Here is a 72,089-nt window from a genome sequence, read left to right as displayed (position 1 = left end):
AACCACACTGAAAGCCAGCTGGGAAAAAGCAACTTGCCTGTGCCCCCCTGTGAATGAATGGTGCCTCTTCCTTGACATCCTATGGGCGATGTTCATGACCGCTGTGCAAGGCTGTGTGCGCTCACCTCCAAGTTCCCCCCACAGTTCAGGTCGCCAGGTGCACGCTTTTTAAAGGCAGTCGTGAAGCATGAAGTTCTGAAGTCACGGCAACACAGGTGGTAAATTTGACATGGCGAGGATGATTCTAGCGAGCAGGGCTTATAATGAGATGTTAATGTATTGAAATCAGGTTCCCAATGTGCGGCAGAGGTAAACACGGCCTGCCATTGACGGGCGGGGCGGATGATTGCAAACTGATTTCACAATGGCATGAAACCGATTTTTGGCCTGCTCACCATATTGTCCACTCATGCCCACCATGATGCCCACCACCAACGGGACTGGATGATTCCACCCTCAGACTCAGACAAATGAAGAGACCTGGAGTGAAGACCGAAAACAGCAGCTGTTTTGCTAAGCAGAGGCAACAACTGTGTTGTTAACCACCAAGCAGAATGTTGGTGGGAACGGATTCCCTGTTTGAAAGGAAAGGACTTGTGGAGATTTAAAGACCAAGGAGTCGCCAGAAGCTTCATTATGGCTGCCAGTAAGTTCTATTAAACTCAGGAGATTGTGAAGGGACTTCCAATGGTGCATTAGATGCCTACTAAGTAATATTTAGTCAATGTTGATTTTACCTGTTAATTACAGTGAGAGTTATAAAATGTGAAACCTTGTCCTGTGATTCTTTCTGTTGGTCGCTAGGAAATTCATATTTCTTTTCAAAATTTATCAGCCTCTACAGGGATAGTAACATTATGGAATTACTGCTCTTTAACATTAGGGTCATGCGAGTCAATTAGTCTGTTGCAGTTGTGGATTTTGGCTACACTTAATAATTAGTAGTGAGGCAGTCAATTTACTGTTATGAATTATTGTTTCAGATTTCGGAATATTAAGACTTTCAAGCGCTGAATTTTCGACCCATGGGGGACAAATAAGGAGGCAAGCAGGCAGAAAATATCCTGTCTCCTGGCCATTTTTTCAGAGGTGGGATTAGCGGTCAAAGGGCAACATGCAAGTGGCAGGCAGCCAATGAAGAGGAGCAAAACAAAAGCAAAATACTGTGCATGTTGGAACTCTGAAATAAAAATAGAAAATGCTGGTAATACTCAGTCGGTTTGACAGCATTGGAGAGAAAAACAGAGTTAGCGTTTCAGGCTGATGACCTCTTACATTATGTAAGAGTAGTTAAAAGTCCATTAACACTTATTGTCAGAAGCAGATTGGAACTTTCTAGTTTGCTTGCAGGCCCCCCCAAGCTGTCAAAAACTAGACCAGCTTCCTGGAGGCTGCCTCCTGGTCACAAACTTGAGCGGGGGGATGTGGGGGGCAGACAGCGCTCCAGCCAGGCTTTGAGGCCCTCCACCCCAGCCTGCTTGGCAACAGCTAGGGCCACAGGCTACACTGTGGTAGGCTTCCCACTCTACAGTGATGGCTGGGCCACTGAGTCCATTTTTAAATTTAAAAGTTTAAAAAGTTGGAGAGAGAGTATACCAAGATGGAAGCACCTCTCTCTTACTCGTACCTGATTTACAGGCTGCTCCGCCTTCTGAGCTGGAGGTCCTCCTATTGGCCCTCAGGCTATGAGGGCCTGCCTGCTGTACTTAACAGGGCGTTCAGCCCTAACTCTTGCCACGAGTTAGCCAATTCAAGGAACAGCACTACTGGATGACTGTTTCCAATGTGACCCTATTTGCTCCTGATGTCAGTAGCCCAACTCAAAACCAAAAATCCTACCCTTGGTAAAAATAACTAACAAGTAAGTAGAGAACATGTTCTAGCTCCATTCCACATAATGGGAACAGAGCCTCAGATTGTTACCACTGGTTTAGCACATTCATTCATTTGGAGCAAAGAGTCTTGATCACGCCAGAAACAGCAATATTACAGAAATAGCTTGACAATTAGGTTCAATGTTACTATGCAGCGTTGAATGCATGACCACCATTCTGACCTTATTGTCCATCCCTAGTTGCCCTGAAAATATGGTGCTGAGCCACTTTTGAAAAATGGAATGGCTTGCTAAGCCATTTCACAAGGCAATTAAGAAACAGCCACATTGGTGTGTGAAGTTACATATAGGCCAGACAAGGTAAGGACAACAGCTTTCCTTCCATATGGAATTCTGACTATTTATGCAGTGGACCTTCAAAATATATGGACAAGGCATTTTGGTTCAGAAAACAGCCCAATATCCAACCACTTTGAAATATTGGGATCAGAGAGTTATTGCAGGAAACTTACTGGCAATTTCTTAAAAGGTTTTGATCATCAATGGGTCAGACAGATGGAAGGAATTAAAAAGTCAATAATTATGGACAGAATTTTCCCATTGGCGTGCGGTCACACATAAAATGACACACAGTGATGTTGGGCGAGTATCCCGACGTCACTGCACGCCATCACGATATTTCGTTGGGCTGGCACACAAAGATGTCCGATGTGTGCGCTGTTAATTAATGGGCCACTTAAGGCCCTTGACTCACCAATCGACAACGATTTTTCGGCACCCGTGCAATCTTCAGGTTGGCAAATGGGCGCAACAGGCAGGCGGGTAGGACACGTTTGTATGAAACTCATCCACGGGCGGGATAAGAGGGCTCAGTGGGGTCGCGAGTGTGCACTGTCAAATATTTATTTTTCAAAGTTATTGAAACTTGCCTGTATGATCTGCAGTGCTTCAAAATGCATTCCAGCTGCTTGGTCTGGACTCTTAACCTGCAGGTCAGCACACTGCAGTGAGTAATCTTTTCTGGGCCTGCAGGTTTCAGGAAGCCTTCCCTTAGTCTGAGAATGGGAGCTGAACTGTCCACTGGAGGCAGCTCCTCTGAGGAGAATTGGAGGGCTAGAAAGGGGAGGTGGCCAGGAGTGCACATTCAGCCTCCAGGGCAGCCACCTCTGGGAGGCTAGGCGCAGGCACAAGGGGCACAGGGCCAACAGGTGGACAAAGGCTGAAGGGGCCGCAGAAGACGCCATTATCCTGCTGCCCGGGTATACAGGTGGCGAAGCAGCTACCTCAATATCTCTGAGTTGCAGTGCCAAAGGAGGCTCCATCTCTCAAGGGAGACAGTCAACTATATCTGTCAGATGATTGGGCCTGAGATCTCCCCTAACTGGGTGGATGGACACCCCATGCCAGCGGCTCTAAAGGTCACAGCTGCCCTCAGCTTCTATGCTCTGGCTCCTTCCAGGGCTTGGTGGGTGATCTTTGCGGTATCCCCCAGTCAGCTGTCCACACTTGTGTCAAGCAGGTGACGGATGCTCTATTCAGGCGTGCATTGACCTTCATCCACTACTGTTGGGACCAGGCAAACCAGACAGAGCGAGCCAGATGCTTCGTGGCCATTGCTGGCTTCCCCCGTGTCCAGTGTGCAATAAGCTGTACACATGTGACCATCAAGGCGCCAGGAGGTGAGCCCGGTGCCTTCGTCAACAGGAAGGGCTTCCACTCCATGAACGTGCAGATAGTGTGTGATCACAGGATGCAGATTCTACAAGTCTGTGCAAGGTACCCAGGCAGCTCCCACAACACCTACATCCTCAGACACTCCCAGGTGCCGGGGCTCTTCAGTGCTCCAGCCCGGTTGGATAGTTGGCTGCTGGGTGACAAGAACTATCCCCTCAGAAGGTGGCTTATGATGCCTCTCCGCCATCCAAGAACAGAAGCTGAGCAGTGGTACAATAGGAGCCAGGGTACCACAAGTGCTGTGGTGGAGAGAACCATCAGTCTTCTCAAGATGCACTTCTGATGCCTGGACCGCTCAGGGTGGCACACTCCAGTACCCCGCCAGATCGTGTGTGGGTGATAGTGGTTGCATGTTGCGCTCTGCACAATCTTGTGCTGGAAAGGAGCGATGCTGTTGATAATGAAGATGTCGATGCAGTGGCTGCAGCTGCACACGATGAGTCCAGCAGTGAGTCTGAGGATGAGCACGCACAGGGAAATGCTGAGAGGGTAGATGCTAACCCGGGCATACTGCAGGGAAGCAGGGACACCCGGGAGGCATTAATCCAATGAACCTTCAGCTAGCACACCACAGATGGACCTCCAGCACAAGCCTGAGCTGCAGGCTCGATACTCGACACCTAAGTGCAAAATCTGCCAGGTTAGGAACAGTCACTAAGGGCCTTGTTAATAAAGCTGAATGTCCAACCAAGCACTCATTACAGTTTTGGAAACCATACACATGCAGAAGAAAAGAGGTACCCTCAGCCATGGTGACACATCTGAATTTAATGTGTTAAGCAAACAAACTTATGCCAAAAAAAGACAATAACGTTACAAATCAGAATAAATCATAAGGACCTCAGCTCGGAGCCAACACAAAAGCACCAGTGATAAACCCGTGGTGTGCCTAAGGTGCCTTATGTTTTTGTTTCCGGATGTTATGTCTTGGTGCTGCCCCCCTCTCTGGGAGTGGCATCTGAGCCAGCCTGCTGACTCTGCTGTCCTGTTGGCCTTGACCTTGGTGGTCTTCCTCTAGCCCCTGGAGCTTGTGCTGGCCCTGCCTGGGAGGGAGCTGCCAGTTTCATAGCTGGCGTCTCCCCAGTCACCACAGCCTCACCAGATGCAACGGTCACTGGCAGAGGGGCGGAGGAGCTGCTGCCCTTATCTGGAGCGCCCTGAGAGGTACCCGCAGAGACGAAAGGCAGCTGCTGCGCCGACATGAGGTCGCTTCGGACCTTCCTGATCACAATGGATAGATGAGCACCGAGCTGGGAAACTTGATGCCCAGACAACCTCCCACACTGGCAATGACCAGCTGAGGTCACTGCCGAAGTGAGGGCTTGCTGGTCCGAGTGCATCCCCAGGAAGCCCTGACAGGTCTCCTGGAGTAGCCTCTCCAAGAGAGTTGCCACTCTCTCCATGGAGGGCGCATGGTGCTCGGACATGTGGCTCATTACTTCGGCGATCATCCGCGTAGACTCCTCCACCACGGACACCAAGCCAAGCATAACGTCCTGTATCACCCCCAGATGCTCCCGCACACCCGGCCGCATTTCCTGTACCTGCTGCGTCGCAGACGACTCCAGAGGCACATCATCAGGCACCGACTGAGCATGAGCCTGGACCCCTGCAGCCCTCCAACTGCTGGTGCCATGGGCACTCTATGTCTCTGCCAGCTCCTCCAGTGACTGTGAAGTGCCCTCACCCTTGTGCTCTGGGACTGTGGCTGATGTTCAAATTCCCACCGAGGTGCCATTTTCTATGCTGGTACTTGCCTCGCAGAGATGGTGTGACGCTGGTGAGACTTCAGGGCCCTCAGGTGTGAGAGGGAGCCTCTGCTGCTCCTCCTCCTGGCCCTGCTCGCTGATGCTGAAAGGAAGAACAAGGACATTGGACCAGTTAATATGGAGACAATGTCAATTTATGCATCCCTGTCCCCCGGATCATTATGCGCTCATCCTTCCATAACCAATGGTCAAGCCATGTTGCAAAATTAAATCTGTTAACATTCAGCTGTTCAATTACTGTTGGGAGAACAATGCTGACCTCACTATTGGGCAAAATACCTGCCCGTGGCACCCCAGTCTCACCGACACCAGTGGACGTTGGTGCATGGCGCCTCTCCAAATCTAGGGCCTCCTGCTCGAACCGGCTAAGAACGGTGACCTGCGTCTGGCTACTGCCAATCCTCGCACGGTCTGCAGCATCATGAGCATTCTTCTCTTGAAAATGAGAGACGAACATTGATTAGTGAAAATTACATAAAGACTCACTTCGCACACGTCCCACTTCAACCAGAGTGGGACATTGCAGGGCTCTAGTGCCTCCTCACCCCGCTGCTGACGAACATTTACACAAAGATGCTGGGCCTGTTCCCCACCAGCCCCCTTGGACAAATGCTGCCTACATCACATGAGGCACCACACGGTGTATCCTTCCATGGCAAGGAGGTGCAAGTATGTGGAGCGCAGAGCGCAGCAGATGGTTCATTGCCACACCTCCTTGAAGCTCCCCTCCAAGCATGTTATCACCCTGACTTGGACATGTCCTGGAGTTCAAACACAGCGCCTAGGTGCAGGTCCTCCATGTTGACCCAAACCAGTCTTGTGGGACTCAGTGTAACACATGCTGCAGGGGCAATACACATATCTTCATCATCCTTTCAAGCTGACCTCAGCATGGGCAGTATCTGCTTGCCCACCCAGCAAAGGACAATGCAGTTACTACACTCAGACTTGGGGCGGGGGGCGCAGCAGGGGAGAAAAGCCGACCTGCTGAGTTAAATGACCAATGCCAGCATGGTACTCACCCCGCCAGAACGCAACAAGTCATTGAAGTGCTTGCAACACTGGATCCAGGTGCACCGCACCACATCACAGGAGCTCACCACCTCCATCACCTCCTCCCAGGCACATTTCGTCATGTTGGGGGGACTTCTCCTCCCATCCTGGGGAACCAGCACCTCCCGCCATGGTGCCACCTCCTCAAGGGGAGGGCATCAAGGCAGTCATCCAAAAAACAAGGGGCACACTGCCCCCCCACACACCCCCCCCCCCCCCCCCCCCCCCCCCACCACCCCACACCCCCAATCCACTTGCCTGGCCTGCCCTGATGGCCTACCCTCCGTGCATGAACTTCATTGCCCCTCTGCACTGCCATTCACCCAGCCATTGTGAGTAGCCTTTCCAAGGCTGCCAGGGCCTTCCTTTATACAGACCACCTTAATTGGCCCGCCAGCGTAAAATGGCAGTGCAGACCCGATCACAAGCAGTGACTGGGTCCACGCCCACTCCCACTCCACCCCCACCAACCAGACAATTCAGCCTTATGTGTTTTTCAATAAATTGATTATTCTAATCAGGCTGATATCTGTTTAATATAAAGGTCACCATTCAAATGAGCCAGAATGAATAACAGATATTATCTACTATGTATTTTTGTGGCAAACTGACATTCTCAAAAGAAATAGTTTCCCCCAAGGAATTTTTTCAAAAATACCATGTTTAATAACCAGCATTTTGTAACCTTGAGGTTATTCTTATATTTTTTCATCTTCAAATAGAAACCAGCACGCCTCTTAAAATATGTTATAAGACCTGTGCCATAAATTGTAAAACTCCAACTGAGAAGATGAGCTCTGAGGGTGGGGGAGTAGTAAAAGGGAGTGCATTTGGGCACAAGATATCGCTTGTAAACCAAAACCTCTTAAAATATTTTGTAACTGAGAAATATAGAATCTTACCCCACTGAAAGAGACCATTATGCCTGTGCTAGTTCTTTGAAACAACAATCCACTTGGTCTCATTTCCCTGCACGTTTTCTGTAACCTTTTACTTTTGAAATACTTATACATCTCTTTTAAAAGCCTTTATGAATTCTTCTGTCACACTGTTTCTGGCAGAGTATCCCATGTCCTAACAACCATCTACACAAAACCAATTCCTAGGCACTCACTCTAACACCCCCCTTACTGACATTCTGACCATAGATAGAGTCATAGAGCTGAATTTTCCCAGAATTGCACTAAATGCGGTAGTGGGCAGGTAAAATTGAGTCCTAACCGCTGACGAAAATGGTGGGTTTTCACGCCATATTGTCCCAAACCTGCCTTATTATTTATTCACTCCCGTGAAACACGCTGTTTTCATGGCAAGTGGGCTCTCATTTGCCCACCCGCCATACCCCTGCTGTTGTATTACGCTGGCTGCCATCTTTAAAAGGCAGCTACCAGCAAAGCGTTCATCGCTATCAGCTCTCCACCGCTGCCCAGGAGATATGGCCAGCAAAGGCAGAAAGACTGCAGCTCCCTGCTTCAACGCCGGGTCCCTTGAGCGACTGCTGGGTGCCGTGGAGGCCCGGTAGGATGTGCTCTGACCCCGCTCTGGCTGCAGGATAGGCAGCAAAGTCACCAACCCAGCAGAAGAGGACAACCACCCAGTGCCGCAAAAAGATGAATGATCTCCTCCGTTCCACGAGGGTAAGTCACTCTTCTCATCACTCCCAATTCACACACTCACAAACCCATCACAAATCCACAGAACCCTCACACACTGCCAGTGCAAGGCACATTCTTTCTTTCACACACATTGTCATTGTCCTCATCCCATCCATGGGACCACTCGACACCCACACAGGCCAAGCATATTTATCATCTGGCCCAGCAGGTGTCCTGATAGGCTCTCCCCATCTCTATCCATGCAAGACAAACTGGCTCACAACAGGAGGGAAAAGTCACAGACCAGTGGAGAGAATGCCGGAGATCTGACAGAATTCGAAAACAGAGCCATCCAGCTGGCTGGCGATGACCGGGACAGAGACCAGTTCTGTGCTGACAGTAAGGTCAGCGCTGCTCTACCAAGTGAGGATCCAGCAGTGCAACATCCATCAGACAACAATGCCATGTGTAATGTGTGCTCTTTCACAGGCTACTGCTATGCACTAATTATCTCCCCTTGACTTTGCAGGCACATCTGCCAAACTGCTGACAGGGTCCATGACCCAGGGCCTCCAATCAGGCCCCGAAGGAACCTCTGAAGAGGAATCTGAAGGCACCCCCCTTGAAGCCCTGTCACAGCGCTCACCCACACCCTCCACCAGCATGGAGATACACATCTTGGTGGGACTTAGCTTTAGAGTAGCCTTGGGATCAAAATCTGGTGAGCACATCGCACTTTCTGATCCACAGCAGGCAGAGGCAGGGACTTCCCAGGTCCCCGGCACTCAGTGGACTACTGGAGGCCAGAACATTGCTGAGTCCGAGTCAGATGACAAGCCTCTGGACTCGGTCGTGTCACAGTTGCTGGAACTGCAAAGGCAAGCTCAGGAACATCAGGAAGGGATGTCCGCTGCACTCCTCAGATTGCAAGGCACAATGGAGGAGTCCATCCATCTTCAGGCTGAGGCATTAGCGCTGGCATGCCAATGCACCAACAACAAAGCTGGCAGGGTGGTGGCTGCCATGGAGACCTTGGTCCAGGACATCACTCCTGCACAGCTGCGCGGGCTTAACTCCATTGCTAATGCCATAATTGACCTCCAACAATGTGTACGCGAGAGGGGCACTGGGCAACTCCAGCTACCCCTTCCGCCCACAGACTCAGCCAGAGGCCCTTGGGCACCCATAGGGAGCAGGATCAGCAAGTGTACGTTCTGGGGCCATTCACCCAAATGAGTCTGGGAGTGACCAGCCAATCCAAATTCCCACTTCCTGTGGCCTCCACAGCTCCAGTTTCACAGGCGAGGAGGGTTCCACTGCCACACAGCAGGACCCTGAAAGCAGACCGGAGCCTACCAAGTCTCTGCCCTCCAGAGGATGCCCGCCAAAGTCATCACAGTCAGGACATCACAGTCAGCAGGCTGCCTGCACCTCTGCTGTAGATGTCCAGGGAGTACTAAGACGTTCTAGCAGGATTAGAGAACCCTAGGGTTAAGTATTGTTCTCTGCAGCCATGAGCGTGAGTCCTGAAGGCTGTGTTGCATGTCCGTTGCCAGGGTTAAGGACAGCTCCTCAGGGTTGGAGAGGAACTTGGTGTGGGAGGGGAGGGATCCAGTTGTCGTCGTCCATGTTGGTACCAACGACATTGATAGGACTAGAAAGGAGGTTTTGCTGAAAGAATTTGAACAGTTAGGAGCTAAATTAAAAATCAGAACCTCCAAGGTAATAATCTTGGGATTGCTATCAGAGTCACAGGCAAACTGGCATAGGGTAAATAAAGTTAAGGAGTTAAAGGCATGGCTCAGAGATTGGTGTGGGAGGAAAGGGTTTCAGTTCATGGGGCACTGGCACCAGTACTAGGGTAGAAGGGAGCTGTTCCAGTGGGATGGGCTTCACTTGACCCATGCTGGGACCAGTGTCCATGCGAATGAAATAACTAGGGCTGTAGAGAGGGCTTCAAACTAAATAGATGGGGGGAAGGTTCTGGAAAGGGGATACTAAGGCTTGCAAAGCAAAAGGATATGGCAGTGTTGTAGGGCCGTTATTTAGGTAATGATACCCAAAGTGTGACAGGAAGGGACAGAGTGTATAAACACTAAAAATGCAGCAAGTAGGGTCAAAAGGGGAAAAAATGATACAAAGGCAAAATTAATGGTCCTTAAATGCATGTGAAGATGCAGAAAATTTGGATTTATTTTAAAGTGCTAGCCAAGATCAGCAGCTAGGGCACCAAAGCATACACAAACAATCACAGCCTTACATGAGAGCTAAAAACTTGTACAAAGGGCTCAGCTGTAAATTTGCAATTAGGAAATGGGAGACACATACACGGGCGGGAACACGGGATGACTCAATCAAGAAATGGGGAAAGCCATTTCGCACCGTCTGATAGCCATCTTCAAAAAGACATTGCCCAGTCCCTGCACTGCAATTACTGTACAAGAACACAGTTATCATATCATCGGGGGGTCATTGTGCTGTGGCCTTTGTCTAACTAATACCATTAAGTTGTAACTGATAGTAAAAGATATATTAACTCTGCTCATTTGAAACAAAAACAGAATTACCTGGAAAAACTCAGCAGGTCACCGATGCTGCCAGACCTGCTGAGTTTTTCCAGGTAATTCTGTTTTTGTTTTGGATTTCCAGCATCCGCAGTTTTTTGTTTTTATCTCTGCTCATTTGAACCTTGGTGGAGAAGCGCCTGGACTGCCCAACATTTGCTCCCTGCATGCGTAATAAAGGAACCGCTTAAACATTGCATCTGGACTCCAAATATTGAAATTTTGTACCAGAATATTTCTCAGACCTTTCAATTGGCGCTGCGAGCAGGGTACAAAGGACACAGGACACTGACAGGGAACCGGGACGACTTACGGTGTGAGTACATTTTTATTCATACTAAATCCGACCCCGTCCCGACCCAGGAAGTGTCAGGCTCCCTGCAAATCCGAAACCTAGGCTCCAGGCAATAGTTCAAGGGGTTGTAAGGGTGGGGTAAAAACGCTTGTATTATAGATGGTTATAATTACATCCGGTATTGTCACAAGTAACGAGCTTGGTCAGAAAGGACCCAGGTAAGAACCGTACCAATGACGACAACTATACCCCGACTGTCTTACCCAGAGATGGCCAGTAGTGACAAACTCAAGTGGGGACCAGAGGGATCCCTGACACAGCATTTAGCTGACAAAATAAGAAATTGATAAGCAAAATGATAAAGAACAATTGGAACAAAAACAAAAATACCTGGAAAAACTCAGCAGGTCTGACAGCATCTGCGGAGAGGAACACAGTTAACGTTTTGAGTCCAAATGACTCTTCATCAGAGCAAAGGAAAAATAGAAAAGAGGTGAAATATAAACTGGGTTAAGGGGGGTCGGGCAGGTAGAGCTGGATAGAGAGCCAGTGATAGGTGGAAATTGCCAAAAGATGTCATAGACAAAAGGACAAAGAGGTGTTGACGGTGGTAATATTAGCTAAGAAATCTGCTAATGGAGACATTAAGGGTAGAAAGCAGGACGAGCAAGGGACAGATGGCTCTAGTGGGGATGGGGTAGGGCGGGGTGGGGGGGAAATCAAATAGGCTAAAAGATAGAGATTAAAAAATGGATGGAAATATGAAGGGAAAAGGTAGGTGGAAACACTGGTCGCAATTGAAAAGGTATGATGTAAGTAAGAAAGACTAAATTACCGGGCAGTGCGGGGGGGAAAACAGGCAACGAGCAGTCCATACTGTGTTAGCCAAGTGGTTTAGGATTCATTCCCGATCTGGAGGATTGGCCATCCGAAAGACAAAGGGGGAATCCTCAACTACAGGAAGGGTCATCGTGGGCTGTGCACAAGAAGGGGTGAAAAGGAGAAAGCTGCCTCTTATATACGACCTACCCCTAGTGATCACCAGCAGTATGTTTCATTACAGAAATAACAATAACCGGGTAACCTCCACGACAAGATGGAAAAAAGCTGGGGGTCGATAATCATTACCAGGGCCCTGGCTATCGCAGCCACCGGCATACAGAACATAAACTGTGAAGCAGCAGCCAGTATGGGCTTGTACTACAAGAATGTCAGCGACGGATATTGCGTGAAAGGACGGGTGAATGTCACAACAGAAAAGTCAACGCTCTTCAAGTGTGGCACTGGGCTTATGCAACTATCCGTTGGAATGAGCAACGGAGAGAGCCTTGGGCAGACCTCGCATATGGGAATGGAAATCCAATGGAAAAATGAGGGCCCAATATGCTTCCAGATCAGCGATAGCTTGGACATACCCTGGACATGTGAAGGGGGCGCAGATCCAGATACAATGTGTGAGAGATTTTTCACAATTTACCTTCACACCCCAGGACAACAACAACTGGGGTTACTGTCCCAGGGAAGAGGACTTGGGAATGACAGATACCTGGCATTGTATCTTGACAACAACGGCGGACCCCCGGACCAACACCACCCCGCTATCACAGGACACAACGACACCACAGAGGCTATCTTGCCCAGACATGACCCCTGGGCCACAGAATGGACTGATACTGTATACAGACGGTTAACTATTGTATGATTAACGTTAAACATGAAATTGTATCAGTAATTGTGAACCTGGCAGGTATACAACTGCCTGAGTATTGCAGTAACCAAGTGCCCCTACAAAAACTATACAAATTACTGAGTAAGGCTGTGATTAATCAGGCCGCCAACGCTATGGACGCCACTAAATTCAGGGGAAATGCTGCTTTCCACCACCAGAAGAGAGGGTTAGTTAACAATGTACTGACAGAGGTGAACACAGGGACTTCCCTAGTAAACTCTCTCGACATTCAAAGAATCAACTCCAAGGTCACGAATCTTAAAGGGATCATGAGGCAGCTGCTCATAAGAGCAGCGAGGGACGGAGTAATGGCAGCGGCCCTAGGGGGCAAGAGTGTGGCATTTCTATTGGAAAGCATACATGTTATAGAGACCCATGCTAAAACCACCAGCCAATTAATAGAAAGGGAGGAAAGACAAGACGACAGCACCCAAAAAAGCCAGCTGTGCCACGCTTACGGCCAGTGGAAGATTGGGCAATTAAGATACAATCTGGCCCAGATCCAAAGCGGAGAGGGACCGTGCTGGATCAACAGTACCCAGTTGTGGGGGATGGCCAAGAACCCAGGCGGCATCGACGCCTGTACGTTGAAAGGAATGGCCAGGGTATATCCGGTGATTCAGAAGTGCACCACAAACCAAATGAAAATGATAGGCATGGTATGGGCAATCCCCTCAGTCACAGAAGACATGGACCCGCACCCTCAGTACCAACACTGGGTTAATCCGAGACAATGACTCCCTCCGGTACTGCCCCATAGACATGCATGCCATACACAAGGATGGGGGCATACACAGAGTATCACTGAGCCGGTGCAGGAGGAAAGGTAGCTTCACGATTTGCCCCCATCCAGTCAAAATGGGGGGACTGGACGAATGCGAGTACAACCAAACGGAGGGTTGTATGTTAGAAATTACCCACAGAGAAAACCATCATACCTGCTCAGGATACAAGGGAAAGGGGGAATACTGTGTGACAACTACTGAACAGTCATACACGTAAAGGAGCCTACATTGCAACATCACCACCCCCAACTTCTGCTTTAAACCGCAGCTCCCAGTTACCATTGGACACACGTGGATGGTGTACATCCAACAAAGGGGTCAGGTCTCAGTCAACACCTCCGACACACTCCACGATACCCTGGTACAGTATGAAGAAGCTAAGCAGGCCCCAGTTGCCCACCTTCCTGAAAGTCTGACAAAGATTAAATGCGACTTACGAAAGGTGATGAAACAGTATTACATGTTACAGGCGATGTTTAAAAAGCTAATCAATGATACGGAAGAGCAATTGAGAAATCAACATGGTGGGAGCAAAAATAAAAGCAAAAAACTGCAGATGCTGGAAATCCAAAACAAAAACAAAAATACCTGGAAAAACTCAGCAGGTCTGACAGCATCTGCGAAGAGGAACACAGTTAATGTGTAAAGTACGTATGACTCTTCATCAGAACTAAGGAAAAATAGAAAAGAGGTGAAATATAAGTTGATTTAAAGAGGGTGGGACAGGTAGAGCTGGATAGAGGGCCAGTGATAGGTGGAGATAACCAAAAGATCTCATAGACAAAAGGACAAAAAGGTGTTGAAGCTCGTGATATTATCTAAGGAATGTGATAATAAAGGTACAGATAGCCCTAGTGGGGGTGGGGTGGGGGGAAGGGATCGAAATAGCCTAAAAGGCAGAGGTAAAACAATGGATGGAAATACATTTAAAAATAATGGAAATAGGTGGGAAAAGAAAAATCTATATAAATTATTGGAAAAAAGCGGGATCGGAAAGTGGGTGGGGATGGAGGAGAGAGTTCATGATCTAAAATTGTTGAACTCAATATTCAGTCCGGAAGGCTGTAAAGTGCCTAGTCGGAAGATGAGGTGCTGTTCCTCCAGTTTGCGTTGTAGCTCGAGAGAGTTTCACTGGAACAATGCAGCAGGCCAAGGACGGACATGTGGGCATGAGAGCAGGGTGGAGTGTTGAAAAGGCAAGCGACAGGAAGGTCTGGGTCATGCTTGCGGACAGACCGAAGGTGTTCCGCAAAGCGGTCACCCAATCTGTGTCTGGTCTCTCCAATGTAGAGGAAACCGCATTGGGAGCAGCGAATGCAGTAGACTAAATTGAGGGAAGTGCAAGTGAAATGCTGCTTCACTTGAAAGGAGTGTTTGGGCCCTTAGATGGTGAGTAGAGGGGAAGTAAGGAGGAAGGTGTTATGCCTTCTGAGGTTGCATGGGAAGGTGCCGTGGGAGGGGGTTGAGGTGTAGGGGGTGATGAAGGAGTGGACCAGGGTGTCCCGGAGATAATGATCCCTGCGGAATGCCGCCCAGGGGAGTAAAGGGAAGATGTGTTTGGTGGTGGCATCATGCTGGAAATGGCAGAGGATGATCCTTTGAATGCGGAGACTGGTGAGGTGATAAGTGAGGACAAGAGAGACTCTATCATGGTTCTGGGAGGGAGAGGAAGGTGTGAAGGAGGATGTGCGGGAGATGGGCCGGACACGGTTGAGGGCCCTGTCAACCACCGTGGGTGGAAAACCTCGGTCAAGGAAGAAGGAAGACATGTCAGAGGAACTGGTTTTGAAAGTGGCATCATCAGAACAGATGCAACGGAGGCAAAGGAACTGAGAGAATGGGATGGACACCTTACAGGAAGCAGGGTGTGAGGAGCTGTAGTCGAGGTAGCTGTGGGAGTCGGCAGGCTTGTAATGAATATTGGTGGACAGTCTATCACCAGAAATTGAGACAGAGTTGTCAAGGAAGGGAAGGGAAGTGTCAGAGATGGACCACGTGAAAATGATGGAGGAGTGGAAATTGTAAGCAAAATTAATAAATTTTTCCAGGTCCAGACGAGAGCATGAAGTAGCACCGAATCAATTATCGGTGTACCGGAGAAAGAGTTGTGGGAAGGGACCAGAGTAGTACTGGAACAAGGAATGTTCCACAGCCCCATAAAGAGACAGGCATAGCTGGGGCCCATGCGAGTACCCATTGCCACACCTTTTATTTGAAGGAAGTGAGAGGAGTTTAAGGAGAAATTGATCAGTGTGAGAACAAGTTCAGCCAGACGGAGGAGTGGTGAATAGGGATTGTTCAGGCCTCTGTTCGAGGAAGAAGCAGAGAGAAATCAGACCATCCTGGTGGGGGATGGAGGTATAAAGGGATTAGACGTCTATGGTGAAGAGGAGGCGGTTGGATCCAGGGAGCTGGAAATTGTTGATATGATATAGGGTGTCAGAGGAATCACGGATGTAGGTGGAAAGGGACTGGACAAGGGGAAAGAGAATGAAGTCAAGATAGCAAGAAATGAGTTCTGTGGGGCAGGAACAGGCTGACACGATCATTCTGCCGGGACAGTCCTGTTTGGATTTTGGGTAGGAGGTAAAAGTGGGCCGTCCAAGGTTGGGCGACTATCAGGTTGGAAGCTGTGGAAGGAAGCTCTCCAGAGGAAATGAGGTCAGTAACAGTCCTGGAAACAATGGCATGATGTTCAGTGGTGGGGTCATGGTCCAGGGGGAGGTAGGAGGAAGTGTCTGCGAGTTGACGCTCAGCCTCTGCGAGGTAGAGGTCAGTGCGCCAGACAACAACAGCACCACCCTTGTCAGCAGGTTTGATGACAATGTCAGGGTTGGGCCTGAGAGAACGGAATGCAGCAAGTTCAGAGAGAGACAGGTTAGAGTAGGTGAGAGGAGCAGAGAAATTGAGACGACTAATGTCATGCCGAAAGTTCTCAATAAAAAGATCAAGAAAAGATAAAAATCCAGAGGGAGGGGTCCAGGTGGAGGGAGAATATTGGAGGTGGGTAAAAGGATCTGTTGAACGGGGAGAGGACTCCTGCCCAAAGAAGTGAGCACGGAGATGAAGGTGGTGGAGGAAGAGTTCAGCATCTTCCTGAGCCCAAAATTCATTGAGATGAGGGGGCAAGGGTATGAAACTAAGTCCTTTGCTGAGCACTGAATTTTCAGCATTGGAGAGGGGAAGGTCAGCAGGTATGGTGAAGACATGGCCGGGGCTGGGATTGGAAGATGGGATGGGGACAGAGGGACAGGCAAGGGTGGGGGGTCCTGGATGGGCATGGTGTCGATGAGTTGTTGGAGCTTGCGTTCCTTTGCACCTGAAAGAAAGAGACAAAGTTTCTTGTTGAGGCGTTGGATGAGACGAAGAATAAAATGAAAATGGGGTCATGGGCAGCTTAGAAATAAGATGCGGCAGTGCTGCTGGAGGGAGAGGTCAAGTGTGTTCATATGGCGGCGCATGGCACTGAATGTGGATCTTAGAATGCGATGAGAACAGCAGTCCAAGGAGCGTTGCATATCCTGGAGATACCTGTAATCCCGGGTGGGTTTGAAACATGAGGGCTGGAACTTCAGTTGAAATCCACGTGGGGTAAGTCAGAGATAGAGACAGTCACTGAGGAAGGAAATATGGCTGTAAAAGCAAGTTTTAGTAAACACCTTGTCAAACACCAGGAGAGAAATGGAAAGCAATGAAGGTGAACAAGGCAAAAGAGAGAGACGGAAATCCTGTCAGAGAGAAGAACAATACTTCTTCAAGGTAGGCATTCCTTGAAGAGAAATGGCAGTCAATTAAACACTAAGATAAAAGCAAAAAACTGCGGATGCTGGAAATCCAAAACAAAAACAAAAATGTGGGACTGGGGTCTGACTGTGGATACACACCCCTGGATAAGAATAATCTCTCATATACTCGTCACTGTGCAGCTAGTGTTAGCATTGGCATGGGGAACTGCAGCATGTCGCACCTGTAAGAAGAAAGCCCGTGGACATAGAACAAAAATAATGTTAAAGGAGCAACAACGGCTGCTGGGACAGGACACAATATTAATGTAGTAGGGTCCCAGCCTCCCATCTTGGTGGCCACACACCACTGGAAAGACAGGAATCTCGGACATTAGGCAGCTTAAAAACTTGGGGAGAGGTCCAGGTGATGCCATGGCCCGTAGGGCTTGCTCGGATCGGTACCACTGGAGCCATGACAGAACCATCGGATTCAGATTAATTGGCTAGCTTAACCTAAAGGTTATGCACCCAAAATGGGGGACTGAAGATACAGAAAATTTGGATTTATTTTAAAGTGCTAGCCAAGATCAGCAGCTAGGGCACCAAAGCATACACAGCCAATCGCAGCCTTATATGAGAACTAAAAGCTTGTACAAAGGGCTCAGCTGTAAATTTGCAATTAGGAAATGGGAGACACACACATGGGTGGGAACACGTGATAACTCAATCAAGAAATGGGGAAAGCCATTTTGCACCGTCTGATAGCCATCTTCAAAAGGACAATGCTTAGTTTCTGCACTGCAATTACTGTACAAGAAAACAATTATCATACCATCGGGGGGTCATTGTGCTGTGGCCTTTGTCTTACTAATACCATTAAGTTGCAACTGATAGTAAAAGATATATAAACTGTGCTCATTTGAACCTCGGTAGAGAAGCGCCTGGACTGCCCAGCATTTGCTCCCTGCATACGTAATAAAGGAACCACTTGAATATTGCATCTGGACTCCAAGTGTTGAAATTTTGTACCAGAGTATCCCTCGGACCTTTCACATGTAGTATTCGGAACAAAATAAATGAATTAACAGCACAAATAGAGGTTAATTGGTATGAGCTTATAGCCATTACAGATACATGGCTACAAGGAGATCAAAGCTGGGAATTAAGTATTCAGGAGTATGTGACTTTTCTAAAGGACAGGCAGGAAGGAAAGAGTTAGTATGAGGTGGAATAAGTATAATAGCAAGAAAGGATCTTAGTCCAGAAGATATTGAATCCATTTGGGCGGAGGTAAGAAATAACAGTGGGAAGAAGACACTGGTGGGAGTAGCCTATAGGCCCCCTGACAGTAGCTATACTGTAGGACAGAGAATAAATCAGGAGATAATGAGGGCATGTAAAAAAGGGAGTACATTAATCATGGGTGACATTAATCTTTATGTAGATTGGGGAAATCAAATTGGCAGATGTAGACACGAGCAAGGATTCCTAGAGTTTATTCGGGACAGTTTCTTAGAACAATATGTTGTGAATCCAACCAGGGATCAGGCTATTTTGGATCTGGTAATGTGTAATGAGGCAGGTTTAATAAATGATCTCAGAATAAAGGATCCCCTAGGAAACAGTGACCATAATATGGCAGAACTTAGCATTCAGTTTGAGAGCGAGAAATTGAGTCGGAAACAGCTGTGCTAAACTTAAATAAGGGTAATTACAATGGAATGAGGGCAGAGTTGGCTGGAGTGGACTGGGAAAGCAGTTCAGCAGAAAAGATGGTTGATGAACAATAGCAGCCATTTAAGAAAATAGTTCATGACTGTCAACAAAGATATATCCCAGTGAGGAAGAAGGATTCAAGGAAAGGGATAAACCAACCATGGTTAACCAAGGAAGTTAAGGACAGTGTCAAATTGAAAGAAAAACATACAATGTGGCAAAGATTAGTGGTAAGCCAAAGGATTGAGAAAGTTTTAAAAACCAAAAAACAATGATCAAAAAAATAATAAAGAAGGAGAAAATAAACTTTGAGGGTAAACTAGCAAGTAATATAAAAATGGACTATAAGAGTTTCTTTAAATAAATAAAAAGGAAGAGAGAGGCCAAAGTGAACACAGGCCCCTTAGAGAATAAGGCTGGGGAAGTAATAATGGGAAACCAGGAAATAGCAGAGGAGTTGAATAAATACTTGTTTCAGTCATCAAAGTAGAAGATACTATTAGCATTCAAAAAATATTAAATAATCAAGGGGAAAAAGGGGGAAGAAATAAATACTATCACTAGAGAAAAAGTGCTAGGGAAACTAATGGGGCTAAAGGCCAATAAGTCCCCTGGGCTTGATGGGTTCCATCCTAGGATATTAAAGGAAGTAGCTACAGAGTTGGTGGATAAACTGGTAGTAATCTTCCAAAAATCCTTAGATTCTGGAAAAGTCTCAGAGGATTGGAGGACAGCCAATGTAACACCCTTATTCAAAAAGGGAGGGAGACAAAAAATAGGTAACTATAGGCCAATTAGCTTAACATCTATCATTGGGAAAATGTTGGAGTCTGTTATAAAGGATGTAATAGGAGAGCACTTAGAAATACATAATCTATTCAAGTAGAGTCAGCATGGTTACAGGAAGGTGAAATCATGCCTAACAAATTTATTAGAATTCTTTGAGGATATAACAAGTAGGATAGATAAAGGGGGACCAGTAGATGTAATATATTTGGATTTCCAAAGGTGCTCGATAAGGTACTGCACATAAGGCTACTTTATAAGAAAAGAGCTCATGGTTTTGGGGGGTAGTATATTAGCATGGATAGAGGATTGGCTAACTAATAGAAGACAGAGAGTTGGAATAAGAGGGGCATTTTCAGGATGGCAAACTGTAACTAGTGGAGTGCCACAGCGATCAGTGCTGGGGCCTCAGCTAGTTACAATATATATTAATGACTTAGATGAGGGAAGTGAATGTACTATTGCCAAGTTTGTGGATGACACAAAAATAGGTGGGAAGGCAAGGTGTGAGGGTGACACAAGGTGTCGACAGAGGGATATAGACAGGTTAAGTGTGTGGGCAAAAAGTTGGCAGTTGGAATATAACGTGGGAAAATGTGAGGCTCTGCACTTTTGCAGAAAGAATAAAGGAGCTGAATATTATTTAAATGGAGAAAGACTGCAGAAGGCTGCAGCACAGAGAGATTTGGGACTCCTCGTGCATGAATCCCAAAAAGCTAACATATAACTTCAACGCGTAATAGGGAAGGCAAATGGAATGTTGGCCTTTATTTCAAAGGGAATGGAGTAGAAAAATAGGGAAGTCTTGCTAAGACTATACAAGGCACTAGTTAGACCACACCTAGAATACTGTGAACAGTTTTGGTCCCCTTATCTAAAAAAAGATATACTGGCATTGGAGGCGGTCCAGAGAAGGTTCAGTAGGTTGATCCTAGATATGGAGGGATTTTCTTATGAGGTGAGGTTGAGTAGCTTGGGCCTGTACTTAATGGAGTTCAGAAGAATGAGAGGCTAACATATAACTTATGTGAAACGTATAAGGTTCTTAGGGGGCTTAAAGGGTAGAAACTGAAAGGTTGGGAGAGTGTAGGACCAGAGGGCATAATCTCAGAGTAAGGGGGCGCCTATTTAAAACAGAGATGAGGAGGAATTTCTTCTCTCAGGGTGTTGTCAATCTATGGAATTCTTTACCGCAGATGGCTGTAGAAGCTGGGTCATTAAGTATATTCAAGGCTGAGATAGACAGATTTTTAATCAGTAAGGGGATCAAGGGTTATGGGGAAAAGGCAGGAAAGAGGAGTTGAGGATTATCAGATTAGCCATGTTTCATTGAATGGCGGAGCAGACTCAATGGGCCAAATGGCCTACTTCTGCTCCTACAGCTTATGGTCCTATAGAAAGTTAGGTAAAAGTAGTTGCATTGCCTGGCCACGGGTGTTGATCACTTGTACGTACTGTTTACCATTGTCATTAAACTCCTAAGAATGTCTCCCTGCCTATGGCTCATTGTTCTGGTGAGCAGTGGTCCTGTCACTCAGATGTGAAACCTTTCTGCACAAGGTAAAGGCAGGTGTCTCAGTCCAGGGTCTCATCCCTGTGCTCTGTGAGGCCTTCAGACCATAGTGATCATGCAGCCTCACACTCACAGGACACATTACTGATGCCTGCACCTCGGTGGTGCTGGTCGTTGCTGCCAGAATGTAGTGGGCAGGCGTCACAGAGTTCTCTCATTCTCTCTCTGTGCTCTCAGCACCTTTAAGGTGGGACTGGCCCCCATTGCACCAGTTTCTGTGACCAGTGGTGCTGTGCACCAGCTCCTGAAGAGCTCAGGTGGTGAAGGCAGACACAGAATCAGATGCGTCTAAAGTTTCATGGCTGCATCTCTGATATGCCCTGATCATGGAGCATAAGGGAGCTGCCCTCGGCCAGACAGGAATCAAACATTCTCAGAGGCTATGTGAAGCTCTTTGGAGTGTCTTCACTACATGCTGTCATCATCCTCCAGCAATCGAGCGACTATTAGGGCCTCCACTGCATCTCCATGACAGGAGCATTCTCACAGAGGGTATTAGCGCTGCCATATGCTTTCACAACTGCAATGTGAGGATCTATGGGGAAAACTCACTGCATGTCATCATCATTCTCCACAAATCTGACAGCTAAAAGGGCCTCCTGAGTGAGCCTTCCTTGCCTACCCAGTGCGAGAGCCTCATCCCCATTTCGTCACCACCGAGTACCCCCTCACCGTCATCTCCGCCTGTGTCCTCCTCATCGGACGAGACCTCCAGCTCCCCCATCTCCTCCTCAGTCAGCTGATTGAAGTGCCAGGTTGAAAAGGGCACAGTAGATGATGACGATGTGTACCCTCTGTGGATTGTATTGCAGGGCTCCACCAGACGGGTCCAGGCACTGGAACCACATCTTCAGCATCCCGATGGTCTGCTCCACCAAGTTGCGAGCTGCAGCATGAGCCTCATTATTGCATCGACACCGCCGTACAGGTGTCATCAGCCAAGGCCTCTGTGGGTAGCCCTTGTCCCCGAGGAGTCATCCCTGCAGCATCTGTGGGTCCTGGAAGATTGCAGGGATCTGCGAGCGACTCAGGATGTAGGCGTTGTGCACACTCTCTGGAAACTGTGCACATGCCTGCAGGATGCGTTTCTGGTGGTCGCATACCAGCTGCACATTCAGTGAGCGGAAGCCCTTGCGATGATGAAATCCCCCGAGTGTAGCAATGTAGCATCACATAAGTTCAGTCAATCGTACCCTGCACCTGTGGGAACCCTGAGATCAGGGCAAATCTAATGGCCCTTACATCCTGGCTGTCCCGGTCCCAGGCGAAATGCACAAAGTTGTGTGCCATGGAGAAGGTGGCATCCGCGGTCTCATGGATGCATTAGTAGGTGGCAGATTGACCACCTGTGGAGCCCTGAAAGGAGCCACTGGCATAGAAATTGAGCACTTTGACAGCAACTGAAAGTGGATGCCCTCCATGTCCCCTTGGCGCCAAGTCCTGTAGTAAATGGCAGATGTGAGCCAACAGGTCCCTAGACATGTGCAGCAATCGGCGAACTTGGGTTCTCAGTCATCTGCAGGAAAGGCAGGCAGCATCTATAGACCCTGGGTGTCGCTAGGTGTCAACCAGCCACGCCTCGCTGTTGCTCCTGGGCAGGGTGTGCAGGAGCCCCTGCTGCCCCTTTTTCATGAGGTGCTGCTCCTGCCTTTGTACAGCCAGGAGCCTCAGTTGCTCTCTCTCCATCTTCTACGGCCTCTGTTGGTCATAAGGCATAGAGCTAGGTCACCAGGATCCATGATCTTGATGTGGTTCTCCTGCGGCATGAAAGAGAGAGAGACATGGTTATCACGGCTGTACTTAGCATCTTTCCTGGCCCTGTGTGACTGCCCCTTAATGCTTCTGAAAGAGTGCTAGTCATCCCTCAGATGATCAGAGATGAGTGCGCTGCATGGTTGCCCTGTCAACCTGTGACATGGAGGACACTGGTCCAAACCAGGATGCTGAGATTGCAAGGGGCTGTGATCGCCTCCAGCAGTGACTGCTCCATGGCCAGCATTGGCAAGGAGATTGTACAACGTGTGCAGTCCAACTGCTCCACGGCCCAATAAAGCGGTGGCGGACTTGAAGTCTGTGCTGGGCGTTGAGGGTTGGGTAAGGTATGGAGTGCTTGGTGGCTCTTTGGTGCCTCCATGTTGCTTGCATGGGTGGGCAGGATAGATCCTGGCCCCAATCATCCCACCACCGAAGCTGGGCAGCATTTGCCCCCGGACACTCCATCCCCTCAGCAGTCGCCTGCGGTGCCAGGCGTCAGTTGTCCCCCCACACCCTCCCGGCGCCCCTGAGGCCTGTAAACAACAGGCAAACTGTGGAGAACACTTCTGCTCAATCATCTCATTTCCCGAAAGTGAAGGCCACCAAGTGCACATCGCCTGCGTGCTGTTGTGAAACACATCGGCGTGCTTTCCTACCGACGTGGACGGATGATCCAGCTGGGTTCCAAGAGCCTGGCAGGATGGCCCTTTAATTATATGCTGATGTATTACAATGAGCTCCCCGCCGGCCGATGGCGGGAAACGTGGCCCACCGTCAGCAGGCTGAGCGGACGATCGCAACCTGCCTTCATTCCATCATGAAGCAGGTCACGCCATATTTTCCATGCACACCACCTATCATGCCCACTACCAGCAGCTCGGAATATACAACCTATAGAGCCATAGAGTTATACAACACAGAAACAGGCCCTTTGGTCCATCAATTCTGTGCCGGCCATCAAACACCTATCTATTCTAATCCCATTTTTCAGCCCTTGGCCCACAGCCCTGTATGCTATGGCATTTCAAGTGCTCATTTAAATACTTCTTAAACATTGTGAGGACTCCTGCTCTAGCCACACCACCCTCCCCCCCCACCCCCCCCCCCTCCCCCGCCTCCCAACAGCCACAAGCAGTGTGTTCCAGATTCCATCCACCCTCTGGGGTGAAAAACGTTTTCCTCAAATCCCCTCTAAACCTAAACCTCCTGCCCCTTACCTTAAATCTATGCTCCCTGGTTATTGACATCTCTGCTAAGGGGCAAAGTTTCTTCCTATCTACCCTATTTATGCCCCTTATAATTTTGTATAACTCTATCAGACCACCCCCCCACCCCACCTCAGCCTTCCCTGCTCTAAGAAAAACTAGTGTTTTATACAGCTCCAACATAACCTCCCTGCTATTATATTCTATGCCTCGGCTAATAAAGGCAAGTATCCCATATGTCTTCTTAACCATCTTATCTACCTGCGCTGCTGCCTTCAGGGATCTATGGATGTGTACGCCAAGGTCCCTCTGATCCTCTATGCTTCCTAGGGTCCTACCATTCATTGTGTATTCCCTTGCCGTGTTAGTCCTCCCAAAATGCATCACTTCACACTTCTCAGGATTAAATTTTATTTGCCATTGCTCTGCCCATCTTACCAGTCCATCCATATCATCCTGTAATCTAAGGCTTTCATCCTCACTATTTACAACACCACCAATTTTCGTGTCACCTGTGAACTTACTGATCATACCTCCTATATTCACATCTAAATCATTAATGTACACTACAAACAGCAAGGGTCCCAGCACTGATCCCTGCGGTACACCACTCATCACAGGCATCCAATCGCAAAAACAACCTTCAACCTGTGGAATTGGATTTTCTCTGTCAAACATAATACTTTTAAAAGATCATCTTCTTCATTTACTCTAATGGCAGAGGTCCAAATTTCTGATTTCTTGCCATCTCAGTAGACCTTTTCTGTGCCCTCCATCTGTCCTAATGTAGGATGCCCAAAACAGAACATAACGTGAAGGCTTGGATTTTGCAGTGAGTGATAAAGGAACAACTTTTGCTGTTTACATCTTGCACAGTTGCTAAGAGTTTTTTTGCAGGCTTGTCAAAAGAGATTTTCTGTCATTGGGCATCTGATCAAATGCAGCCCCTTCTGCAAGGAACCTGTGGCATCAGTGAGCAGGTCAAGTAGCAGGGAGGTTCTTCAACCAATCCGATTGAAGAACTCTCATGGAGCCATGCAGGGCCAGACTCTCCCCCCTATGGTAGAAATCAGGAGGCAATTCAATCTCAGGTTGCTAACCCACCTCCTGCCCTGAGGCGGGAACAGAGATGGGCGGATGCAAGGGTGGACACGTTGAGAGGCACGCTTCTGTCCCATTGCAAATCCAGCCCTGTATGTTTGTTGCTCAACAATGCTAGGTACCAAAAGGCAAAATTGTATAGTCATTGACTTATAGTACAGCATAATAAAATAGAGATTGACATATCCTAGGAAGAAGAGAGAGAGCATATGTCAATCAGCCACAATTAAATATGCAAAAAGTGAAGCAAGAAAGTGACATGCGCTTTCTGATTCAAAGAATGGGATATCCATTTTTTATTTGAAGTGAAAATATATAGCTGAAGGCTACATAGACTAGAGTCACTGAAACTATTGAAACTATCTATTTCTTTGAGAAATAAAATACAGGGAGAATAAATTTAAAACAGCTCAGTTATCAAAGGCTAAGTGCAATATAGGCAGAATTAAAATTTGTATCTGTTAAATTCTGACAGACTGCTTTTTCAGAACTGGTACAGGGAAAGTCTTAACTCTGCTTAACACCTTGAGAATTTAAGAGATGCTTTTTATGAGTACCGTAAATAAAGAGAGTCAAAAGTTGAGGCTATTATGCAATGGCCAGGAGTTTCCATGAAAAACGCAAAAGTCTGGTACCAGGCATAAAAAACAGCGTTCAACCCTCCGGCCACAGTGGTGGGTTTTCACGCTGTATCGTGCGCTTCAAACACCATTAAATATTCATGCATCGGGATCGCGCCATATCACTGGTGGGTGACATCCAATTCCCCTGGCCTCAGAAGCCTCAGCGCTGCTTAACTCCGGGTGCCATTTTTAAACGATACCTCTCACAGCATTCGCACTCTCTGCAGCTTGGGACAGCTCCACAGAAGAAAGGCAGAAAGCATGCTGTGCCCAAATTCAGCGATGCCTCACTGGTGCACCTGTCGGATGCAGTCCTGCCCTGGCCCCAGAAGTCCCACTAAGGTGATCAATCCAGCTAGGGAGTCAGTCGCATTGGTGGTCAGTGCAAATGCCCCGCATCACACATTCACAAAGTAAAAGCAATATACTGCGGGTGCTGGAAATTTGAAAAAAACACAGAAAATGGTATAAAAACTCAGCAGGTCTGGCAGCATCTGTGGAGAGAGAAACAGAGTTAACATTTCGAGTCCATATGACTCTCCTTCAGAGCTTCACATTCACAGGGACCTCACTCACTGTCATCTCAAGGAGCATCGCTCACTCTCACACACCCTCAAATCTCCATCTGACCGCATCTCTTCTGGAGCTTGCGTCCTAATTTATCATCTGCCCTTGCATGTATCCTGCTCAGGCTCTCCCCATCTGTCTTCATGCAGGACAAGCTAGCATACAATAAGAAGGAGAGGTTCCATACCAGGGCTGGAGTCCCTGAGATCAAGGTTCTCGCGGACTTCGAGCACAGAGCCATAGAGCTGGCTGCAGAGAGCATAGACCGTACCTGCGCTGACAGTGAGGTCAGCGGCGCACACCCAAGTGAGCATTCTGCACTAAAACATCAGACAGCCATAGTGTGAGTGATTTCTCCTGTTTCAGAGTCACCTGCCAGGCACTAATTGTCTCTCCTTTCTTTTGTAGACTCCTCTGGGAAGCTGCCGAGGGCATCCATGAGTCAGGCCCTCAACTCCAGCCCTGCTGACACCTTGGTTGAGGATCCTGAGGACTACACTTTAGAAGACCCATCACAGCACTCACCCACACCCTCCACCAGTGCAGAGACACACATCTTGGAGGACCTACTTCTCTAATAGCCTCGTGGGTCACAATCAGCTAAGCACAGTGCATCATCTAGTCCACAGCAGGCGGAGGCAGGAACATCCATGGTCACCAGCACTGAGGACTGCTGAAGGCCAGGAGTTTTCTGAGTCCGAGTCAGAAGATAAGCCTCCGGACTTGGTCCTCAATCAGTTGCTGGAACTGCAAAGATAAGCACGGGAAAATCAGCTGCACTCCTCAGATTGCAAGGCACGTCGGGGGAGTCCGTCCACCTTCAGTCTGAGGTGATAGCGCCAGCATGCCAATGCACCGAGGTCAACACTGGCAGGTTGGCGGCCACCGTGGAGACCTTGGTCCAGTACATTGGCCCTGCACTGCTGCAGGAGACACACTCCAACACTGTAGCCATTGGTGGCATCCATCACTGTCAATGTGTGAGGGCTGCAGGGCAGCTTGATCTCACTCCAGCTGCCCCTTCTCCTCAACCAGTCAGCCAGAGGCCCTCAGGTACCCATAGGGAGGAGGGCCAGCAGCTCAACACCCTAGGGCCACCCACCCAGATGACCCCTGCAGTGTCCGTCTGATCCAAGTCCCCTCTTCCTATGACCTCATCAGCTCCAGTTCCACAGGCCTTGGAGAGTGCATCTTCCCCGCAGCAGAACCACAAAAGCAGGCCGAGGCTCTCCAGGTGTCAGCCCTCCAGAGGATGTCCACCAAGATCATCATAGACAGGGCTTGGCAGGCAGCAGGCAGCTTCCACCTCCACTGTGCATGTTGGGGGAGTACCAAGACATAGTGGCAGGATTAGGAAAGTGTAAAATATGTAATTGCAAAACATTGGCACATGTTTTAACCACTTGTATATAATGTTCACAAATGTAAATACACTTGCTATCACTTCATGTCTCCTCTTGTCTATGCCTCTTTCTTTTGATGAGCTGTGTTACTGTCAATCGCATGTGATACATTGGCTCCTGCACCCGCTTATGGCAATTGTCTCTAAGCTGGGCCTCTCTCCTGTGCAGTACATTACCATCTGAACACAGTGAGTATCGTGTTTCAACATCACTCTCCATACTAGTAATGCCTGCACATGTAGAGTGTGGTTGTTGAATGAACCTTGTTCGCATGTATCACAGCGTCCCATTGTATGTATTCTTGGCACTGAACGATTGAGGCAGGGGTGTGCCCCTATCTCATCATTCTTGAAAGGTGAAGGTGCATTGTTTAAGGGGCGATGTGATCAGGCATGCAGATGGCCCATGTACCATCCAATTACAGCTTTCCACTGTCCCTTGGAAGACTTAAGATCATATGAGCCTATAATCAGAGCTTATGTGCGCTACCCTCAAACAGGTGTCCAATGTTCCCTGTGTCAATCTGCTTAGCTCTGCAATAAGTGGGAGCAACTTGCCACCTCAAAGTGATGGAGCAATGGCACATTTCTGTGCAGATGCTGAGAAGTCCAACCTTAAGCGTCTCTCACCCTGTGGCTATTGCGGGGAGAAGATTCTCATCACTAAGTTGGTAGACAGCAGCGTACGTCCCATCGCCTAGACACTACAGATGTTACTTCCAAATGGTGATCTCTAGAGGCCAAAACAGCCTTTATGCATGCTTTGGAATCACACATCGTCCTTTGTGGGTAACCCTTTTCCCAAAGGAGCCAATCCTGCATCCTGTGTGGTCCATGGAATGTTTCAGGGATCTGAGGCCTACTCAGGATGGATGGGTTATGGACACTTCCTGGGTATCTGCCACAAATCTGCACACTACAGTTGTTATGGTCGCACACCGGCTGCATTTTGAATGAGTGGTAGCCTTTCCAGTTAACATACTGGACTGCTTGTTGCCAGGGAGCTTTTATAGCTACATGAGCACAGTCAATGGCACCCTGCACCTGTGGGAAATTGGAAATCTCAGCAAAGCCCAGTGCTCTTTCATCCTGGCTTGCCTGATCTCTGTCAACATTGACAAAATGGTGGGCCTTTGCAAAAATGTCATCTGTAACCTCCTGGATGCATTTGTGGTTGGACGCTTGAGAGATGCCGCAGAGGGCCCCACTGGAGTCCTGGAATGAGCCGCTGCTGGTGCAGTTGAGTGCAGTAATTAATTTCACAGCCACTGGAAATGGATGCCCTCCCAGCCCCTGTGGCACCAAATCCTGCAGCATGTGGCAAATGTGAGTCACCAGATCCCTTGACATGTGGAGGCATCTGCGACACTGGATCTCACTCATCTACAGATAGCACATGCAACGTCTATACACCCTGGGTTTAAGAGGCACCTACAAATGACAGCGCTCTGAGAATCATCCTCTGTGTCCAGAAGAACAGCAGTACAATGAGAGGGATGCAAGAGCCAGCATTTGTCTCCAAAGGTCCACTTTCGGTCAATAAATTTTCTGCGGCTGTAGCCTTAAGGCCTATTCAGGCATGCCGGACAGTACTGGTCTCTGAAATAATACCTAGTGCAGAGTACGCATGAACATTCACCACAACGCACTCACCCCCTACCCACCAACCAACATAACCAACTGCCAACAGCTTCAGCCAGGCAACTGAATATTCTACTTTTAGCTCAAGAACTGACCTTATCTCTACCTGCACTCCAAGACTGTGCTCTCTGGACTGACCATGAGGATGATTGTTCAGTGTCTACATGAGATTAGTTTTGGCGGTCTGGAGGCTTCTCCTCTGTGAGTGGTGAACTGCCACATTTCCAAAGAGGCTCCTCAAGCTTCTCCAGTCACCCAATAGTTCTACAATTCCGTAATACTCCTCTGGTGAATTTCAAGGGTGTGCACGAGGGGTTAAAACTAGGGGAACAATCATTGCCACTTTGAGGGATCAGTGATGCATGAATGGACATAATTGCTTCACTTCCCTGACTCCCTACATGTCAATTGAACAGCTGCTCACCTGTTTCAGCTGTGGCTCTATCCTTATTTTGGAAGTTGCATTTCAGTTAGTTGGCCCTATAGTTCCCCCCGCCTACCCAAGTTATGTGTTTCAATGCAATCTTCCCTGCTTGTTGGCCCCAATGGGCCTCTTGCCCTGCAGCCCCTTCCCTTCCCTCAGTCATGTCTGGCCCCTTCCACGATGGAGCCCTTGCCCTGTAACTCAGTAAAAGTCACCCCCACTACAACCTTGTTGTGGTCACTGTGGAGACTTGCCTGAGAGACCCCCCACCCTGAGATCGACATGGTGCAGCCTGCAAAGCATGGTACTGAGCCCCATGAATGCTGCATGATTCAACTTAAGCAAACTAACCTTGGAGCCTGAGCAAAGAGCAGGCCACCAGCTGCATGTCATTTAAATCCTGTTGCAAAACACGTCATTCTACCTGCACACTGAAGTGGCTCTTAATCAAGCCAGGGATGATTCTGGTGAAGAGGCATCATAATTAGATGCAGATTTATGCTAATTACATTCATGATGTTCAGCGGCGGGAAACACAGCCCGTCATCGATGGCTGAAGCACGCAATCACTTCCTTATTTTACGTCGTCAGAAATCCCATTTTGGGCCTTCTCATGAGATTTAGCTCTCACACCCGCCCTGATACCCAGTCCAATGGGGAGCAGTAAACCCTAGCCAATGAGTCAAGACCCATTGCAATTTAGCCATGAATAGGGCGTACAGCTGAATTCCAGGGTAGAAATCAAGGCTGATAAACTCTTTCAGCACTATGGATGGTGGAAGTAAGTAGAGGGTGTTTATATGAAGAGTGATCAGAGCTTCTCTAAAATAATGAACTAAAACCAAAAAAAAACTAGATTTTGTTCTCAGTATTGGGGCATAAATGTGAAATATATGGTTATCTAATAGCACTTCATTGGAAAAAAGTACAGCTTTTAAGACCTAGTCATCGTTATTATATGACATTTTTCAAAAATTGAATGCTGTATATTCTAAAGCTGCATTTTGCAAAATTAACATATATGGAAGCAGATAGCTTGACTGTTTGCAGTAAATAGACATTTTTTTTTTCATTCTTCCTACTTCCATTACACAGTTCTTGCCTCCATGCAACTGGTCTGATACCAGACAGCTGCTGAACTCTGGCTAACTCGCTGAAGATTAAACAAAACTCATCAGAGATGGGCACCTAATGAACCCATAATGATGTAGATTAGATCCTTAATAATAGTGGGCCTGTCCAATTGCGGGCTGAAAAAGCTGGCCCACAGACTGCAAAGCAGGAGGTAAAAATGAAGATATATAAATTACATTCAAATCATTGTGTAGAAAACAAAACAAAGATTGGAACAAAGGGAGAGACATAAAATGGAAAAGCTATTTTAAAAGTATTATAGTTCTTTTTTAACTCTGCAACTTTATTTTCTTTTAGGGAATGAGACTCCACGCTTAAAAATTAACTTTAAGGCCAGAGAGGTCATTCAGAAGTAATTAGCATTTACAACGCCATTAAAATGGCAGTTGTTCAAGAAGGTGATTCACCACCAACTTCGCAAGGGTAATTAGGGATTGGCAACAAATACTGGCCTTGCCAGCGATGCCCAAAGCCCATGAAAGAATAAAATAACTGTTGCTCATGGTTGCACCAGTCTTAACATTTTAACCTGTTTTTACAACATCAACAGCAACTTATTTTTATATAGAACTTTTAACATAATAAACCCTCCACCATACTTTACAGGAAAGTTATAAAGATTGGAGATTGGAAGATTGGCTGAAATTAAGGACACATCTTTGTGGCAAGTAGAAGTCCTGCAAGCTGGGGATTTGCTTTGAGACAAAAACAGAATTACCTGGAAAAACTCAGCAGGTCTGGCAGCATCGGCGGAGAAGAAAAGAGTTGACGTTTCGAGTCCTCATGACCCTTCGACAGAACTTGAGATCTGCTCTGCAAAAGTGGAAAATCTAGGCCGATATTTCTGCCAAACAGCATACACTAGTAGCTTAAACATGTCCACCCTCACACTAAAGGAAATACTTTCATCAGCTTTATAGTTCAGGTAAACACAATGACACCGAGTACATAGGGCGGCATTAGGGCAAATGACCATCAGCTTTGTCGAAGAGGTAGGTTTTATGGAGTGTTTTAAAGGAGGTTTAAAGAGGCAGTATCAGAGCTTAGGGACTAGGGTGAGTGGTTAATTCCCCTAAATTCATGTCATAACAGTGAACTCTGTGCAGATTCCATCAGTGAAGACTGCAACAACGTACCAAGGAAAGATTAGGGTATCACTCACAGTAGCCTCTGGATTTCTGTATTTAACTGTGCATGTGAAGTTGCTGTTAGATTTACACAGCAATAACGAATGCTGATGGCATCACTATTATTTGTACAGCAAAATTCAGGCCCTGTATATATTCTAGATTCAGCCCAATAAATGATTGGTATAAACTTTAATTCTTTGCTTCAATAATCTTTAACAATATTTATAGTAGATATGCTCCAATTTTTTTTCTGATTTACAATGTACTAAAAGCAATTATTTTTGTCTGTAGAAACATTCAGGTTCAATGATCTAAACGGGAAAATTGCTCTCTTGACTATGAGCCAGCTGCATTGTGTTTACCTGAACTATAAAGCTGATGAAAGTATTTCCTTTAGTGGTGAGGGTGAACACGTTTAAGCTACTAGTGTATGCCGTTTAGCAGAAATATTGGCCTAGATTTTCCACTTTTGCAGAGCAGATCTCAAAGCAAATCCCCAGCTTGCGGGACTTCTACTTGCCACAAAGATGTGTCCTTAACTTCAGCCAATCTTCCAATCTCCAATCTTCCAATCCAATATTTAACATTGCAACCTCTGCCTAGGAATCCATTTGGACTGGAGATGGAATTTTGCTGTGCAACTAAGCTGCAGAAGAAATATTTTAACCCCCTCTCCACTACCAGAGCAATATGTTATCCCAAGGATCAATAAGCATCCCTGACATCCAATGGTGTTGTGACACAAGTGTTATGACTGATGCAGTTGGTAAAGTGGAGCTATATAAAAATCCCAGAGGGAAACTTTAAACAACTGTCATAACCTATAATTTTAAGTGTTATGTTTGAGATGCGGCTCTAAATTCAGGGATCAGACCACCAGTTCTCGAGGTTTTAAATTAAACTAAGTGCAACATTTTATTAATTTACACAGGTTAAAATATAGACACACATGGCTACAAAATACTACTATCACAACTTTTAACAAATTCCCAAACTAATCTCCATTAAGGCAACAACAACCCATAGACTTTAAGCAGACACCAGGCTAAGCATTTTCACCTTACAAATTCAAAATGAGGTTCTTTTCACTTTGGTTCCTATGGAGAGAGTTAGAAGCTTACAGCTGCCTTTTGATCTCACATTGCCTCTGCTCTGCACACAAAAACGGTTGTCTTGTTATATCTACCATTTGAATGTTAATTCTCATTGTATCAACAACCTCTGAACTAAACCTCTCTAACAATAAAACTCCTTTCATAGTACCAATCTTATTAGTAATATAAACATATTGCTTGGTAGCTGCAAGAAAGGCATCAGTTTTCACACCGCATCTTGAATGCTCTATTCAAAAAATGCAAATGCATGCTATCTCTCTTACATATCAAAACTATCAGATATCAAAGCACCCAGACTAGCTGGCTTTAACCCAATTAAGACACACCCACAGACTAAACCTCCATTTTAAAAGAAAAATCTTTTCCAATAATATTATATACATTAACATGACATCCCCCTCCTTATCGGAAAGTGAACTGGCATAATTCTAAAAGACGGCTTCATTTTAATAACCCATCTCACACCATCCCCTATACTCATTACACTATTACATTACCCGATGCATGCATTAACATAACACATACACACAAGACCTTGGTATCAACAGAAATCACTCCAGTTCAGTGTCCAGGTTTTTTTTTAAATGTTCCATTTTCCTTTAAGCTGCAAACTCTTGATAACACATCTGCGAACAGACTTTCTCTTCCAGCAATATGTATAATACGTGGATTAAATGGTTTTAATAATAGACTCCATCTGAAAAACCTTGCACTTTTGTCTTGAAATTTGCCCAAAAACTTCAAAGAATTATGGTCTGTATAAATGATTGTTTCTGATGAATTGTTTGCAACATAAATTTCAAAATGCTGCAATGCTAACACCAAACTCAAAGTCTCTTTCTCGATCATTGAATATCTTCTCTGTTGTACATTCAGCTTCCGTGAAAAATACCCTATTGGTTTTTCAATTTCAGTGTCATCTTCTTGTAACAGTACAGCCCCAATGCCTATATCACTTGTATCAATGGCCAATTTGAATTGCTTGGCATAATAGGGTACTGCCAACACTAGTGTCATAGTTAATACAGCTTTCAAACTATCGAATAACTTCAGACACTCCAGTGTCCATTGAAACTTCTTGTTCTTTTTCAATAGTTCAGTCAGTGGAGCAACCACTTGGCTCAAATTTGGTACAAATTTCCAGTAAAACCCACTAATGCCCAGAAATCTCAAAACTTCTCATCTTATTGTAGGCACTGGGAAATCCATGATAGCCTTGACTTTCGCATCTCTTGGAGCCACCTTATCACGTCCAATGGTATGGCCTAGATACGTAACTTGCGCTTTTGTAAATTCACTTTTAGTTCAGTTCATCATCAAATTAGCTTCTTGTAGTCGAGTAAATAATTCTTCCAGATGCTGTAAATGCTGCTCCCACCGTCTTACCAAAAACAATTAGATCATCAATATAAACGGCACAGTTGGTTAGACCTGCAATTACTTTGTCAGTCTTTGAAATGTCGCAGGTGCATTCTTCATAGCAAATGCCTTGACTTTAAACTGATAAAGTCCACTTGGTGTTACGAAAGCTGATATCTCCTTTTCTCCCTCTGACAACGGTACCTGACAATATCCTTTTAGCAAGTCAATCTTTGTGATAAATTTCAATTGTCCCGCTTTCTAAATGCAATCCTCCAACCATGGTATGGGATATGAATCAGTATTTGTCACCACATTCACCTTTCGATAGTCCACACACAGTCTTTGTGTTCGGTACCAGTACAATAGGTGAACTCCAGTTACTGCAACTAGACTCAATGATATTTTGAAGCAGGGAATCAGTTTCTTATTGTACTTGTGATAACTTCGCTGGATTTAATCTACAAGGCTTTGCCTTATTGAAGGTGATATTTCTATATATACATCATGTAAAACTAAGTGTGTCTTTCCCAACTTATTTCCACAAATAGGTTTGTGTGACTACAATAGCTTTTCCAAATCACTTTGACAATTGCTTAGAAGGTAACTCAATACTTCATTTAAATTTTCAAGCACCCCCTCATTATCCAATTTGATTAGAGGAAGATCAATTTCAGAGTCCTGCACTTCTACCTCTTCCTTATCATCCACCATCACTAACACCTCTTTTTGTTCCTTTTCCCTGTCAAAGTACTTTTTGAGCATATGACACACCCTCTGCTTCTTTCTTCTATCTGGGGTATTTATTAAATAATTTACTTCACTCAATTTCTTTCAATCCTGTAAGGCCCACTAAATCTTGCATTTAAGGAATCCCCTAGCACTGGTAGTAACAAAACTAGTACTTTCTCTCCAGAAACAAAACTGTGAATTTTAGCCTTCTTATCTGCTTTTACTTTCATCACTTGCTGTGATATCTTCAAATGTTCCCTAGCCAGCTCACATGCACTGTTCAATCTTTCCCTGAAATTTGCTACGTAATCCAGGAGAGTAGTTTCTGAACCCACCAATTTCCCCTGAATCAATTTCAGCAGTCCCCTTACCTCATGACCACAAACTAGTTCAAAGGAACTAAAAGCAGTCACTGCATTAGGAGCGTCTCTAATAACAAATAACAAAAATGGAATTCCTGTTTCCCAATCCTGTGCATAATCATGACAGTATGCCCTTATGTTTTTAAAGTTTGATACCATCTTTCCCAAGCTCCTTGTGACTCCGGATGATAAGTTGTTGACTTAAACTATTTTATCCCCAAACTGTTCATTACTTCCTTAAACAGCTGTGACATGAAATTTGACCCCTGATCTGATTGTATTTCTTTAGGTAAACCATATCTTATAAAAATTTAGTTAACTCCTCCACAATCTTCTTAGTTGTGATATTTCTTAAAGGCATCGTTTCAGGAAACCTTGTAGACACATCCAATATTGTCAATAAATACTGATTTCCACTTTTAGTCTTAGGAAGGGGTCCTACACTTTCAATCTCGACCGTGGTAAAAGGTTCTTCAAACGTTGGTATTGGGATTAAAGCCTCCGGCTTAATCACTGCTTGCAGTTTTCGTGTTACTTGACATATATGACAGGTTCTACAGAACTTGACTACATCCTTATGCAATCCTGGCCCAAAAAAACCTCTGTATCTTTCTTTTCCTGTGTTTTCCTGATTTCTAAATGTCCCCTAATGAAATTACATGAGCAATCCTTAGAATCTCATTTCTATACACTAATGAGGTAACAATCGGATGCACCTCCCTCCAGCTTTCATTTGCTGAGACATAATCCAACAGCCACTTTCTCATTAAAATATTCCCTCAAATATGATAACATACTGGAATGCATTTTGCTTCAGTTTCTGAATAAGCTTTCTGATATAACTGTTTTAATTGCAAATCATTTTTCTGTAACTCCACTAACATCTTTGAGTTAAACACGTCAACTGAACTGTCCCGCATTCTTGCCACCTGAACAATGTTATCAAATACAGTGCCAGCTAATTGGATTTCAACTCCTTTTTCTTACCTTTATCTTATTTTATCTGCTAATCTTATTTATTTTGTTCTTCCCTATTGGCCTTTGACCTTGTTATGACACAATCAAGAAACAATCCAGGATGTTCCTTCTGTAACACTTCTGTTGAAAATACTTCTACAGGCTGCTCAACTATCATAGCCATCACCCACATTTGCAATCCAGCTTTTTCATTACCCAGAATAAATTGAACCCCTGCAATGGGCAATTTTTCCACCACTCCATATATAACTTCACCAGTCTTCAATCTGCTCTTTAAATTTACTTTCCACAATGGAATAGATTTAGCATCTCCATGAACCCCACTTATTATTACCTTCTCCTGCAATACTCCCTCTGAACAACAAATGTCACTATTCCACAACATTAAGGACTGACGAGCCCCTGTGTCTCTTAAAATGTTAACATCTTTACCTACTCCACCCTGTACACATGGGCCAGAATCTTCTCGTTGGCGTGTGGTGGCAGGGCCCACAGGCCGACGCTTGAAATGACATGCCGTGACGTCAGGTGAGCATCCCAACATCACCGCATGCCATAGTGATATTTTTGGGGGCGGGCACGCAATGATCTTTGATGCACACCTGCCATTAATTAACAGGCCACTTAAGGCCCTTGAGGCAGCAATTAACACCGATTGTTCAGGGCCCGTGCAATCTTCAGGTCATCGTACAGGCGCAATGGGCAGGCAGGTAGGCCACATTTGTATAAACCTCATCCACGGGCGGGATAAGAGGGGAAATTGGGGTCGCGAGTGTTATTTATCAGACATTTAATGTTTAAAGTTACTGCTAGTTTATGTTTGACCAGGGATACTTCAAAACTCTTCACAGCTGCTCGGACAGGAGTAACAGCCTTCAGGTCAGGGCTCTGAGTCAACATCATTTCTGGGGCCTTGCTGGTTCCAGGAAGCCTTCCCTTAGCCTGGGAATGGGAGTAGTGCTCTCCACTGGATGCACCTCCTCTGAGGACGAAGGGAGGGCCAGAAGGGGGAGGAGGCCAGGAGTACACATTCAGCCTCCAGGGGAGCCACCTTTGGGAGGAGAGGCGCAGGCACAAAGGGCGCAGGGCCAACAGGAATTCCAAGGTGGAAGGGGCCGCAGAAGATGCCACTATCATGCTGCCAGGGTTTACAGGCGGCAAAGCAGCTACCTCAATATGTGAGGTGCAGTGCCGAAAGAGGCTCCATCTCTCAAGGGAAATAGTCACTTCTATTTATCAGATGATAGGCCCTGAGGTCTGTGCCAACTGTGTGGGTGGACAGCCCATGCCAGTGGCAATGAAGGTCACAGCTGCGCTCATCTTCTATGCCTCCGGCTCTTTCCAGGGGTCGGTGGGTGATCTTTGCGGTGTCTTCCAGTCAGCTGTCCACACTTGTGTCAAGCAAGTGACAGATGCTCTGTTCAGGCGTGCATTGACTTTCATCCACTACCGCCGGGACCAGGCAAGCCAGGCACAGGAGCCAGAGGCTTCGCGGCAATTGCTGGCTTCCCCCGTGTCCAGGGTGCAATCGACTGTACACATGTGGCCATCGATGCGCCAGCGGGTGAGCCCGGTGCCTTTGTCAACAGGAAGGGCTCCCACTCCTTGAGCGTGCAGATAGTGTGTGATCACAGGATGCTGATTCTACAAGTTTGTGAAAGGTACACAGGCTGCTCCCATGATGCCTACATCCTCATACACTCCCAGGTGCCAGGGCTCTTCAGTGCTCCTGCCCAGCTTGATGGATGGCTGCTGGTTGACAAGGGCTATCACCTCAAAAGGCTCCTCCACCATCCAAGAACAGAAGCTGAGCAGCAGTACAACAGAAGCCTCACCTCCACAAGGGCTGTGGTACCATTCAGGGAGTGCACTGCAATACCCACCAGACCGTGTGCCACTGATAGTGGTTGCATGCTGTGCTCTCTATAATCTGGCGTTGGAAAGTGGGGGACACAGTGGAGGAAGAAGATGTTGATGCAGATGCTCTGGCTGCACATGATGAGTCCGGCAGTGAATCCGAGGATGAGCACACACAGGAGAACGCTGAGGGGGTAGACACTGACCCGGGCATACTCCAGGGAGGCAGGGACACCCGGGAGTCTTTAATCCAACAAACCTTCAGCTAGCCCACCACATATGGATCTCCAACACAAGCCAGGGCTGCAGGCTCCATACTCGATACCTGAGAGCAACATCTACCTGGTTAGGAACATTAACTATGTGCCTTGTCACTGAAGCTCAATGACAAATGAGTCACTCATAACATCATGGGTTCCCGTCCACCTGCAGAAGTAAGGAGTCACCCTGAGCCATGCTCACATATCAAAATTTAATGAATTAACAAAATGAAGCAGAAAACAAAATGAATGCAAAAGGTATTACATATCACACCAACTTGTCATCAATTAATAGCGGGGCAAAATAAAACCACCAGTGAGAAGCCCATGGTGTGCCGAAGTTGCCTTAAGTTTACATTTCCGGACGCTACTTCTAAGTGCTCTCCCCTCGCTGGCACTGGCATCTGAGACAGCCTGCTCACCGTGCTGTCCTGTTGGCCTCGATGACCTTGGCAGACGTCCTCTGGCCCATGAAGCCTTTGATGGCCCCGCCTGAGAGGGAGCGGCCAGTTCCACAGCTGGCATCTCCCCAGTCCCCGCAGCCTCATCGGATCTCACAGTCACTGGCAGAGGGACGGAGGAGCTGCTACCCTCATCAGAGGCCCTGAGAGGAACCCATAGAGATGACAGGCAGCTCCCGCACCAACGTGAAGTTGCTTCAGACCTCCCTGCTCACCATCCATGGATGGGCACCGAGCTGGGATACTTGGTACCCAATCCATCTCCCACACTGGAGCTGAGCAACTGAGGTCAATGCCGCTCCGAGGGCTTGCAGGTCTGAGCGCAACCCCAAGAAGCCCCTGACTGTTCTCCTGGAGGGGCCGCTCCACAAGAGTCGCCACTCTCTCCATGGAGGAAGCATGGTGCTCAGCCATGAGGCTCATTGCATCGGTGATGCTCCGCATGGATGCCTCCAGCATGGGCACCATGCCACACATTGCCTCATGTATCTCCGCCACATTCTCCCGCATAGCCTGCTGCACTTCCAGCATCTGCTGCCTCATGGACAACTCCAGAGGCACATCATCAGCCACCGACCGAGCATGTGTCTGGTCCCCTGCAGTCCTCCGACTACCGGTGCCCTGGGCACTCTCTGTCTCCACCCACACCTCAAGTGAGTGTGAAGTGTCCTCACCGCTGTGCCCCAGGACACTAGCCGACGATCTAATTCCCACCGAGGTGCTAGTATCTGTCTGGCAGAGATGGTGTGGTGCTGGTGATTCCATTTGTTCAGGGCCCTCAAGTGTGAGAGATGGCCGCTCTGTGTCCTCCTCCTGGCCCTGCTCCGGTGATGCTGAAAAGAAGAACAAGGACAACTGATTATTTACAGTGGAGACAATGTCAATGTGCACACCTGTCCCCCAGATCAATATGTGCTCATCCTTCCATAATCAATGGTCAACCCAAGTTGAAAGCTTCAATCACTGAACATTCAGCAGTGCCATGGCTGCTGGGACACAGAGGGTGACCTGAGTGTACGGCAATCTTACCTCCCCGTGGCACCCCAGCCTCACCTCCACCGGTGGACCTGAGCGAATGGCGCCTCTCCAGCTCCATTGCCTCCTGCTCGTATCTGGTGATTATGGCCAACTGGGCCTGGCCTCCGCCAGTCCGCATCCGCTCAGCAGCGTTGTGTGCGGTCTTCTCCTGAAGAGGAGAGAGGAGCATTGATTAGTCCAGCCTGTACCTGAATTCCCATCGTATCCCTGCCAACCCAGCCAGAGTGGGACATTGCAGGACTCCAGTGCTCCATCACCCCACAGCTGCCGCACACTCACATCAAGAAGCCAGAGTTGACCCCCCCTTGCCCACGTGCTGCTGCCATCACATTTGCCACCACATGGTCTAACCTTGTAAAGCAAGGAGGCACAAGCACGTGGAACACCAAGGGCAGCAGATGGATCAGTACCCCGCCACCGGAAACTCCCCACCCAGCATGTCAGCAGCCTGACTTTGACATGTTTCACAGTTCCAGCACTGCGCCTAGGGACAGATCCTTGAGGTTGCCCCCAAAACTGTACTCTGGGTGTCAGTCTAACGCATGCTGCAGGCACAGAACCCATCTCAGCACTACCCTCTCAGACTGAACTAGGCATGGGCAATATCTGCTGACCCACCCAGCGAGGGAAACATGCTGTGAAGGATTCAATGCTGTAACTGCAGTCACATTTGGGGTGGGTGGCGTGCTGGGGGGAAAACCTACCTGCTGTGTTAAGTTACCTTTGTCAACGTGATACTCACCATTCCCAGGCGCAAGAGGTCATTGAAGCGCTTGCAGCACTGGACCCGCGTGCGTCACACCACACCGTGGGAGCTGACTATGTCTGCCACCTCCTCCCATGTTTGGTCAGCTGGGGGGGCCTCCTCCTCTCATCCCTAGGAACGAGGATCTCCCACCGTGCTGCCATTTCCTCCAGGAGGGCAGCTAGGCACTCGTCAGGAAACCAAGGGGCACACTGCCCTGCTGCCCTACCCTCCTACCTAGCCTGCTCTGCAGCGGCGCTCTGGAGAGCCCTACTGTTGGCCATGATGAACAGCCTTTGCAAGGCTGCCTGCGCGCTATTTGAACAGGCCACTGGGTCGCCATTGGACCCAGGGGTTATTGCATTCCACCCCTGCCTGCCCATTCCTGCTATCCTCGGGACCCGTGTTTCATGCTTGGTGGGCCTTAATTGGCCCACCTACTTAAAATGGCAGCACAGAGCCAATCGTGGGTGTCGTTCGGATCCACACTCACCGGCAGCCGCTCTTGAACGGCCAGCCTAACGGAGATAAAATTCTCCCCATGGAAAGTCTTTCCCTTCACAGACAAAATCTTTAGCCATTTCTGCAACCTGCTCCTCAGAATTGTCTTGAGTAAACTTAATCTCACTTCTTTATCTTTCACTGATTCTCCCTATTTCATCTGTATACAAACCATTGATTTCTCCTGTGCCTGAACCTCAGAACCCAGGGTATTTTTACTTCCAGGTCTTTTCTGTACCCCAATAATCCTTACAGATTTTCCTGCAATCTCCAACAAACTGACTTCGTGTGCTCCACCTCATTACAATAAAAACACCTCAATATTCAAATGTCACTTCTACCTTCAGCACCTTTCTTTTTGTTCTGAGAAAAAACCTCCTGGGAACTTCCAGCTACTCCTTCTCTTCTCTGACTACCTGCCTTCCTTTCACCTTCCCTTTTTATCCTTTTCCAATTTGAAAGGGTGATGAGAAAAAGTTTAGCTCTATGAACTAACTCAAAATCGTCAGCTATCTCTGCTGCTTGTCTGACAGAATCAACCCTCTGTTTCTCCACATGAGTTCTCACTATCGAAGTGATTGAATCTTTAAATGCATCCAAACAAATTACTTCCCTAAGAGCTGCATAGGTTCTTTCTATTTTTAATGCCCATATCCACCGCTCAAAATTACTTTGTTTTACTTTTTCAAGCTCAATAAACATTTGCCTAGGCTGTTTTCTCATATTCCTAAATTTCTGCCTGTATGCTTCAGGAATCAAATCAAAAAAGCTTTTTTCACCACATCATAATTCACCGACATTTTTTCTGAAAGCAAAGCATATACTTCATGTGTCCTACCTAACAATTTAGACTGTAATAACAACGTCCAGTTTTCCTGTAGCTATTTCATCTATTTAGCTATCTTCTCAAATGAAATAAAGAATGCTTCAATATTTTTTTCCTCAAACTTTGGAAGAGCTTGTACAAATTTAAACAAAGCCCGACTGGGTTCTCTAGAGATAAATCCTTCCTCACCTACTGACATCCCTTTTCTAACTGCCAACATTTTCAGTTGGAATTCTCTCTCTCTCTCTCTAGCTTTCCTCCCTCTCCAACTTCACAATTTCTAATTCCCTTTTAAAAGCCATTTCTCTGTCCTTTGCTTCTAACTCAAGCTTTTCCATTTTCAACTGAAGTCTCACTACCTCCAGCTGTGACTCCCTAGTGTCAGGTTTCACTTCCAACTGTGGATGCTGTGCTATACTTGTAACTATATCTGGTTTCCTAGACCCTGCAGGTAACACCAATTTTAACTTATCTGCCAACTCTGTTATTCTCTCCAGCCCAACCAGAGTTCTCTCTTCTTCTCCCAGACAAGTCTTAGCAATTGCAAAAGCCATCTTGCAGTCTCACCACTTCTAGGGTAGGATATTGAGTTCGGCGAGCGGGGTAGCAGGGTCCACTCGCTGACGTGTAAAATGACGCAGGATGATGTCGGGCGGAGCTCCCGACATCACCCCGTGTCATTTCAGTTTTCAGGTCGGCGGGGGCACAGCCGAATCAGCTGTGCGCCCGCCGACCTGTCAACAGCCAATTGAGGCCATTTAAAAACTAACTGAAGTACTTAAAGGACCTACCCGTCCAACCTTAAGGTTAGTGGGAGCTCTGGCGGACTTAAGAAAAAGCATGAAACCTCATCCACAGGCGGGATGATGTTTCATGTAGGTTTTTAAATATTTAATAAAAGTTTAATTAAAAGTGATGGACATGTCCCAACTCATGTGACAGTGTCACATGAGGGAACATGTCAGGGAAATTTTATTTTTCTATATTTCACATTTTTGAATTTGGCGCCGACCTCCCTGAGGGAGCGCTTAGCCTCAGGGAGACAAGTTGGCTGCGCACTGCCGAACTGTCAAAGGCCTATTAAGGCCATTTAGAAAGGCAATTAAGCAATTACCTGAGCTGCCTGGTCAACCTTAAGGTTGGAGGGTAGGTGAAGAGCCCAGTGGCCTTTGCATTTTTCATGGAGCCTCATCCATGGGCGAGATGAAGTTCATGTATGATTTTAAATTTTCACACAAATTTTTACTAAAATTAATGCACATGTTCCACCTCATTTGGCAGTTGCACATGAGGGGACATGTCATTACAATTATTTCTCCACCTTTTAAAACTTAAAACTTACCTCCCTAAGGTGCCTTAGGGAGATTTCAGTGCTCTTTCGTGTGCAAGCGCGAAACAGCGCACTCCCGACTCAGGGAACCCCTCCTCCGCCCTCACAGGGAGCGCACAGTGCTTCCAGATGAGCATCACACTGGACAGGCCTTAATTGGCCTGCCCAAGTAAATTGACGGTGCGGACCTGATCGTGGGCGCCGATCGGGTCCGCGCCCGCCCACACCCGCACCCCCAGACTGGAAGAAAATCCTACCCCTGAATTCAAATTGCCTCTCGTACTTGTAGCTTTAAGATTCACCAATTCCTAACCAATCAAAGAATTAGAAGTATAATTTATTCCTGGATGAGCCCCCAATTTTTATGACCAATGCAGTTGGTAAAACGGAGACATTTAAAAATCCCAGAGGGAAACTTTAAACAACTGTCATAACCTATAACTTTAAGTGTTATATTTGAGATGCGACTCTAAATTCAGGAATCGGACCACCAGTTCTCGAGATTTTACATTAAACTAAATGAAACATTTTAATAATTTACACAGGTTAAAATATGGCTACAAATTACTACTATCATAACTTGTAACTAATTCCCAAACTCAGCTCCATTAGGGCAGGATTTTTCCATTGGCTTGCGGGGGCTGGCTCAACACGCTGATGCGTAAAATGGCATCACATGCCATTGCGATATTTCGTTCAGTGTGCGTGTGCCGGTTGCGAGCCCATAAGATGTTAAGGGCCTATTAAGGGCAGTAAGAAAGCAATTATTGTCATTAGTAATGCTACCCATCCAACTTTAAGGTTGGCAGGCAGGCAAAAAGCTCAATCGGCCTTTGCGTTTTTCAGGAAACCTCATCCACAAGCAGGATGAGGTTTCTTGAAGCTTTTATTAAATAAATAAATAAATAAATTTCGGGAATATAAAATCATGTCCCATCTCATGTGACACAGTCACAAGATGGGACATGTTTAAATATATTTTTAAATCATTTATTCAATTATTTTAATATCCACAGAGGCACAGAGCTGCCTCAGGGAAACGTTGTTCTCTTTCGCGCGCTCCCCCCACGTACACAGGTAGTGCTGCGCCATCGGCCACGTATTACACTGGGCCGGCCTTAATTGGCCCACCTGTGTAAAATGGCGCCACAGGGCCAATCATGGGCGATGATCAGCTCTGCGCCCACCCCCGCCTGCTCCTGTCCAGCCCATCCGCCACAGGAAAAATCCTGGCCATAGACTTAACCGGACACCAGGCAAAGCATTTTCACTTTACGAATTCAAAACGAGGTTCCTTTCACTTTGGTTCCTAAGGAGGGAGTTGGAGGCTTGCCGCTGCCTTTTGATCTCACATTACCTCTGCTGTGCACATAAAAATGGTTGTCTTGTTATATCTAACACTGCTAATTGAATGTTAATTCTCATTGTATCAACAACCTCTGAACTAAACCTCTCCAACAATAAAACCCTGTTCATAGCAATAATTTTATTAGTAATATAAACATATTGCTTGGTAACTGCTAGAATGGCATCAGTTTTCATCCCATTTCTTGAATGCTCTATTCAAAAATTGCAAACCCATGCTATCTCCCTTACACATCAAAACTAGTACACATCAAAGCACCCAACTGGCTGGCTTTAATCCAATTAAGACACACCTATACACTAAACCTCTATTTTAAAAGAAAAATCTTTTCCAATAATATTATATACATTAATGACACAAGGTGACAGGAAATATGTCAGATGCTGCATTTCATTCATTACAATGCTTCTGCTGATAAATGGCAGGGGGAGGGATTGGAAATGTATTGTATGATGTCTGGTCCTTCTTGCAGGAAATGAGAACAATAAGAAATGCATGTGGATACAGTGAAGTGCGCTTCCAGTTCATTTCCAATCCTTGTTCTCACCCATTCAGGTTCCATCAAAGATGGGAGGCAGGAAACACAACCATGGTTTCCAGCTGTATTCAGATGTGAAGATCAATATGGGAGAAATGCTGAAAGAGAAAACAACTGTTGTAAATGTCTGCTAAGCAATGGCGACCGTCACCATACTATATAACATTTTTTTAAAATGCCTTTGCATACAAAGGTTTGACAAGAAAAAATGTTCCAGTTCTGCCCGTTAGATTTTAGTTCTGATTGCAATTCCCAAACTCTCTATAGAGTGGCTTGACTTAGATATTCCAAGTGTAACATCACTTCCTAAAGCATTGTATACAAGGTCAGAGACATCTCAACTGTGTTGCTTAAAAGAATGGTTACATACCAAGAAACTGAAAAAAGACAGCATCCTTGTACATTGGCTTCTTGTGGGGGAATTCCGTTTTTTGTGCATGAATAATATGTTGTTTAATATTTTAATTGTGTTCCTTTGCTTTTATATAGCTTTTTGCTTTTAAATAAGACTGCAGGAGTATAAAAGAAAGAAAAGTGTTTTTATAGCACCTTTAACTATCTTGGGACGTCCGAAAGCGCTTCACAGCCAATGAACTACTTTTTGAAGTGTGGTTACTTTTGTAAGGAATGGAAGTACAGCAGACAATTTGTATTCAGTAAGGTTCAATAAATAGCAACACAACAAATAGCCAATTCAATTGTTTTCAGTGGTGTTGGTTAAGGGGTAATGGTTGGCCAGACATCAGGAGAACTTAGAATAGTGCCATCGGATCATATATGCCCACCTGATAGAGCTGATGGGATTATGGTTTAATCTCTTACCCAGTCCTAGGCACAGAATCAAAGAATTGTTACAGCACAGAGGGAGGCCATTCAGCCCATCATGTCTGTGCCATCTCTCCAAATTTGCAATGCACTTAGTGCCATTCCCCTGCCTTCTTCCTGTAACCCTGCACATTGTTCCTTTTCAGATAATAATCGAATTCCCTTTTGAATGCCTCAATTGAACTTGTCTCCACTACACTCTCAGGCAGTAAATTCCAGGACTTAACCACTCACTATGCGAAAATATTTCCCCTCAAGTCTCCATTGCTTCTTTTGCCAATTACTTTAAATCTGTGCCCTCTTGTTCGCAACACCTCCAACATTACAGCATTCCTTCTGTCAGCCTAGATTATGTGACAATTTACCATGATCGTTGTTATATATAGGCTATGCTGATCCTAATATAGCAAAGAATTAAGGCATTGGTTTCGGTTGATACTCTCTGTTTACAGAAACTATTGCCAAGTCATTTCCATGATTAAAAAGTGTTGGAGAAAAAAGAACAAACTCAAACAAACTGTTTTCAGCACAGTTGAAATAATCATAATCATCCAATAATCTAAAATTATTAATTAAATCAGAAAATGTTTCTCCCCATGGGCTTATCAAATATACTGTGAACATTTTAATACAAGTTACAATTAATATAAATGCCTCAAACCAACTTCAAGGGAATTGGCCTCTTCATTTAGTTATGCTGATGCTGGCTGTCCTCTGTGGCGAAAATCAAATTAAAAACCACAATATATAGTAATTTATGGCTACCACAACATAACAGTGCCTATATTAAATTGTTGACATAACAGGAAAATATGCTATTTTCCCAGAGCAGCATCAACACTGAACGTGGATGTAAAACTTGATTTTAAATGTTTTAACCAAAAGTGCAACAGATGATAATGCAAATATGGACTTTCAAAATTTTAGCTAAAATGTACACAAAGCAATATTTTGCAGCATTCTGTCTCCTGCAAACACTTTAGAAACAAAGAGCTGTAGAAAAGTAAAAATCAAAAGTATTTAGCCAAGAAAAGTATATATTAATAACTGCAGCTATGAGACCAAGTTTATCGGAAAAAAATCTGTTATGCTTTGAGAAAGATCTATAAGGCTCCTTACTGAACATTTCACTTTTAGCTAAAATATTCTGGTGGCTTGGATTGAAATGGTCGTTTTTGTAAGAAACTTGCGGCCTCAAATGTTTGGCCTTTCTTGTTCATTCTGCATAAGTATACAGTATCACATATCATCAGTGATGCAGTTTAAGTGTTTGACAGTTTCTGTGTTTCTTTATGTCTTGTTTGAAAGAGGTATGATCTTTTTGAATTGTGTTTCAGAACTTTATTTTCTTATTTTCTTTGGATAGAGAGGCAGAAGAGTCTGATGTCACTGACAGATCTCAAGCACATAAAGAAATGTTAGCCAAACATTTTTCATGAAGTCAGGGCCTCTTGAAAATTTCAGATAAAGAAAAGGTGTCCAACATGAAGTACCCAAAACCTGTAATTTCTTAACCTAGACATCTATTCTTAACAGAAGTTTATTAGTGAAACCCCATAACAATGAACATTCAAGCTGATAACTCTCAAATATAAATGGCTTCCATTTTTAACTGTCCAGAAGTAAAAAGACAAAAGGTAAAAAAACATATAAGCCATAACTGACTGCAGTGTGCTAACCTGTTATAGGATACATATCGACATAATAGCCTAGTGAATTCCAAAAGCAGTTCCCTGCATGAAACAGTTTAATGTGTTTCAAAGATATGATTGAATGTTATATAAATCAAAGTCTTTTTTTTCTCTCTATCTTTCTATAATGTAATAAAATCTTAAACCTGTTATTTATTTCTATGTTTTGGAGCCTTTTTTGCTCCCCTTATTTTTTTCTGTATTTTTAAAATTTATTCTCGGGGTAAACCATGGCTCCCTATGATCAAGAGAATATTCTCACTAGCCCTGATATTGAGGTCAATTTCTGATAACATGCGGAAGATGGCAATCTGAAAGCCTTTCTATTCGTTAGTTAAGCTGTTGGATCTATTGTATGTGTCCACAGGACCTATCCTCTGATTTTGAAAATCAGATTAGCATCTCAACATCACAATTTGCTTTAGGGTTTTCACTATCAAGCCAATTTCGTGACGAAATGATGAATGAGTGAATATATAACAAAAAACAGATTTATTGCACATAACCCTCAAATGAAAAACGATGAATGGTCACAGTCTATATGAAAAGTTATTCCTTTGTAGTTAACACAAAAGCAAAATAATGCAGATGCTGGAAATTTGAAATTAAAACAGAAAATGCTGGAAATACTCAGCCGGTCAGACAGCATCTGTGGGAAGAGAAACAGTTAGGGCAGAATCTTCTGGTCAGCATGCAGGGGCAGGCCCTGCACGCCAATGCATAACATCACGCGCAGTGCAGTCGGCTGTGTGTCCCAATGTCACCACGCGTCATTCCAATCTTTAGTTCGGCAGGCGTGCACCGGAATTGGCTGAGCGCCCGCCAAACTGTCAAAGGCCTGTTAAGGCCATTGAGAAACTAATTGAAGTGAGTGTCAGGGCTGCCTGTCCAACCTTAAGGTTGGCGGGCAGGTGAAGAGCCCAGGCAGCCTTCGCGTTTCTCATGGAACTTCATTCACTGGCGGGATGAGGTTTGATGAAGTGTTTATTAATTAAATAAAATTTTTCTTGAAAATTCATAAACATGTCCCAACTCATGTGACACTTACACATGAGGAGATATGTCTGAATAATTCTATTTTTTTTGTTGCAACCTTTATAACAGAACTTAATCTCCCTGAAACAGCTCTGTGCCTCAGGGAGATTTCTGTGTTCTTTTGCGCACATGTGCGAAACAGCGCAGAGCCCGACTCTCCCTCCTCCCCCTGCCCACACAGGTAGCACTTAGCGCTTCCGGGCGCACATCACGCTGGATGGGCCTTAATTGACATACCCACGCAAAATGGCAGGTCACGGGCGACGATCAGCTCCGCTTCCGCCCGGAAAATTCTCCCCTTAATGTACTAGGTCAATGACCCTTCATCGGAACGGTGAGTGCGGAATGTATTCATAATATTTGTATTGAATTGGACTGGAACATGATTTTTAACTACAGCTAGTTTATCAAGCTACTGGGAGATCAATTTTAATTTCTTACACCTTATCATTCCCAGTTTTGGGCACAGACAGACTGTGAACTTAAGGCAGAAACAAGTCCTGCATGATTTCCATCAACTTTCAACCCTGCATAAGTTTCCAGTTTGTGGTGACCACGGCTGACAATCCCAGAAACCAGGTGTCCTGCCACTGAGCGATCCCTTCTATTTTCACTGGGGCAGGAATAGAGCTAGGCCAGTGGCCATGCATGCGTTGTTCACGGAGGCAGCTAGGCATTTAAATCATCAGCTGCCTCCACTGAAGTGAATTTTGGTAGACCAGAAGAGTTAAGCCCCAAAGTGTGCACAGTAGACCAGGTGAGAGCTGGTCTGAACTTGGTGGGTTCATTTGAAAAGCTCGGTACCCCTTTGGAGAGGTAAAATAACCGCTTTGGCTCTGGTCCTGTCACACCTTTGGTGGAGGTCAGATGCCCTTTGGGGTAGGTCAGATGCCCTTTGAAATTGCTTAAGGTAGATATAAATATGTGTAAAATGTGCATAAACTTATTACTGTCAAGCTTATTGAAACTGTCAACAGACTTGTCAAGCTGTCAAAACTGTCAGAAACACCGTTCAAAGGCACCTGTCAAATTGAGCTGTCAGAACTGGCAATAAGACCTGTCAAAAAACTGTCAAAGAAAGCTGTCAAGCTGTCAAGGCATTTAAATGACCTACCATTTAAATTTTTGAAAAATATGTCTGGACTGTTAAGAAACTGCTTGGTATGGGTGCAGGGGCATAGGTTGAGATGGAGGGTATGTGGGGACCTGGCAGTGGGTAGAGATTCATAGGCTGGCATGGAGGGTTTGGGGATATGGGGTGGGCACAGGGTATAGGTTGGCATGGAGGGTGTGGCAGGGCATGGAGAATGGGTACAGAGGCATGAAGTGGCATGGGTTGGTATGGATGGACATGGGGGGTGCAAGGGTGTGAAGGGTAAGGGCTGGAGGGATGTTTTTTGTTTTAGTGTTTTTTTTCTCAATCTTTCACACAGTGCTGGTGCACAGAGGCAGGTCTTCCAGCAGCCCACCTTCACATCCCCGCAGCCTCTGTACTAGCTCTGGGGACGGCAAATCCAACTTCTGATGGCTATCTAAAAACTAATGTATTTTGTCTGACATCTGAAAATCAAGAAAGGAACAGAGATCAAACAAGTGCCTTCCTTGCTTAAAGGACACCAGAAATAAAATTTATCGTGCTAATAATTTTACCAAGCAAAGCTGGTAGAAAGCCTGAAATTTTAAAGGTCTCTGAGTATTAAACCCTTTTCTGTATTTACAAGCTTGGCACACGACATCACTAGCATGTCTGTTAATCATTTGGCCACTGCTTTACTTACCTGTGCCTGCCTTGATCCTTGACAGGACCCACATATTATACATAACTGTTGCAATACTACCTATAAATATTTCTAAAATTTCATATATTGCCACTGACACACATTTTCCTTTTGCTATTCATGCACAGTAAAGGTTACAGATATATAATGATCAATGACACAGTACTGTCAACATGTCACAGCCTGCCTGCCATTCCAGTGATAACGATCAGAAATGTATTGACACAATCTTACTCAAATGCACTATTCCCAGTTGAAATTCTTTTAAGCCTCCAAAGCATCTATTCAAATATCTAGAAAATCTTTAAATAAAGAGCCCGTAATTGATTCATTGTTGACACTGTGTGTTTCCTCTCCAAAATGGAATGGATTATTTTCCCTTCTGATAGGCTGCAGGTTTGATTTCATTCCCTTAAGTAATGCAGGCAAAAACCAAGGACATTAATCACATTCAGTAATCATCGAAGTTGTGACACTTTGATCTCTTACAGCAGCCATTAAACATTCACTATCTCATTCCACTGCACTGATCTGACACGTGTTACCTGCATCTATTGAGCAGAAAATTTTAGAAAAGAAAATAAACCATCTTCATATGAGAGACGGGTCTGAGCAAAGTAGTCCCAGGTAAATTACGATTGTGGATTAGGTGCTGTCAATTTTACTTCTTTTTCAATTAAAGGAACTTTCAGCCTTCAGACAACCCATAGGTAATGTGTGAATAGTGATGGCACAATTGAACATAATATTAGCTTTATTAGGATTCACAACCAAGCAACCAGTCCATGCCTGATAGCTATTACTTTTTTTTAATAGCAATGTCTTATCAGGTTTTAGACTTTTTATGTGATGATAGCAACTAATAGATTTTTTTTCAAGTACCAAACATATATTTGAAGTAACAGTAGGAGATTACATGGCCATATGCAGGCTCTGACTGAAATGTAATAATTTAAATTTAGTAGTGCATGTCAGTGTTAAATTGTCTCATTCCGTTTTTAAGAAGATTGGGACAAGACCCATATGGAACTCACTCAGATCAGGTCATAAATCACATTGCCAAATGAACAGCCCCTGCCCCACATTACAAAACAAGCAAAACTTAACATTCAGTAACATCACTGCAACAATGGAAAACCAAATGTGAAGATTTATTCTTTTAAATAGGTATCAGCAATAATTTGTAACAGAAGCAAGAGGAAGACAAAGGTTCTCCAGATCGCTGGAGAACTGAAACAAAATCATTGGAATGAAGGGGCTAGTAAATAAAAGAAAAATGAAGCTGACATGATTTTATTAAACAATTTCATGAAAACAATTCTGTAAAGTAATAGCTTTATTCTCCAATTACCATCCCACCACCACATATCCTCCCCTGCCCTCAACTGACAAGACAAAATTCCACAAGTTCTCTATAGTCCAAAGATTTAATAAGACACAGAGAAGGTGCTGCACTTTTTGGATGAGACATCAAACCAAGGCCCTGTCTGCTCTCCCAGGTGGATGTAAAAGATCCAACAACACCATTTCAAAGAAAAGCAGGGGAGTTACCCTAAGTATCCTGGTCAATATTTATCCCTCAGCAACATCACTAAAAGAAAGACAGGTTACCTGGCCATTATCACGATTCTGTTTGTGGGAGATAACTGTGCACATTGATTGTCATGTTTCCCACATTACAACAATATGGCTATATTTCAAAAGTACTTCATTGACTAAAGCACCGTGGGGTGACCTGAGTTGTGAGAGGCACTATGCAAGTGTAAGTCTTCCTGTTTGAGTGTTCAATAGGCTTATTAGGATTTCTAGTGTGTCATCTTCTGCAAGTGTTTTTTTAACAGAATTGTCACTGTGATATATCCGGTGTCAAATTTGAAAAAAATCAGCCAGCAGGATTTTCTGCTGATCTAACTGTGTTTTGCTGAGAATCTGCCACATTTCTTTCTCCTCATGTTATTTTCTCTATCCTTTCTCCCCCCAGGAAATATATTACAACAATTTAACAAAAACAAAAAATGGTGGAAACACCCAGCAAGCCAGACAGCAACCGTGGAGAGAGAAACAGAGCTAATCTTTCAGGTCAATGAAAGGTCTGCTGAATGTTCCAGCATTTTCTGTTTTTGTTTCAGATTTCCAGCATCCGCAATATTCTGCTTTACAAATATTTAAACTGGCTCTAAAATATCTGCAAGGATATTGGTAAGAATGTATTAATCAACAGTAATTTGGTACTATAGCTGGCATTATATTTACTTCACAATCTTAATCCGCTCCTGGAAGTAGCTTTTGTCTAAATCATTAATCCAGCACTAACACTTTATCCACTTGTTAGGTTGCAACTAACTGGAAATGGGAATTCCCATATCATGCTAATTTCTCTCATTAAAGCTAATGTTGTAAGTACCAGAGAGAAACCAATGCAGTACTGAAGAGAGCTCTGCAGCATGGGCATAGCATCAAATTTCTGTTCCTAAAACATTGTGGAGGAGGAACAGCAGATAATCTTGACATAAAATTCTGAGCTGTAGAATATATACCTTCCAATGGCAGGTGGTAAGAGTGGGTGAGATTCCTGGTCAGCCATGCAATGACAAAAAAATGGCACCTCTACCCTCACTATCCGTAACTCCAGGGCCAGCATTTTCTGTTCGGTGTGCGGGGGCGGGCCCCTCAGGCCGACACATAAAATGACGCGGGGTGACGTCAGACGTGCGTCCCAACATCATCGCACGTCACTCCGACCTTTCGTTCGGCGGGCACGCAACAGTCGGCTGCATGCCTGCCAAATTGTCAAAGGCTTATTAAGGTTATTAACAAACCAATAAAACAAATTAAGGTTGGTGGGCAGGCAAAGAACCCAAGTGGCCTTTGCATTTTTCAAGAAACCTCATCCATGGGCGGGTTTATTAAATTAATAAATATTTTTCAAACATTTCTTAAACACGATCCAGCTCATGTGGCCTATCACATGAGGGGACATGTGCAAATGACTTTTTCACTTTCTTTATTTTGAACTTAATCTCCGAGGCAGCTCCGTGCACGAAAGAGCACAGCCCCAACTCCCCCTCCTCCGAGCGCTATCAGGCACGTGTCACACTAGGCGGGCCTTAATTTGCCCGCCCATGTAAAATGGTGGCGCGCAGCCGATCGTGGGCAGCGATTGGCTCTGCACCCGCCCGCGCCCATTCCCAACCAGCACGCCCAACGGGGAGAAAATCCTCCCTGAGGCTACAACATGCATGTCAAAGTGTATGTTGCCACAGCAACTCAGGCTCCTCGGAGAGCTGGTTGGCTCAGTTGGCTGGATGACCAGTGTGGATCAGCTTGGTACCAACAGCATGGGGTTCAACCCCTGTTCCAGCTGGGGTGGATTTGGGACCTGCCTCCTTGCCCTACCCGTGGTAGAGGTCACAGCCCTGTGGGTAAGACGTGGCAACGGGCAGAAAATTGAAGAAGAAAGATTTATACTATCAGGCCTCAGTTACAGCTCAGCACAAGACTAATTACAACACAGGTACAATAGTGTAGTAGTTATGCTGCTAGACTAATAATCCAGAGGCCTGGAATTATAGTGCAGAGGATATGAGTTCAAATCCCAGTTTGAAAATTTTAAATTCAGTTTAAAAATTTGGAATTTAAAAATTTGGTATCAGTAATGATAGATTGTCGTGAAAACCCAGCTGGTTCAATAATATCTTTTATGGAAGGCAACATGCCATCTTTATCCAATTTGTCTGATCTGTGACTCCAGTCCCACACCAGCACAGATCAACTTTTAACTGCCCTCTGAAGTGGCTTAGCACGCAATTCCGTTGTCTCAAACTTTCTCAGAATGTCTAGGGTTGGCCCAAAAGTGCTGGACTTGCAACAATGTCCGCATCTCAAGAAAGGAAATAAAAAGAAGTCAGTACAGCTGGCATTTCCTCAGTGAATAAGTGTGTAAGACGACACCATTGATTTCACTTAGATTGCCACTTGTGCCACAATGATTAGTACTCCCTTTTCGCCCATAGATAATATCATTGCTCTATCATGGTGTGATCTAGCTAATAGGTACTTTTCCAGAAAGTGCTTAAAATGCAAATGTCTTGTTGGAATCTTGGAACAACCAAATATTTGAAGGAAAAAACAGATTGCGAGGTGGACTGTTGGAGACATGGGTTAGTCACTGCAAAATAATTTAAAATATACTTGGGGAAGCCCCACTTCAAGATAAAGCATCTAATGACCATATTCAACAGGTAGAAATATTATGAACCTCCGACCCTTTAAATCAAGGTTTATAATACTTGCTCAAACCCAAAGGTTATTTGCAGTTACATTATTGCAAGCTATGTTATTGGTGGTTTAGTAATGCTTTAGCAGAAATGAATCCAAAAATAAGCAAACATGTATATTCCTCCAACTCCATGTAAAAGGAGAAGAAGGAAAATAACTTTCATCTATTGTAATCAGTACTCAAAGATTAAATTGAACTTGTTTTTGTGTTGGGCATGACAGAAAGTATCTGCAGAAGCGTAAAGCATAACAATTCTCCTTAAAACATCTCCTCTCAAAGCTGTAAAGATCAATGGGGTAATACTGGGCTCAAAACACCCATTTTTTGGGTGATAGCAATGACCTTAGGGTTACAGAATGGTGTCCGTGTCTTGCATTCATACATTTAATGCAAAGCATATCAGGTGCCATTTTGGTAAAGGGATTAGCATGCAGAGCAGACAGATCATGAAATTAATCAGTGTGCAATGCTGATTTGGCTGCCTGTTTGGAGCGCCACACTCCAGTCGACTCACACAGTTGAACATGAGTTAAGCAGTAGGAAGGATAACCCTCTAACACTATCTAAAGGGAGCATCAACTATTTGTAGGTTAGTTGCTGGTTGGTTTATTCTGGGTGTGGCTACAATTCTACATGTTCGTAGTGTTTTCCAAAGTTACTTCAAGTTTCAAAAGTCTAGAGGCAATGGTGTGGCAGGTGCTGAAGTACTACTTTGCCTTCTCATGGCTTCTGCACAAATTAGTTGCTCCCAGGTGCTCTAATATTATTCCAAATGATCTTAATGCTTTCTGCAGACACAATGCACTTTCTCTTTAAGAGGTGCAAGCTAGCTTTTAGTATTGCAGGCTAGCTTTAAGTGGTACTAGCAAGTTATGATATTGTTCAGAATTCAATATTCTGATACGAGAGATTTGTATTGTCGGTCTTCTGCACATCAGCATATGAGCTTGAATACCTCCCTGTATTTCTGTGATCACAACTAAACCAAATACTCAAGCCTTGGTCTGACCAAAGCATTGCACTGCTTAATTCTGAACTCCACTGACTTGTATTCTATTCCCTCTGTTGTTTGTGTGAATGGTGTTATGGCAGGATTAATTAATGAGAATTTCACAGTAGTAGAGAGAGATGTCTAAGAAAGGTCACAGACAGAATCTATTTGACTATACTTAAGAAACAATAGAGGTACCATGACACTACTGGATGTATTTTATAGGCCACTAATGAGTAGGAAAGAAAGTGTATTTGAATATTTTTAAGGCAGAGGTAGATAGATTCTTGATAAGCGAGGGAGTGAAAAGTTATAGGGGATAGGCGGGAATGTGGGCCTGAGGTTGCAATCAGATCTGCCATGGTCTCACTGAATGGCAGGGCAGGCTCAAAAGGCCTACCCCTGCTTCTAATTCGTATGTTTGTGTGTATGTATGTATATAGGGGAACAAATTTGCAAGGAAATTACAGAGGTACAGAAACCATAGTATAGTGATAATGGGGAATTTTCATTATCCTAATATAGACTGGGATAGTAATAGTGTAAAGGGCAAAGGGGGACAAGTGTTTCTGAAGTCTGTTCAGGAGAATTTTCTACATCAGTATTTTTCCAGCCCAACAATGAAGGAGGCCTTACCTGAATCTGATTCTGGGAAATGAAGAAGTCATATTCGACTCAAATGTTAACTCTGTTTCTCTCTCCACAGATGCTGCCAGAATTGCTGAGTATTTCCAGCACTTTCTATTTGTATTTTAGGTGAATGACAAATGTCAGGTTGATAATGCAAGTTGGAACCAGGCTGAATATAGAAAGTTCAGAAGTGAAAGGAAAAAAGAAATGAAAAAAGTAAACAGAAAGTATGAGGAGAGACTGGCAGTTAACATAAAAGGGAATGCAAAAGCCTTCTGAAGGCACATGAATAGCAAAGCACGCTACAAGGAGGTCTGGGGCCAAATAAGGACCAAAAAGGCGATTTATGCATGGAGATAAAGGGCATGGCTGAGGTATTAAACAAGTATTTGTATCTGTCTTTACCAAGAAAGAAGATGCTGTTGAAGTAATAGGTGAAAGAGGAGTTTTGATAGTCGGGGCACTGGATGAGAAAAATTGATAAAGAGGAGTTATTAGAAAGGTCAGGGTAATTAAAATTGAGAAGTCACCAAGAATGGATTGAGTTTTTTGATAGGTAGCAGAGAGGATAGATGAGTGTAATTGTCACGAATAGACATTAATGTATATGTTATTGGAAATTATTTTTTAAAAGATAATTCTGGTAGGAGTCTGTGTCTAGGTGTGTATGTCTTAATTTGATTAAAGCCAGGTAATCTGGGCACTTTGCTGTATAGCAGTTTTGAGATGTTAATTGGGTGAAGAGTAAGGAGAACAATAAGGTAAAGTGTTCATTTGCATTTGTTGAATAAACCATTCAAGACTGCGGGTAAAATCTTGCACCTAGCTAGAAGAAGCCAAACAATGTATTTATTTTTTCAGCTTACTAATAAAATTGGTGCTATGAATGGATTTTATTATTAGAAGCACTGAAGTTCAAAAGACCGAGTGATACAATGGAAAATTTACATTCAAAGGGAAAGCTAGTTATATAAAGAAAGGAGTTTACGTGTGTAAAGTAGAGGCATTTAAGAGCTAACCAGCCTGTACACCTCCAACCAACTTGCAAAGGAACCTTATTTGGAATTCGTAAGGTCAAATGTGCTTTGCTTGGTGTCTATCCACAGGTTACTGTTGCCTTAGTGAAGATTTATCTGGGGGTGATTAATTTGGCAATTTATTAAAAAGTTATTATAGTAGTCATTTATAGCCATATGTATGTGTTTAATTTGTTGTTAAATTAATAAATGTCTAATTTAGTTTTATATAAAATTCATGAGACTCGGTGGACTTATTCTTACTGAATTCAAAGTCTGCATCTCAAGATTACAAATTGCAAAAATGGATTATGACATTTGTTTCAAGTTTCCCTCTAGGATTCGAAGAACTCAGCCTTTACCATCGGTTGTATCATAATAATAATGCAGTTGATGCAATTTCAAAAGGTGTTTGATAAACAGCCACATAACAGACTTATCAGCAAAGTTAAAGCCTATGGAATAAAAGGGACAGTGGCAGCATGAATACAATGTTGTAATGGTGATGGGAAACAGAGAGTAGTTGTGATAAAAGCAAAATATGGCAGATGATGGAAATCTGAAACAAAAACAAAAATAGCTGGAAAAACTCAGCAGGTCTGACAGCATCTGTGGAGAGGAAGACAGAGTTAACATTTCGAGTCTGGATGACTCTTCATCAGAACAGACTCTCATCTGATGAAGCGTCATACGGACTCGAAAGGTTAGCTCTGTCTTCCTCTCCACAGATGCTGTCAGACCTGCTGAGTTTTTCCAGCTATTTTTGTTTTTGTTTCAGCTGTGAACGTTTGTTGCTTTGGACCTGAGGCAGGTATATAATGGGGTTCCCCAGGGGTCAATATTTGGATAACTGCTTTTTGATCTATATTAATGAGCTAGACTTGGATATGCAAGGCACAATTTCAAAATTTGTGGATGACACAAAGCTTGGAAGTATTGTGAACTATTAAGAGCATAGAGATAGACTTCAAGAGGGCACAGGCTGTTGGAATGGTCAGACATGTGGCGGTTGAAATTTAAAGTGGAAAAGTGTGCAGTGATATGTTTTGGAAGGAAGAACGAGGAGAGGCAATATAAAATAAAAGGTACAATGCTAAAGCGGGTGCAGGAACAGAAAGACCTGGCGGTATACATGCACTAATTGCTGAAGGTGGCAGGGCAGGTTGAGAAAGCGGTTAATAAGGCATATGGGATATTGGCTTTATAAATAAGGGCATAGAGTACAAAAGCAAGGAGATTATGGTGAACCTTAGTAAAACACTGATTTGGCCTCGGCTGGACTATTGTGTCCAATCCTGGGCACCATTCTTTAGGAAGGACGTGACCACATTAGAGATGGTGCAGAAAAGATTTACAAGGATGGTTGCAGTGATGAGGGACTTCAGTTATGAGATTATATTGGAGAAGCTGGAACTGTTCTCCATAGAGGAGAAGACTGAGAGGAGGTTTTAAAGAGGTCTTCAAAATTATGAGCAATCTGGACAGAGAATATATGTAGAAACTGTTCCCATTGGACCAGAGGACACTGATTTAAGGCAAATAGCAAAAGAACCCAAACGACATGAGGAAAACCTTTACAGAGTGTGGTGGTGACGAATTCAATCATGACTTTCATGAGGGTATTGGATAATTATCTGAAGAGAAAAAATTTGCAGAGCTACAGGGTAAAGGCAAGAGAATGGGATTAACCGAGTTGTTCTTGCAGAGAGCCGACACAGATGTGACAGGCCAAATGGCCTCCTTCTGTGTTGTAACCATTCTTTGATTGCATGATTCTATCCGTTCAGTTGTTGCTACTTTTCAATGTGGAATTTAAAGAAGTTAAAATAGTGACAACAAAAAATTAAATCCAGAACGGAAGAAACAACTCTTGTAGCAAAATGTGTGGCAGGAAGTGAATTGAAAATGGAAATAATCAAAAGGTAAAAAAAATTTTGCATAACTATTGCCCCTTTCACGACCACAAGGTGTCCCAAAGTGCTTTAAAGCCAATGAAGTACATTTGAAGTGTCATCGCTGTTGTCACGTAGGATTACCAGAAACAAAAATGCCTATTACCTATTGCTTTCCAGAAGACAATTGCCTGAGCTTTCTGTGCTACAAACATTTAATGCATTTTCCCATTGAAATTGACGAGTAATATTAAGATTTTAAGGTGAATATTAATCATCAATTCTCAGAATACTAAAAGCTTATTTTCCCTGAAATTGATTGAAATTAGCTGAATTAAAGGGGTTATTGGGAATATGAGTACAATAACAAAGAACTCATAAAACATGCATACCAACATGTGCAATTACAGATTTTGTTCTATAGTACGAAAAGTAGCTTAGACACAGAATGATAGAATGTTATTTTTTGGTTGGTTTAAGAAATTACGCCAATTTCACCTGATGTGTCCAAAAGCACTAACTTTCAAGAAGATATCTTTAGATAGAGGCAAGCATTCATTAGCAGCAAGTAGTTAAAATGGTTTGATGCAGAGGGGGTATGCAGCTGATCCAAGTTTGATCTTTGGCACTAGTATCTGGCTCCCAGAAGAAAATGAGAGTCTTTTTAAATCTACTTGATGACAAGAAAGCCTCTGAGGCCCAAGTTTGAATGTAGCCCAGAATAATGAAATGAAAGACTCTCTCTTAGCTGTAAGGGTGTTAATTGATGTGATGACTGTGAGCCTGTTTCAACCTACCTCCTAGTGAGCACAGCTTGCACTCTTTTATTTTAGTGCTGATTTGGAAACCTTTGTGGTAGCCACATTGATGGCTAGTGTGAGACAACAAGAAATTCACACTGCAAAATGTCAGCGTTGCTTGCAGTATAATGAAGTGCAGTTATCTGGGAGTAATTTGGGCCATAGTTTGCTTTAGCAGGTCATTTAATAGCAATTGCCTTAAATGGACTTGAATTTGCACCTTTAGGTTTTTAAGTTGCAGATTTAGGATAGTAGTGCAGGTTATAAATCTGCTTGTTAATTAAATTAGAATTCCTTGATAATCTGTACCATACTGTGAAGTACAATTGGTTGCTGATTTGTGCCACATTGGAATATCATTGAACTCTCACATCCCAAAATTAAACTTATTCTCCAAATCTAAAAATCTGCAAGAACTACACATCATACCCTTGCCTGAAGTTGCTGTGCCATTGGTTCATAAATAACAGGGAATACCATTAGCCTAACCATTCTTGGACAGCAAATTCTGATTTATTATGTTGATTCCCTGTAGGTAATCCAGGTGGATCCTAAAACACTTTGGTGGCTTATGGCTCATCAGCAGCCGACATTCATTGCTGCCAACTGCATTAAACTGTGTTCAGCTAGTGAACTGAAAAGGCATGTCTTCAGACTGAACCATCCATTGCCTGCATTGTTCGTCCCGATCACACCATCCCCATCATGTCAGAGTCAACTGAAACACACAACATAGGAGATGAGAGTCTGTTATACATGTTTATATATATTTAAATACATATAGAGGATTTGACACAACATAACTTCCAACTCTTCATTGATGTGTGTGTGTACGTCTCCATCATACATGAGGTAGGAGGTGGTGTGATGTAATTATAGAATCCATCTGCTTTGATCCCAGCTGATGTTAATACTGGAAAAGCCAGATCCCAGAATGAAACCTGACTTGGTAGTTCCTAAGTTTGTTCTTTTTAGAAACCGTGGAGGTCAGTTACTGAACACATTCACAAGAGCCTGCTGGTACACTTTTAACACAAAGAATAAAATGTTTATTAAACAAGAAAAAAATGAACTATATTACACTAGACAAAAAGGTTGAAAAGATTTCAATACAGATACCAGAAAATGATTCAGACTCACATGGTTTCTTTTATCCCAGCAATCCTTACAGCCACAACACCCCAGTGAATATTTATGATCAAAGGTTTCTTGTTTGGGTTAACTTAGTTGCAAACTATTTTCTTCTGACAGACTGCTGAGCATTCATTAGATGCTTTTCTTCAGCTAATACCTTTCCTTGAGACGTCCAATAAATGTAACCTAAACTCACTATTACTTCAACTTCAGAGCAAACATATGAGTTTACTAAACTCAGTTCCCCAGCAGACTTGCAGGATTTCTTATTGGAGAGATTAAACCTTCCGCCTGCACTCTCTGGTATGCACACACTAACTGACCATCCTTCTGTGTTTTCCTGTCTCTCTGTGAGTTTCTGTCTCTAAGCATCAGCCCAGTTTTTTCTACTTTATGCTTTTTTTTTAACTTCACCGAACTCCAAGCCCCTTGGTAACCCATCTCTTCACTTCAAGAGTTGTCAAACCTCATTAAAAATGCATGTAGACAAACAGGGCCCCAGACTTCCTGGCACCCAGCTCACAAAAACCTCTAAATGAAGTTGAAACAAGGATTCACCTTTTTCAACACCCAAATACAAATTATAAATTTATATAATTTATATAAATAAATTAAATATAAATAAACTATAAATGAAACATAAAGTGCTATATTGTTTCTAACATATCAATCTCATTGTTATGATTGTAATGAATTTGTTGCTGGTTCAGCAGAGGTGCTAATGTTATAGAGCTATAGGGCAGCCACCATAACTGGAATGTTATGAAAAAATTAGGTAAATCATCTGATTTCTCCAGCATAATAATTTTTAACCTAGTAGAACTAACTATCTCATAACCAATCTGCCCCAACACTCACTCTCACTTTGTCCTGAATCTGTTGAATCTTACCGAGGTACCGTATAGGGTTTGACTACTATTTTGTCACTATCTTTCCCAAAGTCATTCTTCATGTGGGAGTGTCAACCCTGACCACGATACGCTAAAACTGAACTCAATCCTGTTCTCAGCCAACATTCATACATTCCAGCAAAGAGAAACAAGACTTTCCCTGTCTCATCAATGGGTCTAATTAGAACACCACAACTAAGATCATGCAAAAGTGGTATAGACCAGGAATTGTACTGAAGATCCCATGGTTTGTTTGATCTAATGTAATACTTACAAATGCTTTAATCCACTAAGGTCACTGAGAAACATCTGCTCAATCAAGATGCGCTGAATGGCCACCTTCTGTGCCATATGATTCTACGATGCTATGAATCAGGGGACTGTTGATAATAAAAAGCAAAGAATGTGATTTTCATTTGAAGAAGGCAGACAGTTGAACTTCATGCTTTAATGCTTTTTCTATCATCATTTCAACTTATAATAATTAAGCTTTCCTTTCTGTGATGTTCTATGTTTGTGACATGATGCAGAAGCAAATTTATTCATTTCTAGCCTTACATACTTCATTTACATGTGTTATCTTTGGTTAGGTGATCTGACACGTTGGATTTGTTGCACATAAGCACATAAAACAGAATACCAAATACATACCATGATACATTACAAATAGAAGTTTATACAAGTTAAAGACTTGTGATAATAGAACTTAGCCCAGAAATAATGGGAAGAATGCTTCCTGGATCCATTCCTCCCATATATCATTTCAAGAAGATAACAAAAGCAGCAGAAAGACCCCAAGCATTAAAAAGTAATCTGAAGATGCATTTTATCTGTGTCTATGTGGAAAAAAATAACTATGGTGGAGCAATCGTAAGCAGTGCTCATTACATCAGTGTCTGTTGCAGTGACACACTGTTGAGGACTTTGCATAAGAGTGATGAAGCAGATTGCCGGCTCCCTATGTGGCACAGCGAGGGTAATAGTGGTGCAGGACATTAAGGAGAGATTTATCTCACGGGGCAGGAATTTTCGCTCGATGGGTGAACACGCAGTCATGCCTAAGTCTGCAGCATGCCCACCGACAATTAAAAGGCCTGTTAAGGCCATTAAATAATTAATTAAGCTAAACTTTTCGCTGCCCGTCCCAAACGGCCTTTTCATTGTTTTAAAAACCTCATCCACAGGCGGGATGAGGTTTCCAAAAGCAAATAAAAATAAAATAAAAGTTTCACAATTGAATTAATAACATGTCCCTGCTCATTTGACAGAGTCACACGAGGGGACATGTTTTATTACATTTTAATTTTCTTTATTTTTTTTCTATATCTCATCATCTCCCTAAGACAGCTCTGTGCCTCAGGGAGATTATGAAGTGCTCACTTGCATGCGTGCATGAAGTTTGCGCTCAGTCCACTCACCCTCCTCTCCCCGCCCGCACAGGCAGTGCTCAGCAATGCCGCTTGCATTTCACAGTGGGCAGGGCTTAATTGGCCCGCCAGCGTGAAATCGCAGTGCAGTGCCTATCGCAGGTGGCAGTCAGCTTCCCGAGTGCGCCCCCCCACCCCCCCCCCTCCCCCCCCCCCCCCCCCCCCCCCCACCACCGCCAAGCCCGCCTGCCAAGAGCAAAATTCTGCGTACAGGATATCTTCATTATATTCCAGAAGGTTAGTGTTTAAAGGGCCAACAACTTACTTACACCATATATGAAAATGGATATTAAATTTGGGTTTGTGAAGCTAAATTGGTCAATTTATTTATCATTTTCTTTTACTTCTGCATCAGAAATTTTTACAGCAGGATTTATCATTACTAACCCAGAGAGTGTATCTGAGAATTCCAATGGCCATTTCCTTCCCTCTTGATTTAACTGGAGGAGGATGAAGTGGGTGAAATCTGGTTCCCTTGCACCAAAGGTGGTCTGCCCACAGCTGCCTTTATCCAGACTTATGCTTATTAAGCCCAGGCACAGCTACCAACACAGAAATTGCCTTCAAAGGCCTTGCACCAACAAGGTGACTGTGCAGTTGTATGATTTGCCCAAATTTGACTTTTTTTTTATCCATTCATACAATATTGATGTCACTGACATGGGCAGCATTTATTATTCATCCCTGATGGGCCTTGAGAAGATGACGGTGAGCTTCCTTCTTGGAAACTGAGTGGTTGCTCGGTAATTTCAGAATGCAATTAAGAGTCAATCATATCACAGTGGTTCTGAAGTCACACATAGGCCAGACTGGCTAAGGATAGCAGATTTCCTGCCCTAAAGGACATTAGTGACTAGATGGTTTTTAGGATAATTTAGTAGTTACATGGTCACCATTACTAAGACTAGTTTTTTTGTTCCAGACATATTCAGTTAATTGAATTTAAGTTTCCCAGCTCCCATGATGGGATTTGAAATAATTGGCAGGATGATTTTTAAGTCACAATGGGAGTGAGTGCAGAGGCAGGTGGGTGTGAAAATTCAAGCCACCAGCTGGCATGCCAGTTTGCCAGCACCATAATGCTGCTCGGCCATTTTCCAGAGGTGGGATAGGGCAGCAGATAGCCAATTATGGGTATTAAAGGGCCCTATACCAGCAACCTGGAGGCAGCAACGCAGCAAGGAGAGGGAAACTAGAGCTCCAGGCATGCTATGAGGCCCTCCCAGCCTGCCTGATGTGCTGGCCTCAGCAGCAGACACAGGCCACATGTAAAGGGGTTCCCCTTCTGTAGTGATGACCAAGTTGAGAGCATTTTTAAATTTAGAAGTTTAACAAGTTAGAGAGAGGGCATCCCAAAATCGAGGCAACTTCTCTCTCTCTTATCTGAACTGCAAGTTGCTGCTGCTCTGCGCGGGCCTCCTATTCCAACTTCTGGCCACTAATTTACCAATTTAAGGAAAATCACTGCCAGATGACTCTTTCCCACAAGATGCAGGTTTGTGAACCCCATTTGACCCCAATGTCGTGGCCCTTACGCAAAGGGCAAAATCCTGCCTCAGGTCTCTAGATAATTAGCCCTAGACTCTGGTTTCTAGTCAGTAACAAAACCATGATGCTATTGTTCCCTGTAAAACCAGGATAGCATCCACCATGAGCACCTCATCACTCCCACTCAAAACCTGGAGACACAGCAACAATATAGGAAGGTTATTCATTGTTTTCCCCAACAACTAGAGCATTATTGATTTCACAACTCAAGCACACCCCTCACAATCCTCCGCCACTCATGAATCACCGAGCATTCCGCTCCATCCAAGTAACCATGTTCCCTGAAATGCAGCACAGGATCATGCAAGTCAAGGCCCTCTTTTCAGATGTCAGTCCTAACACAAGATTTCAGTGTGCCTGGCCTATTTGGGGGAGAAGGCAGACAGGAAGTAAAGCTGCTCACAAAGTCACATTATCATGAATTGCTCGTCCATGCATTCCCTCCTGATGCAGTGGTTCTGTTGAACAGTCATGTGCAACTGCAGCATTGTGTATGGTGACCTCCTCCATGGGATACTTTCACACTCACTAATGGCAGCAAGTTGCTGCTCAGATGACATCAGCTTCTAAATGTAGGCCTTTCAGGCCTGACTCTCAATGCTTGGTAGCTGAGGTTAGTTTGTAGTGACTGTATGGCTATGCAACAGCTTGAAAGGAACACTGTTGAGAGGGGTTACTTGGCAACCTCATTCAGGAGCAAACAACTGTAAAAGATTTCTTTGTTACCTACATAATTTGTCCACGTACTTGGTATTAGGAAAGAGCATATAAAAATGCAAAGAATGGCGTAAATCCAGGGGACTGGGAGAAATATAAAGAGCAGCAAGGGAAGACCAGAAAGATAATAAGAGATACAAAAAAGGAAAAAGGCAAAGAAACTTACAAGAGATATCAAGATTAATACAAAACATTTTAATAATTATATTGTAAGAGAAAGGTTGGTAAAGGTTAATTTGGACCTTTTAAAAACAGATGGGAGTAATATTGCAAACGGAATAACAAAATGGCACAGTCTTGTCAAATAGCATTCTTCACTGTACAGGAAGCGGATAATACATCTGACATTCCAGGGAAATTAACGGATCAAAAACTGAAACTCACGAAGCAGGTTAAGAATACTAGAAAGATTAGTTGCAATAAAGACAAACAAATCCCAAGAACCTGATGGTTTCCAACTAAGGATTTTACAAAAATATGTACAAAAGATTTAGGAGGAGGAGTAGGCCACTTGGCACCTCAAGTCTGCTCTGCCATTTGATAAGATCATGGCTCATCCATTCTGGCCTAAACTCCACTTTTCTGAATACCCCCATAGCCTTTGACTTCCTTGTCAATTAATAATCAATCTAATTCAAGCCTTCAAAATATTCAGTGGCCCTGCCTCCACTGCTCTGTGGGGAAGTGAATTCCACAGACTAATGACTATCTGAGAGGAAAATTCTCCTTATCTTTGGTCTTAAATTGGAGATCCCTTGTTTTTAAACTACGTCCCCTAATTCTAGTCTCTCTCATAAGGGAAAACATTCTTTCAGCATTCACCCTGTCAAGTCCCCTTAGAATCTTACATGTTTCAATAAGATCACCTCTCATCCTTCTAAACTCCAAAGGATACAGGCATAGCCGGTCCAACATTTCCTCATATGACAAACCCTTCATTCCAGGAATCAGCCAAGTGAACCTATTCTGAATTGCTTCTAATGCAATTATATACTTTCTTAAGTAAGGAGACCAAAACTGTACACATACTCCAGATGTGGTCCCACAATACCCGATACAATTGTAGCAAAACTTTTATATTTATATTCCATTCCTCTTGTATTAAATGACAACATTCTATTTGCCTTCCTAATCACTTGCATTACCTGCATACTAACTTTTTGTAATTCACATACCAGGATACCTAAATTATAGGAATTAGGTGAGGAAATTGCAGTAGCTTCAGCCATAATCTTGGGAAGCTTTCTTGATTCAAGACTGTTCCCTTTAAATTGGAACATTGTCAATGTAATTCCATTATTTAAGAAAGTGAGAAAGAAACCAGGAAATTATAAACCTGCTAGTCCAATTGTCGTGGGAGATCTTGTGGCTCAGTGGGTAGCATCAACTGCCTCTAAGCCAGAAGCTCTGGGTTTGAGTCCCACTCAAGGATGGCCATGGAAGGTGTGTGCATATCAAGGCCAAACAGGTTGATTAAGAACCTGTAAATGCTTCCAATATGCTTATGGCAGGCAGTAAGAGTGGGAGAGTTTTCTGGTCAACCATGCTTGATGTGGAGTGGTGTCCCTCAAGATGTAGCGGCTGACAACAGGCTAGTGACCTGTTCCAAAAGGAAAAAATATATATAGCCATAGAAACAGATGCAAGCATATGCTTTGTCTACCTATGTGTCATTAGACACAGGAAAGCCTCGATTTCTAAGTCCAACTGTAGTGTAAAAGTTATTGGGCTGAGTAATTGAGAACATAGAGAAATTGGAACTGATTAGTGAGAGCCGACAACTATTTGTAAAAGGTAGAACATGTCTAAAAAACCTCATCATTTTTTTGAGGAAGAATGAAGTAGTAGGGGAATGTTTATGGATGCAGTTTATAAGGACATTCAGAAGGTATTCAATAAGGTTCCTGATAAGAGATGGTTAGCTGAAATGACAGCTCATGGAATTGAAGGTAAATTATTGATTTGGTTAGATGTTAGACGTCAGGGAGTAAGGATAATGGATATATACTCAAATTGGAAGAAAATGGCTCATGGGCCAGAATTTTTAGCTCTTTGGGCGGGCAGGCACCCGACCGAACCAAGTGTAAAATGACGCGTGATGACATTGGGCGAGCGTCCCAAAGTCATTGCATGGTGTTTCAGTTGGCAAGCGCACACCAAAGTCGGCAGAGCGCCCTCCAGGAATAAAAAGGCATATTAAGGCTTTTAAAAAGCTAATTGAAATAAATTTTTTGTTGCCCGTCCAATGAGGGTCACATGAGGGGACATATTTTATCACATTTTAAAATCTTTATTTTTATTGTTTTAAACTCTTCAGCTCCCTGAGGCAGCCTCTGGGAGCTTTTCCAGTGAGCACCTGCATGCTTGCATGAACCTGCGCTCTCACCCTCGTTCCCCGCGCCCCACCACCACACAGGCAGTGCAGAGTGCTGCTGTGCATGACTCACACTGGTTGGGTCTTAATTGGCCCACCAGCATGAAACTGCTGTGTGGCCCTGATTGCAGGCAGCGGTCAGCTTCCCGACCATCCCTGCCCGCTCCCACCGAGCCCACCCAATGAGGGAAAAATCCTAAGATAAAAGCAAAATACCGCGGATGCTGGAAACCTGAAACAAAAACAAAAATACCTGGAAAAACTCAACAGGTCTGACAGCATCTGTGGAGAGGAATACAGTCAACGTTTCAAGTCCGAATGACTCTTCATCAGAACTAAGGAAAGAGAGAAATGAGGTGAAATATAAGCTGGTAGAGGGGGGTGGGACAGGTGAGGGCTGGATAGGGGACCAGTGATAGGTGGAGACAAAGAAAATATTGCCAAAGATGTCATAGACAAAAGGACAAAGGGATGTTGACAATGGTGATATTATCTAAGGAATGTGCTGATGGGGACAACAAGGGGAGCAAGCAGGACAAGCTAGTGGCTGATGGCCCTAGTAGAGTGGGGTGGGAGGAAGGGATCAAAATGGGCTAAAAGGTGGACATAAAACAATAGATCGAAACAAATTTAAAAATAGGTGGGAAAAGAAAGATTTTTAAAAAAATTATAAATTATTGGAAAAAGGGGGACAGGAAAGGGGATGGGGATGGAGGAGAGAGTTCATGATCTGAAAATGTGCCCAACGATCTGTGCTGACACTATTCACCACACTCATTAATGACTTAAAAACCACAATCATGTCATGTGTGCTCTGTCAAAAGGCAGGTAGGTTATTGGTTCATTGTCTTCTGATGCTTCATCCTGAGTTGTTTTCTTGGCATTTTTTTTGTCAGTGGTGGTTTGCCATTGACTGGCACTCTCAGAGGCAAGACGAGAAGGAAGGTCCCAAATCTACCTCAGCCAGAATAGGAATCAAACCAACACTGTCAGCATTATTCTGAACCATAAGCTAACCATCTAGCCAACTGAGCTAACCAGCCCTGTAAATAATCCAATAGGGAGCTATATAACTGTAGTTGCCAATGGCATAAAGTACAGTAGATTATAAGAGAGCATAAAATGACAAAAATACATTGATAGGTCAGATGAGTGGCTGAAACTGTGGTGGATGTACTTCACGCAGATTAAGCATGAGGTCATCTATTGTGAGACAAAAAAAGATAGATTCGAGTATTATTTGAATAGTGAGAAGTTAGGAACAGCGGTGGTGCAAAGAGGCTTAGGGGTCCATGTATTCAGCTCACTAAAAAGTCAGGTACAAAAAATTAATCAAAAAGGCAAATGGAACATTATGCTTTCTAACCAGAGGGCCAGATGTAAAAGGGTGGAAGTTTTGTGGGAATTATACAAAGCCCTGGTGTAGCTCTGGGTACCAGAGCTTAGAGGCGAAGTTGAGCACAGCTTCACAAGAATGTTTCCAGGCTCCCAAGGGTTAAATTATGAGGAGAGATTATGTGAACTTGTATTCCCTGAAATATAAAAGACTAAGATGTGATTTGATTGAGGAGTTAAAGATTTAAAAGGAATTGATTGGATAGACAGATATTTTTTTTCCCCACTGGTGGTGGAAGCTAGGACATGGGAACATAACCTTAAGTTCAGTGCCAAGACATTCAGGAGAAGTTAGCAAAATCTTCTTCATACAAAGGGTGGTCGGTGTGTGGAACTCTCTCCCTTCCCAGCAAAAAAGATGTTATCTTAATTATTTCAATCTGAGATTGATAGATTTTTTTTTGGCCAAGGATATTAAGGGGTACGACACAAATACAGGTTGTTACAATTAAGATACAACATCCAAAGCAATACCAACTTGCATATATATAGTGCCTTCAATCTAGTAAAACATAGCAAGGCACATTCCAGAGGAGCTTTGAGAAACAAAATTTGACACCAAGTGACATAAGAAGTTGTTAGAAGAGATGACCTGCAAGCTTGGTCAAAATAAGTAAATTTTAAGAAAGGTCCTTCAGTGGCTTTAATTCATTGGCCAACCATATCCAGTTTTCTGACATAGCAACAATTAAACAACCCCTGTTAGAGAAAGCTGCCACTTTTAATGTGTACACAAGGGTCAGTGCAAGGAGTCTGTAGCTGAGGACCTGGCATGGGTGGTTAAGGTCAGTGAATACCCCTTCACGTAACATCTTATACCCACCACACCATCATCTTCTCATTCTGCTCACATGGGTGGTTAAGGTCAGTGAATACCCCTTCATGTAACATCTTATACCCACCACACCATCATCTTCTCATTCTGCTCAAAACGCCCAGCAGGACACCATGCACTCGGAATTGAGGGCTAATATCCAGATACTACATATGCCTGGCACAAAGGCCTGAATTTTACCTTTGGCAGGCACACAGAATCGGTGGGCCTGGGAGTGGCTGGGAAATGGACCGTTGACCATGATCAGACCCCAACCGCGATTTCACACTGGCTGGCCAATTAGTTAATTAATTAATTAGCCAGCATGAAACATGCACTGAAAAGCTCAGCGCTGCCTGGATGTGGGCAGGTGGAGGGTGGGCGGTGAAGTTTCCGTGGGAGTTGGTGAGCATTGCGAGAAAGCACCCTGAAGGCATACAGCTGTTCAGGGAGCTGCAGGCCTGAAAATGCTAAAATAATGGTTTAAAGAGCTGCAAAAAACTGTCCATGCATCGCAATCAATCACCTGAAAATATAGCTGATGAAAATGTGTCCACAGATATTTATTTTAATTTCAGTTCACAATGGAAATTTTAATGAGGTTTGTTGAAAAGCGCAAAGGCTGCCTGGCCAATTCGCCCGTCTACCAACTGTACGGTTGGACAGGCCACAATAAATTGGAGACAGGTGCACCGTTAATGGACCTAATTGCTTTCTTGTGAGCAGGCGCGTTTCCGACTTCTGCACGCTCCCACCGAGCAAAATATCGCGCAAGTGTGTGATGACGTCAGGTCACTCACCTGACATCTTCTCGTGTGATTTTACATTCAATCAGATTGGGCATGCACCCAGCCATGGGACATAAAATTCAGACCACATTTTCTGATCATATCAGCCTCACACCCACTTCTAACTGCCTCTACTTCCCTCCAGCTATTCAGTTCTGGCAGTTCATCACCCAGACACTGTGCAAAACAATCACTGGTCATTCTTCTCTTTTTCCCTTGCAGGGGATGGCACAGGATACAAGGGAGCAGCACAGAACTTGCCAAGGGGCCAGAGTTTCCTTTACCCCAGGGGAGTGGCAGTGGTTCCGTGGAGTACAACCCTGCTGTCCTCTTTCAGGATGGCAGCATTTGTGCTCCCACCACTGCCACTCTGCCAGTGCTCTTGCTTCTTCCTGTTAGCCAGCCAGCCCAGACAGCTGCCACCCAAGCTGAGGAAGTGTAGTCCAAAATTGCACCG

Source organism: Carcharodon carcharias, chromosome 7, assembly GCF_017639515.1.
Source record: "Carcharodon carcharias isolate sCarCar2 chromosome 7, sCarCar2.pri, whole genome shotgun sequence".
NCBI classification, from domain to species: Eukaryota; Metazoa; Chordata; class Chondrichthyes; order Lamniformes; family Lamnidae; genus Carcharodon; species Carcharodon carcharias.
Note: the sequence above shows the minus strand (reverse complement) of the source record.